Raw genomic sequence first — 72,089 nt, 5'->3', positions numbered from 1 at the left:
TTTGCTCAGATCCCAAACAATGGGCCTCTTTCCAGACGTTTGCTTGTCCCTGTCCTGGTGGATACAGACATCCCACTTAAACAGGGGTCGCCCCTTTTGGATCCCGGACGGGGCATTCCTCACCACGGATGCAAGGCTCTGCAGGTTGGGTGCAGTGACCAGCCAACACTCCTTCCAAGGACGCAGGACTCCAACCGAGGCAGTCTTACCATTCAAAGTCCTGTAACTCCAAACCATTTACAAAGCCCTCACTCTGACTCAAGGTCTTCTTCAGGGCAGACCAGTACAAGTACAGTCTGACAATGCCACTGCAGTGGCCTACCTCAATCACCAAGGAAGCACTCAAAGTCAGTCAGCAATGGCAGAAGTGTCCCACATTCTCATATGGGCCGAACGTCATCTCCCAGCCATCTCTGCAGTGTTCATGCCAGGGATTCTCAATTGTGAGGTGGACTTCCATGCATGCAAGGAAGTGATCTCTACATCCAGAAGTCTTTCTGCTCCTGGTTGACAAATAGGGTCTACCGGACATGGGCCTCATGGTCTCATGGCCTCACGGAATCGGTATGTTACACCGCCAGCCGCATGGCCAGCGGTTCAAATCCCGGTAGCGCCAGCCCGACGGGATTTGAAGGGTGGAAGGAAATCCCAATCGTCCAAAAGGTAAGTATTTCCTAACCTAATCTACCCCCTAACCCTAACCCTCTTTTAGGGTGCTTAGCCCTAACCTCCCCCCCCTGTGCCTAACCCTAATCCCCCTATAAGTGCCCTAACCTAACCCCCCCTTTCCCCGCCATCTGAACCTAAGTCCCCCGGGGGGGTGCCTACCCTAAGTTCCCCCCCGGAACTCTAAACCTAACCCTCTCCCCCCGTGGCTGTCCGCGCTTGGTGCCCGGCATCCCTTCAAGACCTGTCTTTAATCACCATAATTTGTCCTCTGCCACATTTTGTCTACTCTAGGGGACACTACACCAAAACCACCGTGCCTGCAAGACATTGCACATGGATGAACCTTTTCTGCAACCATCAGACCATTCTGAACTTGGCTTTGGTTATTATTTGGGTATTCTATTTCTGGGTCGCCAGCACAGCCATGGGATAAATATACCTCAAATATTGTATGTGCAGTTTGCTACACATCAACATCATGGGATTTATCTGAAGTAATTGACCAGCGGCAGGCAGAGCCGTAACTAGACTTTTTGGTGCCCTGTGCCAGAAAGAGCATTGGCGCCCCCCTCATTTTTCAAAGAGGCATAATGCACCCAAAAAAGGGCCATGGCCTCATGGGGAAGGGCCAGGGAAGAGATAGGGGAGGCCAGGAGATGCTGGGGATGAAATAAGAGGAAGCTACAAGCAAGAATGATAATAAACAGAAATTTGACAGGCCCAAACAGCGCCCCCTGACCTGTGGTGCCCTGTGCGATGGCACCGGCCGCACTACCCTAGCTACGGCCCTGGCGGCAGGAATCATGACCACAAAAGTAGTGTTATAATATAATACTATTTTACTAGACCTGTGGCCACAACATGCAGTAGAAGGGACAGAATGGAGCTGCTGCGCATCCCAGTGGCAGCAGCTTCTCTTCTCAAGTCTGCTGTATGTGTGATCTGAAGACCAGAGAGCAATTGTCAGGAAGAAGGTATAGGGGTTTTAATGAACTGAGAGAATGTGTGCCTAGAAAGCTCAGTTCTATCTCCTAGTGGGTAAACTATGTATATTTATTATGGGTTGTATAACCTTTTCCTGACTACTTATGTTACTTATATGAGATAAATATGTTTGACACACATACTTCCCAACCGTCCTGATTATACCTGAGCAGTCCCGTGGTGGGGTAGGGAGGGAGGCCCCTCTCACCTGCTGCTCTGATTAGCAGAGCAAGAGGTGAATACAATCACACATGTGACTTCTATTCAGTGGAGAGAGGAACTGCAGACCCCCCAACTTCCATGAGGTACAAAATGCTCTGCACCTGTGCTTCCCACCTTATTTATGACTTTAGTCACCTATGTTTAACTAGATATATACAGATATAATGTTCAACCTGATTGGTGCATGTTACTTAAATAATGCCAGGAATTGATTGAATATCATATCCTTTGATGAAACAGCTTAAAGCAAAGAAACGCATTAGTGGAAGGAATGCTTTTTATACAGGGGACTTCTACTTTGTTGAGACTGCAAGGTAATCTAATGGTTCCTTTTATGCATACTCTGTTTAAATGACCTAGGACTCAAGGCCTTATTCAGTAGTGAACGCAATTGCAATTACAGATGCACATGGAGCGATTGTTTGCCATCACGCATGCGTATAAGTTGCACTGTACGTGCACAGCGATTGCATTGCGATTACAGATGTACAGAGCAATATATCGCAAAGTAAGACAGGCCGTCAGCGTTTGGGGATGGTGACAAGGGGTGGTCAGAAAAACTCAGGCTTGTCTATACAGTATGTTTCATGGGCTTGCATAAATTGGCCACTGCGATTGCAATAGACTTGCAGTGTCTGTGGCTGGTCAGACCAGTTGTAAATGCTGCATGACTGCCCATGTGCATTGATGGTACCGATATTTACACAGAAGAGCGATATTGGACAAATATGAGAAAGCAGTAGTGGTGGCTGGCTGAGCTTTGACAGGCATTACCATATTTTCACAGCTGCAATCGCAATAGCGATTGGTACTGAATCAGGCCCTCTCAAGAATAATGAACACATTGCACTATCTGAGGAGCAAAACGATTTCTCTCATGAAGCACCCAAGATCAATATATCTATACACTGACTTATGGATATTCTATGCTATATAACAATAACCAGTGGTCGAAGTGGGGCGGTATACGGCGGTATGACACGTCTCAATCAACGGAAGCGCTAGCATGTACCAGCATTAGGTCCCGGTTGCACTGTAAAGTAACAGGCGCAGCACGCACCGGCCGTCTCGCTGACGGCCAGCCAATAGCAGAGCTCACTGGCCGCCAGGCAACTGTGGGCTCACTGGCGGCCAGCCAATCGGCGGGGTTCGCTGGCGGCCAGCCAGTCGGGGGGCTCGCTGGCGGCCAGTCAATGAGAAGCAGCCAAGTGGCAGCTTCTCATTGGCTAAGAAGCGTTGCTGGATTAAACTGCAGCAACCAAGAAGACCTGATGCTCCCGGTGGCTCCTTTCCAGCAACGCAGGTCAGTAGCAATTAGAGAGAGAGGAGGGTTGAAAGAGGGAATAGGGGGCAGACAGAGGGAAGCAGATAGTTAGTATTGTAGGGGGTGAAAGAGAGAGGGAATCATTTAGTGAGAAGGGGAGGGTGTGAGAGAGGGGAGCAGGCAGGGAGAAGTGTGGGGGTGAGAAGTACATTGGGGTGATATGGAAGCAGGGGCCGGAAGGGGGGGGATTCCATCTCCATATCTCCATACCACCACCTCAAAATTCCCACTTCGAGCATTGATAATAACTAGATATCAATAGAGTACTTCTTAAAATAAACAATACATTAATCATTATTTGTAGTAATCATTTTGCCAAAATCACCTTAAAACTACAGAACATATTGCCAGAAAAAAAATGTAAAAAACATTCTGATTTCTTTAATGTTCTGAAAATAAAATGTATTTAAACTGTGGTTTCACAAGCCGCCACCAAACCCAATTAAAAATATTCCAGAAAAAAATCCCAAACAAATAATGTATTTATGGTTGCAATGCTGTAATTAATTATTGGGGCAAAATAATAATACATTGATTAAACAGAATATTTCAATTCAGACAGCTATAAAAAATTTTTTTATATATAATAGGTCAATATTGTTTCTAATTGAAATAATGGTGCAATAATATTTTTATACTAATTGAGGCCATGGATATATAAATAATGAAGGGACACAAATCATATTGTACACTTGTAACACTACAAATGCCATCATGCATGTAACTCTATCATTAATTAATATGGCACCAATAATATAGCCACGAACCAATGAGCTCGGCGCTAGTATATCTACTAGATGTAACTGCAGAAATGTATCTATATGACCAAATCGGTAGAAAAAAATCTCTAATTTATAAACCAGTTGCAAGTCCACAATGTGGGGTACATGCACACCCAAAAAAAGAAGTAAATACAAATAACCAGATAAGACTGTGCTTAATTATTTAAACACTATTAAATTGTGAAATGGCAGAAAATCACATAGCAGTCAGGGTTCCAAATAGTTTTATGGTTTAATCACATATAAAAGATAAAAGTACACACCATAATCATTTCAATATACACTGTTAATAATACTACTGATATTAAACTGTGGTTCTTATGTCAAAATAACGATTTATATCAGAGTAAGGACTAAATATGTACTTTAAAATAATGTCCCTCAAAAACACATAATAATAAAATAAGGTTAGTATCTTCCTTTATCAGAACAACTCATGAGGTTCTTTAATGTGAGCCCGTGGAATCCTCCATGGAAAGAAGAGGACATGATCCACGCATAGGAGGAGGTGAGTATGGATTTTTTTTTTACAGGCACACGTGGATTATCTACTTGGAGAAGTGGACGTGAATGGCTACAGGGATTCTAGGTAAGTATGTGCGATAATGAATGTGAGTGTGCATGTATGTGTTAATAAACTTGTACTTTCAAGGTGTGTGTAATACCTTTTTTTCTATTTCTTTTGCAGTGGAACTACAGGTACCAGTGAACCCATAATGCCCCGCATGCTGGTACTTGTGGTCCTCCAAGTAATAGCATGCGGGGGAGGCTTGCTGGGAACTATACTTCTACTGCAAAAGACAATGGGGGTCATTCAGACCCACTCGCGAGTGGCAGTACGCTCGCAAGTGGGTCGATGGTCTCCACTGCGCATGCGCACGACAGAGGGAGCTCCATCGTGCGCATGCGCGAGACCCGGCGAGCGAAGGACTTTCCATCGCTCCGGGTCTCGCACTAAAGGGGGCGTGCTGTCGATGTTGATTGACAGCACGTCCCCTTTGGTGGGCGTGCCGGGGGCGTGCCTGCCAGTCGGAGGCATTCCCATGGGAACGCCTACCGTCTGAAGCCGGCCCCACTGACATCACTAGTGATGTAAGTGGGAGTGATTTTGGCTCTGATAGAGCCAAAATCACTCCAGGGCTTGTGGTTGAGAAACCCGACCACAGGGTTTCATTCACAAATCCGATGGTCGCGATGGTCAAGACCATCGCGACCATCTTGTTGCACGCTCGTATATGCTGTGGGTGGTGACCCACAGCTATACGAGCGTCCAGGAGGACGCTCCATATTAATGGAGGAGGGCCCTGATTCAGAGCGAGCGCTCTGGTCAGAGCGTCCGGCTCTGAATCTGGGCCAATATTTTTAACTCTTTCAATTACACTACACTACACTATTAACTCGGCACCCACAGCTCCAGGGGTGCCAGGGACTCTCCATGGATCCCCGGCCCGGGCTGACTAGCGGTCAGGGGTAAGGCTTTGGCCGGGGGAATCATTGAAAGGGTTCCCCTGGCTTTGGCATTACTCCCCCACTAGAAAGAGTTTGGTGCTGTTATGGATAATACAGGGGACCCCTACGCTTTTTGTCTCCTGTATTTCCATAATCAGGACCGGCTCAGAGCCCAGTGCTGGTTACGTTAAACCCAGGGGACCCCTACGTCCCTTGTCCTCTGTATTTAGCACAACCAGTTCTGGGTCTCCAAAGCCCGGGGCTGGTTGAGTGTTGGGATGGGGGGGGGGCACGCTGTTTTTCTTTTATATTTACACTTTTATTAATTTTTTTTACACAGATGCACGGACGGATCTCACTGATCCATCCATGCATCTGTGTCTTTTATCACAGGGGCTTGCCGCACGTATTGCACTGATCCATGCGTGCATCTGTGTTGTCCATGACATTGTTCTTCGTGTGTACACACGGAACGATGTGTGTCAAATCTTAAAAGACAGGTCAAGATCTTTCTGCATGTTGAAGAGATCAATGACCACGACCAACGTCCAGCGGGAGCGCGCATCAGCATAGTTATTGTTCTACACATGGCACTTTTAAACAATTTGTCGTTAAAATCGGTTGAAAATGGCAATATCATTTAAAAAATTGGACCATGTGTAAGGGCTTTATCGGCCCACATCTTAGAGAGGCAGGGCTGACTTTTTAGCAACCAATGCCATTCATTCCTCAGTCTGGAGACTGCCCGTATCTCTCCTTACGTTGCACCGCTCCTCTGGCATGTGTTGGATCAGAGAGGGCATCGCTATTACTAGGAGGTGGTCACACTGCCGTCGGCTGTCACCAGGATGCCGTACACTGATCAGGTGTTGAGGAAGCGGCATCTCCCGTTCTCGGTAAGTGCAAGACATGGACCAGGTGTGAACATGACATGGGGTGTGTGTGTGCAGCCCTTGGATGCAGGGGCAGAGTGCAGCCCCTGGGTGTAGGGGCAGTGTGCAGCCCCTGGGTGTAGGGGCAGTGTGCAGCTCCTGGGTGTAGCAGCAGAGTGCAGAGCTGTTAAAAGGGGCCCTGCCGGGGAAGGGGAAAGTGTCCTAGTAGGCCTCAGGCTTTATAGTGGGAAATAGGTCCATTTAAACTGAAATAGAGTTTATTTGTGTAGCAGCAAACCAAACTCTACAAGCTGTCACCCACTGTTTCACCCTGTCACCCACTGTATCTCCCTGTCCACCTTTGCAGCTTCCTATCACCCACAGTCTCCCCCTGTCCCCCACGGTCTCTAGCTGTCACCCACTGCCTCTCTGTAATCCTCTGTGTCCCCCTACCACTGCCTCTCCTCTGCCTATCCCGCTGTCATCCCCTGCCTCTCCTGCTATCACCCTATGCCTCTCCCTGTCACCCTCTGCTCCACCTGTCACCCACTGCTTTCCCCTGTCACCCTCTGTCTTCCTGTCACCTACTGCCTTTCCCTATCACAATCTGCCACTCAATGCATCTCCCTGTCACCCTCTACCTCCCCCTGCTACTGCCTCTCCTGCTGTCACCCACTGCCTCTCCCCATTACCCACTGCCTCCTCCTGTACCCACTGCCGCCTCCTGCCTTCCCGTCACCCTCTGCCTCTCCCTGCCTTCCACTACCTCTCTCTGTCACCCACTGCCTCTCCCTGTCACACTCTGTCTTCCCTTGTAACCAATGCCACCCACAGAGCCTCTGCTCTCTGGGCCTGATTCAGACCTGCTCGCGAGCGCTGAGCACTCGCAATCGGGTCGATGTTGGCCCAGTGCGCATGCGTACGACGGAGCTGGCTCCGTCGTGCGCATGCGCGAGCCCCGGATAGCGACGGGCAAACCGTCGCTCCGGGTCTCGCTACAAAGGGGGCGTGCTGTCAATGCTGAGTGACAGCACGCCCCCTTTGGTGGGCGTGGCTGTCCAGATGGAGGCGTTCCCATGGGAACGCCTACCGTCTGCGGCCGGCCCCACTGACATCACAAGTGATGTCAGTGGGAGTGCTTTCGGCTCTGATAGAGCCAAAAGCATTCCAGGGCTTGCGGCAACGAGACCCTACCACAAGGGTCTCGTCGCAAGCCCGATGGTCGCGATGGTCTTGACCATCGCGACCATCTTCCTGGCCATTCGCTATAGCTGTGGGTGGTCACCCATAGCTATACGAGCGGCCAGGAGGCCGCTCTAAAAATACAATAGGCGGGCACTGATTCAGAGCGAGCGCTCTGAAAGAGCGTCCGGCTCTGAATCAGGGCCTATGTGCGGTGGCATCAGTCACACATAGCTAGTTACAGGCCTTCTTACTGTCATGATACTCACTATGGCAGTGACCAGCAACCTGATAAACCTCAGGCCACATTGGGGAGTCCTCTAGCTGTCAAAAAGGCTGCACATTACTCTTAATCTAAATAGTAAATTAAAGCAATACATTTAATCAGTAAAATAGACACCTAGCTGTAAATAACAAATACGACATGAAAGTAGATACGAATTGGGGTTGCAAATGAAGGCTCTAAGGGCCTGATTCAGGTTGGATTGCAAGGCTACGTTCGCATGCAGCCAGCTATGTTTGCATTCTGCACATGCGTAATAGACGCAGTGAGCATGTGCGAACCGGCCACTGTGATCGGGAAGTATTCGCAGTGAGCACGCAGAGTCCTCACACAGTGATTGACAGGAAGTGACTGTTTGAGGGTGGTGACGGGGGGTGGTCAGAGAAACGCAGGTGTGCACGATGTTACCGATGTTTTTGCTGACTTGCGGATGCAGGTCATGGGAAGTGAGCAGGCTTTATACAGTGATGGGCGTCTTGATATAGAGCTGTGGTTGCCGTGCGATTGCATTCATTAGCATATTTTCGCAGCGAGCGGGGTGCGTGCGAACACAGCCTTGCGAACTAACCTGAATCAGGCCCTATGGTCCATATTTGGCCCTCGGGCTGCTTGTTTCCCATCACTGCACTAGGGGCTCCAAAAAATGACTTAAAAGAAAACGTTAAAAAAAAAAGAACCATGTGTAAATGTATACTACAGACTTAAGCTGGGTACACATTTAACGATGTGCACCCAGCCGACCTCTAATGCGACGGGACCTGGCAGGGATCCCAGCATCAACAAGTGCATACACACTTACTAATGTCAGGAGCGTTAGCGGGGGTCATGCTGCATTCAGCATCATGGCCCGTGCTAATAATGTCGCCCGTTGGACCTGCAAGCACCGGGAGAGCGCATTGTCAGTGACATAGAGGGTACACATGTGCCCTATATGTAGTCCGATCTGGCCGGATCGGAAAACATATCGTCTACTGGGTACCGCCCATTAGTGACATGGTGCACTTCACATATAATAATAATAATTTTATTTATATAGCGCTTTTCTCCCGCGGGATTCATCAGAAAACATGGTACATTGTTCAAGGATTAGGTATTGCAGAAAATAGAAAACCACACCGAGATAATTAAAAACAACCAAAACCTAGAGAGCACAATAATGTAACATAACTGTGTGTGTGTAAAGTCTTAAAATATATGTTTGCATTCAACTATTTAATAAGTAACTATCATTAAGGTTGATGGTTTTAACTGTTGAATCCAAAATGCAGCATTGTCATCAGTTCTGTTCAAAATCTTTTCCTTTTCTCCTGTCACCCCCAAAAGATTAACAACTGAATTTACACAGGCAATAAGGAATCAGCATTTTTGCAGGCTGCATCTCCTTTCTTGTTGACAAGGTGTAGAGTAAAGAATCCGCCCTGTGTCCATCTCAGGTCCAGCACACTGGTACAATGTCTGGGAGAGACTGGCACTTTCCTTTCTCCTTAGGAGAGAGAGCAATATCTGCTGGCTTTGTTTCCTCTCCCAGGGCACTGACATGATTAATCGTCAGCTTGTGATCTAATTTTGGAACATGAAAACCAGCACATTTGTCTTGAAGATGAACGATGTGTCTTACTCTGCAGATGGAAATTTCGAGCAATGAAAAAGATTAAAGTGAAATTCCACTCCTTAGACCTAATCATGAGTTGTAGATTATTCTGTCGTTCTAACCAGATGGCAACCCTGATTCTACATCCCCATTCTTATATTAATGAATACTAGACTGTTATATTTGACTTAGGTAAGTGAAATGTCTATCAGCTGTTAATGGACTGCCAGACACTATAACACATGTTGTGCTTCTATGAGGTCTTGCTGCATTTTTCATGTTCTAGACTAATGGGGAACATTGTAATGCCCCACTGCTTTCTATCATTGTCACGGTTTGATAAATATTTTCACGTGTAAGGGGGGAAAAAAACTAGAGTTAAAAAAAAAAAAACCTTGTGTGTCCAGAGTTAATTTCCTCACGTTGATCGTAGCCATAAGTCTCAAAGTGAATGAGTCCCCCTGAAGCAATCCGTACTAGGACTCAAGAACAGGGTGATTAACTTGCCAGTCAGAGCGGTCTGCACATGGCCATCCCTTCACAAAACCTAATTATGGGCCAGGAGGTGATGTATGGTTAAGGTTATTTAAGGCTCATCTTCTGGTATAAGACCAGGGGGTATACAACACTGGATAAGTTTAATAATGTACTTTTTTGTATAGTAATCCACATTAAAGATGTCTGAAGAGGGCATGCTGTGTAATATCAGCAGCATCATATGTGTTAGCACAATTTCATAGCTACTGATATGCAGAGCTGCATTGTTGTGTGCAGTATGTACGCTCAGGGTCAGTATTTGCCTACAGAAGGGAAAAACAGTTTTAGATCATGTATGTATTGGCTGACACATAGGGATGCTAAGTTGAACGGAAATAGGCGCAGGTACTTCAGCATGGCATGCACGGAGCTGTACACATCTTGCTGTTTGCCATCCCCTATCTGTACATGTGGTTTGCTGTTAGTCATCATCATCAACAGTGTGCACTTTCAACATGCTATAATGGGTGCAAAACGTATGCCTGGAAAGAAGCTTATTTACGCCTATGTCTGGCCTGGACATGCCTTCAATCAACCTGAGTGAGAACATTTTCTTACAGTCTTGTTATGCGCTTGAAATGCAAATAACTCTCCATCACCCATACTTGCATACGCTCGGCTCTGGTGCATGCACAATGTGACAACACACAATCTTGGGGCACTACAATTCCCATAAAGACATGTTTATTAAATGTGATGCCTATTTTCCAATTTTAAATGCTCCTGTTCAATAGTTATTAATGTAGAAAACCCAGATGATATGAGAGAATTGCATCCAATGCATAGAGATAGGAGGATTTGTACTGTGCAGCCAGTCAATAAGAAGAAACCTTGAGGTGAGGGGGACCCGGCAGGATGACGACCCTGCTCCCTCAAGGGATCAACTCTGCTCTCAAAAAAGGGCAGAGGAGGCCTCTTTAGAGCCAGTCCATGAGCAGTGGGCACATGTACGCTTAGAAGGTGTCTAGGAAGCTACGGCGGGATAGCCAGGACACTACCCAGATTTTGCTAATGCGCTGTTCCGTCCCTTCTAGGAACACATCTTTATAACCCAGGGCTGTCCTTGAAACTTAGGGGTCTATTTACTAAGCAGTGTTAGGGGACAGTGTGAAAAGTGATAAGAAAGTGATAAGGTGCCAGCCAATCAGCTCTCAACTATCATTTTTCAAACACAGCCTGTGAGATGACAGTTGGGAGCTGATTCGCTGGCACCTTATCACTTTCTTATCACTTTTCACTCTGTCTCCTAACACTGCTTAGTAAATAGACCCCTTAGGGACAGTTAGCTACTATGACTGATGTACACATGTATATGCAGATAGCTGCTTTAATCAGTGCCATAACCACTTAATGAATCTTGACATGCTGACATTTTTCTTTCTTTTCTCTCTTACAAAAAGACGTAATTCTCCAACAGAGGCAATGAACGTCTATTCATAGGGTTTGTGTGACTAATCAAATTATCACTATTCACGGGAGATTGGAAGGAGATGCCCCATCTCAACTAGTTTATTGCATTGATAAAAACACTTCATTAATCTACTGTCTATCAGCTTGGAGCGAGGCGTGAATGAGTGTTGTGTGTACACTGAGCCAGTTCACAGGTCTAGCAAAACTCCCACACCCACGCTGAAAATTCCTTCACTAGAGTACATGTGGTGGGTACAGCTGGCAACTTCTGAATTTAACTCTTTTAGCTGCACCATAAATAGCAGAATACAATACAGTGAACTGTGTGTGATCCTAAAAATATTACCTTTTACATTTCTTTCTGTATGCTTTAGAGAAGTTGCAGCAAATATACAACATAAGATAATTACACTGAAGTGCCAAAAGTCATGTGATAAATGCCTAGTATTGTGTAGTCCGGTGAAGTGCAGCAACTGAACCGTGGCATCGATTCCACAAGCGGACGAAAGACCTCTGGAGAGATGTTGACCATGCCGTCTGGATAGCTCCCCGCAGGTCACTGAGATTTGAGTAGGTGCAATGTCTTAGGTGCGATTGGACCTCTCTACCACATCCCATTTTGGAGAACGTGGTCGCCACACCATTCGTCAGAACTCTCCAGAATGCTCTTTGAACCAATTTGGGACAACTTGGGAATGAGGACACAGTGCATTATCCTGCTGGAATATTCCATTGTGGGGGTACATGAAGTCCATGAAGGGCTGCAAATGGTCATCAAGCAAAGCAATGTAGCGGTTACCGGTCAATGACACGTTCAGGTAGATCCAACCCTTGTGAACACACCCTACACCATTATGGAACTACTACCAGCCTGCATGGTGCTTTGTTGACAACTGGGGTCTATGGCCTCAAGGGGTCTGCACCCCTTGTCCGAACCTTACAATCAGCTCAAAACAATGCCACATGTTACCAGACCTCTAGGGTGCAATTAGTGACGTCACGAGCCCAGGTGAGGCGATGTGTCCATTTGTTGTAATAACAAGGGCACTCTGGTGGGTCTTCTGGTCCCATATCCCATGGAAGCTAAAGAACGCTCCACTGATCTGCTGAATATGTGTCTGGTACCTCCTATATTAAATATGGATGTGATCTGAGCCAGTGTCGCTTGTCTGTTACCATGGACAATTCTGATCACGATCATTTAAGCACTCGTGGTCGGCTACTGATCTATCCATAGTGAGTTATAATGCCTTCCATGAGGTATTCCTGGTACACACATAGCTCCATACAGGGGTGTATCTATAATGGGTGCAGGGTGTGTGGTACACACAGGCCCCCGGGTCCAGGGGGCCCACACCGCACACTGTGCACCCATATTATCTAAAACGTACCTCTCCAAGGTCCCACGTTGGGGCTCTCAGTGCTGCTAAAATGCTGGAAAATGATGGCCACACCATTTCCCCGGCGATCTGCGCATGTACAGTAGACTTTGGGCACACTCTAGAACCCAGAGTCTACTGATTCTGCGGTGGCCAGCCAGCCGCATCTGTCGGCTGCTGGCCACCAAGGTGAGAGGAGGAGGCCCATGATGGGGGATGCACACAGGCCCCCTCCTCTCTAAAGATGCCCCTGACTCTATAGAGTGAGGAATGTTGAATGTCCGCACAACTTCGGAAATGGAATGTACCCACTATCATGCCCCTTTCAAACTTTGATAATCCACTATGCCTTGCCATTAGCAGCCTAGCCAGTGTTGAAATTGACTCATGAGATGCCAGATTACAACTGGTGCAGGTCTGGGAATTTCCAAGACATCACAGTAAGCAATGCTTTGCAACATTTTGGGTTTATTGTTTAAACTGTCATCAGGCATGCAAATAACAAACAAATGTTTCCTTAAATACCCAACACCTATAACACCAATGAAACAGTAATTGAGTGCACGCTGCCAGCGCTGCAACTTGGGACATATATACTATATATATATATATATATATATATATATATATATATTATATGTATTGCAGTATCACCAGAGAGGGCGCTGGTGAGCAGCTGAGTCAGTGTGGAGGGCTCCACCCACACACAGAACAAAAAGGGTGTGTGTTCTAGACTAATGGCTGCCATATGACCAGAGTCCAGGTGGGCTGCAGTCAGAGTGATGCAGTCCAGGTGGTTAAGATTCATACCTGCAAGGAGGCAGGGAAACCCCTATACCTCTGACACTGTCTTTGTGAGAGGTGGCAGCCAACAAGCTGTGAAAACTATACTAGGTCAGTGTTCAGTTCTGCATGTGGCAGGGAGGACCACCAATCTCAGAAGAGACTTTCATGCAGATTAGCTGCTTTTATAGACAGGGCTCAAGAATACTGCTTTTACACCTAAATCCTGGGTCTGACCTGATATTTGGAACACAGTTCCAAAACGGGTCAGACCCTGGACAGACCTTTTCTACTGTGGAGCCGATACGGATTATTCCCGGATCGGCGCCATTCACACTGCACACGTGTGCAGTGGAACACTTCTCCTGGCGCTTGAAGATGACATCATCTCGAAGCGCCGAGAAACCCAGAAGTCCCCATGCTGTAAACGGGACCAGAGTCGGATGACCCAGTGTTCCAGTTTACACTGCAGGGTTTTTACGGGTTGTTCCCATGTAAAACCCTGCAAGTTACCTGGGTTGGATTGCCGGGTCACTCGACCCAGGAATCCAACCCTGGCCCCTTTTACACCTAGGAGCAACCCAGGTTAACCCTGCAATAACCCGGGTTTTAGCTCTGGTGTAAAAGGGGTAGAAGTGAGCTAGTGTCCTGAGTGAAAGCTAGGTTTGTTTATTATTTTCTGTTCATCTTGTTTCCTGATTTCCATGCTGGAGGCAAAGCGCCATTTTAATTTATTATTTACTAGAATACCATGTGTGGACTCTAATTCTGCACCTAATCACTGCACCACTGACACCCATTTACCGAGCTAATTACCCCAAGTCATCACAATATGATGGAGAATGCAGGCAGAGATCTATGCAGAAAATGTGGACTACAAATACACTGGAAATATGGATGCTTATTGCACTGCATAACTGGACTCTCCTAGAAAGCCAAAGGAGCTGGTGAGTGGAGAAAATCCAAAAAGCCTACTGAAGTATTGTCTCCTACATGTTTCTGAAAAGTTGTCTGCATGTCTGCAAAACATGGTTTAAAGGTGTGCAAATTTATTGAAATGACCAGTTATGCAATATATGCTCGCAGTGAAGAGAATTGTGTGTAACCTCTAATGCTGAAAACCTGCAAGAAAAAGTGGTTTATTATGATGAATGCTTAGGATTGAGGATCTGCTCGTTAATTTCAAGGTGTGCTATTCTGTGTCCTGGACTTTTTCTTTTGCAATTAAAGGGAAAGTGACTTGTTATATGTGGTCATTGAAATCAAAGTGTGGTGCAAGTGACATCCAAAGCAGTTGCTGTGTAATGTATAAATTTGAAAGCCACGTGTTGCAAGTTAAAAAGAACTGTGCTAAAAAAAAGCATTTAAAAATTTAAAGTGACTGACACCCAATTTTTAGTGGCTGAAAAGACTATTGTCCCATGTTCCCCATGAGGGTGTCATCGTATGATTATGAGGCAGGTCAAATTCTGCTTCACTCTTATCCCACGAGACAACATGGGTGACATGGTGAATGCCTTGCTGCAGGCTACAGCAGTTCAGGAAGAAGCCAACAAGCAATAGTGGGCAAAGCTCAAGGCCAGAAAAGAAAGTGGTTTACAGATACTTAACTCTTTATACTTTTCAAAGTGTTGGGGTAAAAAGTTTTATTCCAGACAAAGAGACATTTGAAAAACAGAATATAATGGACAGTGGGTGTGGTCAGTGTATGGTGCATGGTCCGTCAAGAGAGGACTATATCAGCCTGGAAGAATTTGACAGTATGTGTAAAGGTTTTAATGAAAGTAATACGTATTATGCTGGGCAAATTGATGACTTAATGGAATAGTTGGCTGATGAGAGAAATTTGCATGAGCAAGCTGAAAAGAAATGACAGAGTGAATTGTCCTCTTTGAAAATGGCATTTGAGCAGGAAGAAATAAAAAAATGTAAAGCTCTTAAAGAGACAGACCTCAAATTAGCGGTTATGTCTAAATGCTTTGAGGAGGCTGAGGCATAAAGTGTGAGAATAATGTGCTGTTAGCAAAGAATAACATCTTAGAGCAAGACCTTGTTGAATTGCATCAAAAGTGTGTAGTCCTTCAACAGGAAGTGGAGGAATTAAAAGGACACCAGAGTGACACAGCATGCGCACAAAGCATAATAGAGGCTTTGACTCTAGTGGTAAAAGAAAAGGTGTCTTTAATTGTATCAACACAAGTAAAGCTGGAAGACTGTGAATTGGAGAAAAATTCTGTAGCTGAAAAGTTTTGTGGAGTAAAAGAGAAATATCTCCAGATGCTTCAGACTCACATTCAGTGGGAGAAAGACCGTGAGAAAAAAACTATAGACATTGTCCGTCTTGAAGCCAGCTGTAAGGAGCAAGCAGAAACTCTCCAATCCAATTTAGCTGCAGCTAGAGAATTTTTAGTGGGTCTGATGGAAAGAAATGTATTTCTGGAGGAAAGGCTGCATGACACCGTACAGCACAGTGAAGCTTTGGAGAGAGAGCTTAACCTTGCCCATGGCAGGACAGTGAAATTGTAAAAACAGAAAGAAAGCCTGGAAAGATGTCTGTTGAATGTGCAGCACCAGTTGCAAAATTTTCAAATATAAATAAATGAATCTATAATAGCTACACAAAATTTGAGACATGCTGAATTTTAAGATATGAAGAGCAAATTTTTACCGTCTGAAGGCCTGATTCAGCAAGGATTGCAGTTGCAATAACGCACGCAATCGGTCAATTAATTTGCATTGCGCATGCATACGCATTGCAGTGCAAATGCGCAAACTAGCAATTGCGATGGGAACTGCGTCTGCAGAGACCATGCTGACCCAGAGCACAGTGATTGACAGGAAGTGCCATTTATGGGTAGTGATGAGGGGGTGGTCGGGCGAACGCAGGTGTACCAGTGCGTTGCAATGCCGTTACAGGGGCGTGCATAAATTATCCACTACAATACCATACGCAGCCTGAGGCCTCACAGCGTGTGCTGAAGTTAGCAATTCCTGAGTGAGGTCTGACCTGCCTTAACTGTGCGTATGGGTCCGATGTTACCAATTATTTTGCTATGTTGCACAAGTATACAGATGTGTGTAAGGGGAAGTGGGCGTCCTTGTGTTAGGCTGTGACCGCAATGCGATTGCAAACATTTGCATTTCACCGCTGATATTAGTAACTGTGGTGCGTACGTGTTAGCAGAATAGCGATCTTTGCTGAATCAGGCCCTGTAAAACTGACCCAGTGTTGCCCTGCATCACTGGACACAAAAGCGCAATCTTCCAGCCTCTATTTCCCCAGTAAGAATTAACACTGTTAGCGAGCACTGACGTAAAGTCAATGTTTTACCCCAGATCATATAATTTATTTTAAAATAACTTCAAATATCCTTGTTATGCATTATATAAAAAGTGTGTGAATATGTTTTTGTATATACTGTATGTAGTGCTGTCTTACATTTTCTATTTTATTCACAGCAATGCCAAATGCTGTGAATAGGCCTATAAAGGACTATCTAGCCATGGTTCGAAAAAACAACCTTCTTGCCACATTTAGCCTCCTAAACAGTGTATACGTCTGTATGATTTTAACTGTATTTCAGTGATATTTAAAACATAAATGTTCGGCTCCCCCCCCCAAAAAAAAATGTAAATAAATAAAATTATTGCCCTTGTCTTTAGGTTGCAAGGTTAAATGTTTTGATCACAATCTAAATCAATACCTCTTATTTCTATTGTGCTAGATGGATGCATGCTGGAACTGGTAAAAATGAGCTCTAACAAAAACTTTGTTCAGCTTTATATGTGTATGTACCTGTATTGTGTATAAATGAATGTAGAAATATTTTATACATAGATACCAGAATAGTAAGTGTCCCAAATCACATAATTTCAGGCTATGTATATGAAATATTTCATATTAACGTTTCTTGGAGGTTTCACCACTGACAAATATGTGGTGACAGCACCTAAAGTATTGCTTACAAACCCAGAACACTTGTTTGGTTTTGCGAGGCAGTGGCCTGAATCTGCCTGATACATCAGCGCTTGTCATAAAAATGCATGAGGATGTAAATGCCTTGACGTGCCATTCCATCTTTTGCGCGGTAAATACAAAAACCCTCCCCATTGATACTTGGCAAATTGAAATACATTATACTGTGTTCTGTTTTGATGTAAAATGAAGACAACAGATGCTGTAGTTTTTTTCTGTTTAACACATTCACAGTCCAATGTTGAATGTGTGTACCTAAAATGTTCAAGAATCATGAATGATGCCCTTCTCTGTGACTTTAGAAGATTATAGAGAAAATGCAGGTGTACACTCCAAATACTAAACACTGCCAATCAGAATAATTATAATAAACTCTGTAATATAACATAGAGTAAATATGAGGTGCTTAGCATAATTTTGGCCAGGAAGGGCACCGTGCCCTGGACTAGAACCTTAGTATTAGGGACCCACTTGATAATGAGGTTACGAGGATGCTGTGGGTGGGCCTATATTTTTGGCCAAAATTATGCTAAGTACCTCAAAGTTACTCTATGTTATATTACAGAGTTTATTACAATTATTCTGATTGGCAGTGTTTATTTGGAGTGTGCATCTGCATTTTCTCTTTTCTCTGTGTGGAACTACAAGTCTCAGAATGGTAGCTCTCATTAAGTTTGGAATTAGGGCGTGTAGTCCAAGGCCCCCCCATATACTCTTGCTTTGTGCCAGAGTTTACTGCATGAGCAGGTCTCCGGGAACATGGTGCCCACGCTGTGTTCTGCAAGACTTTTCTATTGCACATGCGCAAATTTCCGGGAAAATGGCCATCATGCCATTTTCCGGTAGATTTCTGTATGTGGTGCTGGCTGACGTGGGACTCTGGAGAGGTAAGTATAATATAAGAAATAGAAATTTAACACTGCACTCTACCCCTTCTGTGGGATGACTAAATAATAAATGATAAGTGAATGCAGGATGTGAAATTATATAAACACACTTTTAATGCCAAAAATGTGGATGAAGTGAGTATAATGAATCAGGGTATACACATTAACAGCAAACTTGTGTTCTCATGTAAACATGTCTACACAGTTAGTTGTGATGGTAATCCTATAAAAAATCTTAGTGTACACTACTACCCAATGCGGTAATATGAGATAACATTGGTGGGTGGTAGGTAAAGTTCTGCTTAATAAAAGTCTCTCTGTCTAACACCTGTGTGTTCAAGTCTGTCCGTGTGAGGTACCTTCACTTCCTTAGTTGAGCGGTGTCCCGCTTTCCTGTGGTGCACCTCTACTTTCTTTGATGTGGGTTCTGGTGGGGGGCGGTGGGGGCCCGGTGGTTTCAGCCCAATCTTATGTTACACCTAACTCGTGTGGCTACCTCTACCATTGTGGTGCTCCATGCGGATCACCTTGCTAAGGTTCACCTTGGGGCATATAGCTGTGGAGGTGCCTGACTCTGGATGTCGTGACCTCCCTCCGGTCCCGATTAGGGGTCCGTGGTTGGTCTCTCCCTCTGGCCCGAGTGGTGCGCCCGCTATCTGTTCCTATAATATAACACTGCACCCATTATATATACGCCAATTCCCAGCACCATCTCTGTTGCATGCTCCGCTCCATCACTGCTATCTGTACACAGAACTGTACGGCTGAACTATTACTGAGCACTACAGTAAACACTAGTCCTGGTTAAGTATATATGCCTTGCTCATCTCCCAAGCTATTATCTGCTGGTATCTACTAATAACTGTTCAACATAGGATTGCCATATTAGCCCTTTAAACCGGGACACTGATGAATTACCCAGGTTCTGTGGCTGGCTTGTCGAAGCTGGATAATTGGCTGAGACAGAATCTGTTAAAATTAAAATCTGCAAGATGCCATTTTGCGAATGGCCGCACAACGCCATTTTAGCGAATCCCACAATATCAGCACATACGGCGATGCTATTATTTAGCGTCGCGTGATTCCCACGCAATAGAAACAATGTTAAAAGTCCACATTATATAAATACATACATTTACTAAAATATTTAATATGAACAACCCTGCAAAACATGTACCACGGTGTACTCCACAAACACAGTCACACAACGCTAACTAGCATCTTTTCTTAACATCCTTATACATACACATTGCACACTAACATAGAAAGGTTCCCCAGCATTAAGGTTAATGTCCAAGGTTATATTCTTTATTAATTATGTAATAAAGCGACTGTATTTAAGATCTCAGGTTTAGTACATGATAAACAGACCATGTTTGGTGCCATTCTGAACCACTGTTTATTTGCAGATTTCTGGTTCCATCGGCGAGGAAATTGCAACATGCATCTGCAAATTATGGATCATAGAGAGATAGGCATTGAAATGTACTCTGTAAATGTAATGTAATTAGTCAGTTTAGACTTGTTCTTCGGCGGGAAAACAGACACAAAGAAGCTGTTGGAGGCTGAACTATTACAATATAAACTGACCTATGAACTGCATCGTAACAGAAGAACCAGGAAGAAGAACCAATGGGATTATGCCAACTTGATCTATTGTATTGCCTATCTCTGTAAGGGTATATATGCAAGCTCTCTGAATCTGTTAGTTAGTCATAATTTTCTTGCTATTGGTGGAGGCTTCACCTTTGACGCCAGAAATCTGGATCCAGAGTGCATGCGTATGTATTCGACTGTACCTTTTGATTGTATAATCTGTTTGCGCTAATTGTATTTAGATCACAGTGTGTAACTATCTGCTTTTTGGTGAATAATATCTTTTTGTGCTTTGGAACCACAATCAAAGACTGGAAAGCAATTATTTCTTGTGCGACTTATAACGCTAAATAGCGACATTTAAGGTGTATAGATAGGTAGGAATTCATAGGCTGATTTCAAGCCTACATTTCACCTGGTTTTAATCAGCCACAGAACCTGTAATTCATGAGTGTCCTGGTTTAAAGGGATAGTATGGTAAGCCTAAGTATACACACATCAATAGGTTATGGGCCCAGGTACCCAGAGCAATTAATGTCTGTAGGAGTCCAAGTCGATGACGAGGAGATCGCCAAGGCGATGTTGCAGAACTTAACGTCTGATTTTGATTTTCTTCTGGTAGGTGCTAGAAGCTAATACAGCCAATTTATCTACAGAGATCATTAGAATCATCATTGCATTTACCATACTTCTAATGGGAAATGTGAGCTGTTTCAGATTTACTAAAAGAAATTGTGAAAAATACAGCGTGGGAGATCTGCGATAATAATACTATATGTAGATGGCGTTATGCAGAGTCCCCCTCCTAGGTTTCCACTACTCCAGCTCTGCCTGCCTGCCTGCTGACAGGGAGAGCAGAGCCTGGAGTAGGCATCTGTGATCAGCCTGTGTGTCTTATAGACCACAGGCTGATTACAAAGAAAAAAAATGGAATAACAAAAAAATAATAACACCTGTATCGGGGGCTGGTGATTGGTGAGCGCCTCCGAGACTCCGGACAGCTGAATGTTGGACTCCTGTTCCTTGACCCCTGGTTAGCTGCTCTGTGCTGTAAATTGAGCAGATCCTGGCGATCAGCTGACCGGGGTCACAGAGGAGATCACCAATCCCTGTGCAGGTAAGTGTTAGCTAAGGGAGTTGATCACGAGGAGGGGAGATCGCTGGAGGGGGGGGTGGTGGTCATGGCGGGGTAGCCGGTGGTGCATGTGCAGGCACAGTCTCAGGGTATTTTTGTGAATAATACCCTGAGAATTGCAGGGAGAGAGAGGCCCAGTATTCCAGAATTTAATAATGGGCCTGATTCAAATATGTACAGTATTGCACAGCCGCAGGGAATCGCAGATATGAGTGCTGCATCCAAAGATGCAGTATCGGATCAACATCGCAACCAGCAGTGTTTCTGGCATCGCCTATCTGAGTCAGCTGAAGCTTACTCAGACTTACTGCCTGCTTGCCACTTGTAAGGCTAGAAAATCTGTATCCTCTGATGCAGACCCTATCTTCTGCACTCCCAAGAGACGGTGGTGACACTCCCCCAATTTAAGGAATGCAGGCCAGTGCCACCCTTTCCCCACCCCCAAACATCTACAGCATGTAAACAATTCTGCGTTTTGAAGGCATGGCGTATAATTATGCAGGACTCCTGTAGGTGCTCCACCATCAGAAATGTAGGTAAACTATTTACGTACATTTCTGAATCAGGCCCGATATACAGAAAATAACTAGAGGGCTTATACTTAACTATGAGAGTCATATCATGTACGCGCACCCTCGAAACTAGGTTGACTCGTTAAGCCTCAAACTCTACTAGGTAAAGACAATATTAAAAGATACCCCCATCCCTTTAATTACCTCAAGATTTTGTGCCTACTCTGACCAACCACAGGCCCCAATAATTAGCTGAATGAAGACACGGAATTTAAGATAATTCACTGTTATAAAGCAGGAAAAGATTATATATCTAAAAAAAGAGACCCTGAAGAACTTCTCATAAACTGGTCATATATGCAAAGGAGAACCCATATATATCACTACAGATATTCGCTGATGCTGAAGTAAAGGTCCACAAGTTCACAGTACAGAGCTGCTTCTGCAAAAATTACAATTCTGTATTGCTCCCAGAAGTAAGATATCCCTACACTTCACCACCAAGGTCAATGTTTAAAGCATGGCCTGATTAAAGGTCTAGGCTGCCCTATGCTAATAACTTCATAAAGTCCCCCCACCCACTATCACCACCAATATTTATGTTCTTATTTAGCAGGACATACTTCCCAACTAATCTTGAAGATGGAACACAGTCATGAGTGAGACAGTCACTTAAAGTTGTGATAGCCCCACCAGAATAAGGACAGTTGGCAGACTGTCCCGCTCTCTCCTACTTGTTCCTGCAAATTTATGTTGCAGCTTACGTGGATCTAGGGTGTTGGGACCCTGTTTAGAAAAAAAAGGTACATGAAATACGGAGATCCTTGCCAGAAGTGAACCTGATAAGTCGTCGACGCTACTACTTTGGAGCTTGGTACACAGGGGTCACATCACAGTCCCCATTAAGAATAATGGGTACTGCGGTCTGAGGAGTTAGCCTTTTGCAGGAGATTTCTGTAACATCTTCTGCATTTGGCTATTGCTACATAGCCCTGATACTTAGAATTATGCAGAAAATGCAATTTTCATATAATTTAAGTGAAAAACAGGATTTATACATATATATTACTTTTATCTGTTAAATTAAACAAATACGTATTGTGCAATAAGATGGGATGAAACTTTAACATATAACTGTACTTTACTTTAAAAGAGAGCTGCAATGGAAAGTAATTTTATCACAGAGGTGTCTATTTACCATTGGTGGCTCAGTAAATGCAGCAACTGTCATTACAGCCACTTTGCAGTTTGCAGTGATGCATAATGATGTACACCTGCAAAATACCGTGCCGGAGTTCCTCTGGGTACTTTGGCGAAAACTTTAGTGGGGATTTTCTCCCCATGACCGGCAGCCTAAATGATATGAGCATGCATGGCTAACGTTGCACATGTATATAGCGGTTTAACGAAAATATACATTTGATAATTGAATGAGGCTGTTATCCCCATAGAAGTGTATGGGGCGTGGCAGTAAGCATGGAAAATAGGCTGCCACCAGAGAAATCACATTTTAACGAATCCTGTACAGATCATAGCGATCTGTGCATGGCTTCAGCTCTGCAGCAGATTGACGGTGGGTTTGCCATCAATCTGATGCAGTATAGGGGTCTGAAATCTGACAGGTATCAACGTCAGATTTCATGTGACAGTCAAAACCGATGCATAGTAAATGCTGTTTTTTAGACTGCAATCCGACATTGATAATCGTTGATACCCATCAGTTTCCAAAACGATCTTTAGTAAATTAACCACTTTGTATTTTTAAGTATTGTTTTCCTAATTTATTTTTTGCACAGAACTCCGCTTACAAACTTGTTGACTTCTTTGTATAGTTTTCTGCTAGTATGCTGCAAATTTCACTGGGTAAAATCCATCTGACTTCCTGTGTGAAAAAATAAATGTATGGTTATATATTGTGGAATTTGCATTCCATTACCTTGGTTTGCATGTCATAAAACATTTATTAAACCCCTGGGCTACAGCCTTAATAATGACTGGGTGAAAGCACTAATGTGGACTTGGACTTGCAATGGAACAAAAGATTAATGTGCTTTGATGTAATACTGCTAATATTGCTGCTTGCCAATTTGTCCCATCCAAAGACATTATAACCCCACACACACAGTCTTCTGTGATGTTTGAAAAGCTGCAAAATGCAGCCTACAGCTTGTGGAAATAAAACTTGCTGGGCTAGTCTTCAGCTACAGTATTGTATTGTCACGTATTCTGTGGTGGTATTAGCATATAAACATTACTTGTGTTTTGTTATTTCCTAGGTTGCAAGCTCTTCACAGTAGATTATTAATATTGTTCATGCTACCATAAAATTAACTTATCTTAATTATTCTTATTATTTGGATTTATTTACAGATGTAAACAAAAAAAATAAGTTTGCATCATATAGAAATTCTACTTGCATAAAATCTGTTTTGTATATATGTAAATATCACAGTTTTATGTTTAATTCTAATTTAAGCCCTGGGTCCACTTTAGTAACTGACTATTTTAAAAAACATGTTTGCTGTACTGGCTACCACCCATGGCTCACCTACATCTGTCTCTTTGGTTTTTCTGCAAGTCAGCCCAGGCCTACATACACCTTCTTCAGCAGGTCACCACTGGATACCATACAAAGCAGTTTTAAAATTCAAGGAACAATTTGCCTTCCTCTCCCATCAGTGTACGCTAGCTTTAATGTCAGACACACAGGGCCTGATTCAGAGGTAGACTCAACGCCGATGTTTGAATTTTTTTTTGTACAGCACATTCGTATGAGCCGCACTGCACATGCACCAGGATTGATTACCGATGGCGGTCGCAGTGAGAATCTAGATGCAAAGTTTGTGACAGTCAATGAACGTTTTTAGTAGGTAAAGGGGGTTGCTAGACGAACATAGATGTTTCCCAACTGTTTAATGAGCGTGTCTTTGCCAGCGTTGCAGCATTTGCATATTTTCGCAGTACCTCTGTGTATGCATAAGCAGTGGCAATGGTATTAGCGTCTAGAACCTATAGGAATGCACATCATTCAGAAAAATGCAATACAGTTCACCTTCTGTAACATGAACAAAAAAGTTAATTGCAATGTTCAAAATTTACATTTGATGGTTTTTAGTAAAACACTGTACATTTGTTGGTGTTTAGTAAAACATTGTACATTTGTTGGTGTTTAGTAAAACATTGTATATTTGATGGTGTTTAGTAAAACACTTTACATTAGATGGTGTTTAGTAAAACACTGTACATTAGATGGTTTTTAGTAAAACACTGTACATTTGATGGTTTTTAGTAAAACACTACATTTGATGGTTTTTAGTAAAACACTGTACATTAGATGGTTTTTAGTAAAACACTGTACATTTGATGGTTTTTAGTAAAACACTGTACATTTGATGGTGTTTAGTAAAACATTGTACATTTGATGGTGTTTAGTAAAACACTATACATTTGATGGTGTTTAGTAAAACACTGTACATTTGATGGTGTTTAGTAAAACACTGTACATTTGATGGTGTTTAGTAAAACATTGTACATTTGATGGTGTTTAGTAAAACACTGTACATTAGATGGTTTTTAGTAAAACACTGTACATTTGATGGTTTTTAGTAAAACATTGTACATTAGATGGTGTTTAGTAAAACACTGTACATTTGATGGTTTTTAGTAAAACACTGTACATTTGATGGTGTTTAGTAAAACACTTTACATTTGATGGTGTATAGTAAAACATTGTACATTTGATGGTGTTTAGTAAAACACTACATTTGATGGTGTTTAGTAAAACACTGTACATTTGATGGTGTTTAGTAAAACACTGTACATTAGATGGTTTTTAGTAAAACACTGTACATTTGATGGTGTTTAGTAAAACACTGTACATTAGATGGTGTTTAGTAAAACACTGTACATTAGATGGTTTTTAGTAAAACACTACATTTGATGTTTTTTAGTAAAACACTGTACATTTGATGGTGTTTAGTAAAACACTGTACATTAGATGGTTTTTAGTAAAACACTGTACATTTGATGGTTTTTAGTAAAACATTGTACATTAGATGGTGTTTAGTAAAACACTGTACATTTGATAGTTTTTAGTAAAACACTACATTTGATGGTGTTTAGTAAAACATTGTACATTTGATGGTGTTTAGTAAAACACTGTACATTTGATGGTGTTTAGTAAAACATTGTACATTTGATGGTGTTTAGTAAAACACTGTACATTTGATGGTGTTTAGTAAAACACTGTACATTTGATGGTGTTTAGTAAAACACTGTACATTTGATGGCGTTTAGTAAAACATTGTACATTTGATGGTGTTTAGTAAAACACTGTACATTAGATAGTTTTTAGTAAAACACTGTACATTTGATGGTTTTTAGTAAAACATTGTACATTAGATGGTGTTTAGTAAAACACTGTACATTTGATGGTTTTTAGTAAAACACTGTACATTTGATGGTGTTTAGTAAAACACTGTACATTTGATGGTGTTTAGTAAAACATTGTACATTTGATGGTGTTTAGTAAAACACTGTACATTTCATGGTGTTTAGTAAAACACTGTACATTTCATGGTGTTTAGTAAAACACTGTACATTTGATGGTGTTTAGTAAAACACTGTACATTAGATGGTTTTTAGTAAAACACTGTACATTTGATGGTGTTTAGTAAAACACTGTACATTAGATGGTTTTTAGTAAAACACTGTACATTTGATGGTGTTTAGTAAAACACTGTACATTAGATGGTTTTAGTAAAACACTGTACATTTGATGGTTTTTAGTAAAACACTGTACATTTGATGGTGTTTAATAAAACACTGTACATTTGATGGTTTTTAGTAAAACACTGTACATTAGATGGTTTTTAGTAAAACACTGTACATTAGATGGTTTTTAGTAAAACACTGTACATTTGATAGTTTTTAGTAAAACACTGTACATTTGATGGTGTTTAGTAAAACACTGTACATTAGATGGTTTTTACTAGTAAAACACTGTACATTTGATGGTTTTTAGTAAAACACTGTACATTTGATGGTGTTTAGTAAAACACTGTACATTTGATGGTTTTTAGTAAAACACTGTACATTTGATGGTGTTTAGTAAAACACTGTACATTTGATGGTGTTTAATAAAACACTGTACATTTGATGTTTTTTAGTAAAACACTGTACATTTGATGGTGTTTAGTAAAACACTGTACATTAGATGGTTTTTAGTAAAACACTGTACATTTGATGGTTTTTAGTAAAACACTACATTTGATGGTTTTTAGTAAAACACTGTACATTAGATGGTTTTTAGTAAAACACTGTACATTTGATGGTTTTTAGTAAAACACTGTACATTTGATGGTGTTTAGTAAAACACTGTACATTTGATGGTGTTTAGTAAAACACTGTACATTTGATGGTGTTTAGTAAAACACTGTACATTTGATGGTGTTTAGTAAAACACTGTACATTTGATGGTGTTTAGTAAAACATTGTACATTAGATGGTTTTTAGTAAAACACTGTACATTTGATGGTTTTTAGTAAAACATTGTACATTAGATGGTGTTTAGTAAAACACTGTACATTTGATGGTTTTTAGTAAAACGCTGTACATTTGATGGTGTTTAGTAAAACACTGTACATTTGATGGTGTTTAGTAAAACATTGTACATTTGATGGTGTTTAGTAAAACACTACATTTGATGGTGTTTAGTAAAACACTGTACATTTGATGGTGTTTAGTAAAACACTGTACATTTGATGGTGTTTAGTAAAACACTGTACATTAGATGGTTTTTAGTAAAACACTGTACATTTGATGGTGTTTAGTAAAACACTGTACATTAGATGGTGTTTAGTAAAACACTGTACATTAGATGGTTTTTAGTAAAACACTACATTTGATGTTTTTTAGTAAAACACTGAACATTTGATGGTGTTTAGTAAAACACTGTACATTAGATGGTTTTTAGTAAAACACTGTACATTTGATGGTTATTAGTAAAACATTGTACATTAGATGGTGTTTAGTAAAACACTGTACATTTGATGGTTTTTAGTAAAACACTGTACATTTGATGGTGTTTAGTAAAACATTGTACATTTGATGGTGTTTAGTAAAACACTGTACATTTGATGGTGTTTAGTAAAACACTGTACATTAGATGGTTTTTAGTAAAACACTGTACATTTGATGGTTTTTAGTAAAACACTGTACATTTGATGGTGTTTAGTAAAACATTGTACATTTGATGGTGTTTAGTAAAACACTGTACATTTGATGGTGTTTAGTAAAACACTGTACATTTGATGGTGTTTAGTAAAACACTGTACATTTGATGGTGTTTAGTAAAACATTGTACATTTGATGGTGTTTAGTAAAACACTGTACATTTGATGGTGTTTAGTAAAACACTGTACATTTGATGGTGTTTAGTAAAACACTGTACATTTGATGGTGTTTAGTAAAACACTGTACATTAGATGGTTTTTAGTAAAACACTGTACATTTGATGGTGTTTAGTAAAACACTGTACATTTGATGGTGTTTAGTAAAACACTGTACATTAGATGGTTTTTAGTAAAACACTACATTTGATGTTTTTTAGTAAAACACTGTACATTTGATGGTGTTTAGTAAAACACTGTACATTAGATGGTTTTTAGTAAAACACTGTACATTTGCTGGTTTTTAGTAAAACATTGTACATTAGATGGTGTTTAGTAAAACACTTTACATTTGATGGTTTTTAGTAAAACACTGTACATTTGATGGTGTTTAGTAAAACATTGTACATTTGATGGTGTTTAGTAAAACACTGTACATTAGATGGTTTTTAGTAAAACACTGTACATTAGATGGTTTTTAGTAAAACACTGTACATTTGATGGTTTTTAGTAAAACACTGTACATTTGATGGTGTTTAGTAAAACACTGTACATTAGATGGTTTTTAGTAAAACACTACATTTGATGTTTTTTAGTAAAACACTGTACATTTGATGGTGTTTAGTAAAACACTGTACATTAGATGGTGTTTAGTAAAACACTGTACATTAGATGGTTTTTAGTAAAACACTACATTTGATGTTTTTTAGTAAAACACTGTACATTTGATGGTGTTTAGTAAAACATTGTACATTAGATGGTGTTTAGTAAAACACTGTACATTAGATGGTGTTTAGTAAAACACTGTACATTTCATGGTGTTTAGTAAAACACTGTACATTAGATGGTTTTTAGTAAAACACTGTACATTTGATGGTTTTTAGTAACACATTGTACATTAGATGGTGTTTAGTAAAATACTGTACATTTGATGGTTTTAGGTAAAAACATTTTATAGTGGTAATAGTGTAAAAGTGTCAACATAAATGTATTACACAGCTCTGTACACTAGGAAGGTCAAATGATAGCTTACATATAACTACATATTGAATCAGAAGGTAGAAGATGTTGACGTTGCCCAAATCTAAAATATATGATGAACAATTGAGATATAAATAAGTGGGGCAGATGCCCATGTAGGACATTGAAGTTGTAAAGATTTGATTGAGAAGGAACATAACTCGACAGATTGTTCTCATGGACAAAAAGTTTATGCCGGGACACACACTAGATAATATCCGGCGAATCAAATGACATATCGTCCACATCGGCCAGTGTGTACCGGCTATGTCGCTGACAATGCGCACTCCAGCACGTTGTCAGCGACATGCAGGTCCGTCGTGTGATATCGTCAGCAAGGGCCATGCTACCGAATGCAGCATATCCCCCGCCGTCGCTCCCGGCATCGGCAAGTGTGTGTGCACTTGCCGATGCCGGGACCCCATTCTGGGTCCCGTCGTGAACAAGATCGTGCTGGGTACACATGGTTTCGTGTGTACCCAGCATTAGGCTGAATACACACTAAACCATGAAAAGTTGAATATGCAATGAAAGTGTAGACTTTGAACATTGAGAGGTAACTGATAGGGTGGGCTGGGCTTTTCCTAAATGTGAAGCTGCACAAGAGTCTTACAGCCATGAGTGGAAAGAGATGGAGAAACCAGGAATACATTCGGAAGTGAGTTGAGGATCACAGAACAATATTTATGGATGGGTACAGAAATGTACGCAGAACATTAGTTTTGCTGGGGTTTGTTGGTTGCTTTCAGCACTTTAAAGTGTACTTTACTGAAACAAATAAGGATTGTAAGGAATGACAGATTTAATTAGCAGATGAGGAATGATGTGATGTGTATTTGACTAAGATGGCAGCATTCATAGTTGATGGAAATGGAAGGCTTGTTACAAAAAGTTTACAGTAGTGAAGGTCTGAAAATGATAACCGCATAGGTCAGGCTCTTGGTGCAGGTGAGTAATGAATATATCCTTTAAATCAGAAGTATTCAACTATTATTTTGAATGGCCCACCCTGAAAAGTATTTGGCGGGCTGGACATTTGAGCTTTAATGCAAAAGCACAGGTAAAGTTTAAAGTATATTTCACATGGTGGCACACAGTGCCGCCAGTTCAAATTGAGCCACACTGTACCCACAGTCCACATTATGCCACAGTGCCCTCAGTTCACATTATGGGCCTGATTGCATCTTATGCTAATGCTGCCGATTTTGTTAATACTGAGACGTCCACCTGCAGCTTCTGGACATTGTGCATTTCCATTTCGATTCATCTATAGACGGTGGACACATCTTCAAAACTTGCACCAGCTCTAGGGTAGGTGCAGTTTCTCCGTATAAGTATGGCCTCCTGTGTGAGTGGTTGCGCATCTTTGGACGCAGCCGCTTTCAGTGACATGCCCACATCTGTTTAGCCACCTCATTACCACCCAGAAATGCCCAGTGAAATTTACAGGCCTTGCTTTCAAATCTGTTCTGCGTCTCCGTGTGTTAACAATAGAAATGCATGTGATGTGCGACTCCAACGCATGCGCAGAATAACATCATTCATTTGTGTGACACGGCATAGCATGCAACTCTAACTTAGGCTGCCCTGACTCCACATTATGCCTCACAGTGCCCTCAGTCCACATAATGCCTCAGAGTGCTCTCATACCACATTATGTTATACAGTGCCCTTTAGGTGGAGAAATAAATCAACGGACCCACATCTAAAGGACACAGAGACAATGCACATGTCTTTATATGACTTTATATATCAGACTCCTCCTCATCCCCCTTATATGAAATCAGAACCCTCCAGACGCTCCTTATATACCACCTGACTCCTCTTGATGCCCCTTGTGCCATCAGAAGACTACAGATGCGCTATGTGTATATGTCGTCATACGCCTTGAGATTCCATTAGACTCTTCCATACATCCCTTTATTGCCATTACAGACCTCCGCATGCCTCTTATAATCTCTCCATTTACCTTTGCCGCTGGAGCTCTGAAACAACACTCTGACTTTCCTCATCTGGTTCCTCACTGGAAATCATTCTGCCCATTTGTCTGCTTTCCAGATCAGGTACTGTGAGTGACCTCCACCTATTGTGCAGTGGAGGTCACCTGATGGGTCCAGCCATAACGCCTTTCCTCAGTTGCCAGTGCAACAGCAAAACAATATCAGCACTGCCTAAAATATGGCAGCACCTCACAGGCCAGTTTGCAGCTGCTCACACACCGCATTTGGCCAACGGGCCGCCAGTTGAATAGGCCTGCTATAAATATTAGACAATGTTGAACAACTAAAAATGTTTTTTTGCAAAATAGCAGTCCAAACAAGATATAGTATGCCAACCAAGATGTTATATACCAGGTATGATAACTATCAAGATCTATGTTATAATATGCCCTTTGTCCAGATAGACATCCTGTGCCCGGCAAGATGATCAGGTGTTTACCACAATGTGCCAAGTAGTCACTTAGCACCAAGCATAACTTCTTTTTGTTACGTATCTCTCCACAGTGCCTACTTCCACAAATGCATGGATGAGCCATGAGGTGCCACGATCTTCTAGTTTTAATCCCCTAGTTCTCTACAAATCCACCCCTCATTCCTATCCACAAGATGGCAAAACAAATCTAAACTGGAACTGAAAGCAGTGTTTGGAAAAATTCATCATTAACATCTGTGTTCTCATGGAAGATACATGTCTCCATATTTCTCCATGCACTATTTCCAGGTTATAGGGCAATCTACCACTTTATTGAAACCTTTGTTGCTAAGTGAAATGGTTGCCATCAGTGTTTTGGGATGTTAGCATGAGAAAATATATCTTCATCTTCATACACCTTTCAAGATGTATTTCAGCAAAACAGCTGGGAGTAGAAGGGGTGCCACGATTAGCGAGAGTATGAAATGCTTCATGCAAGATGAAATCATTAATTAATTGCATCTCTTAACGAGTTTGAAGCATACAGCCCAAGTTTATCTGTGCCTATTAATTTGATATTTCAGGACGCTGTCACTTGAAATTAATTGCAACTAATTAAAAATGTTAAGACAATAGTACAAAAGTGCCTGGGAGACATTGAGACTCCGATGCCCTAGAACACTGCTTTATTATGTCTTTCATTCACAAGTAGAGGATATAACACAACTGGCCTTGACTAAAAATGGTGCTTTAATGCCTTTGTGCCACTTATATTTAAAATAGTGAATGATATATGTACACACACACTAGTATATTTCTTACAAAGTAATAGTGACTAGTAAAGACATTATAAATTTAAATATACATTTATTTTTACATATATTGCATTTTAAAGTAACATAATAAATTTCTTGCCAATTACTGGTCCTTTTACATCTGTGGGATGATGTGTGTCACGGCTCTGTTTTTATAGATTTTGCCATTTAATTTATGAAAACATAGACATTTTGTGTTTTATTTCTGTCTCTCGATATTTGTTCTTATCAGTAGTTCATCAAGAGACACATTAGCTTAATTTTATATTTGTAAACCTGCTAAGGGCATTTGGACATGTTGGTGTTGAACATCACATGCAGTATACTCTGTGCAGATGTACATCACTACAACTTTATATGACCACCCAGCGCGATCATAATAATAGAATATTTAAATAGTCACTCCATATAGAATCCAGTATAAAGAATGAGAGTTGTATTACAATCAACCTAAAAAGAAACAAAACAATGGACAGATTTTAAAGTATGTAACCAGTCGTGTAACTGTGGTAATCTGGACTCTGATACAGCATTTCACTATAATTCTTTCAATACCCTATTGTCACGCCAGAGGGTTGGGATTGGTCGGAACAGGCGTGGGAGGCTGAAGAGGAGACTTGGGAGGGATGAAACTGGGTGGCTTGAGCCAAGACTTCCTCATGAAAATTGGAAACTTGATTACCAGACTTGGAGATGGAGCTGTAACTTCAGCAGAAGCGACGTTATACTGGCAACAGGAGCCAGTCAGGAAATGGAATTTATAGGGGTGGACTGGATGCTGCGATTAGCTGGTCTCGGAGCAGCGCTCTGAGTGGAGGAAGAGCGTCAGGTGACAGAGTCCAACATGGCTGTGCCCATACTATTGTTTTGGAGGGAACTCTAGCGTGCAGCTTTGGTACCATCAGGCTGAGGAGACACGCTGTGATTAAGGAGCTGCTAGGAGCCATCACGCTCAGTGACAGGACACTGGGCGGACTGGGCAGGAGCAGCACAGACAGACATAAGTACCAGCCGGGAGTGATGTGCAGCGTGAGTGGACCTCAGCGCTAGCCTGGACAGACACAAGGGAGGTAAAAAAAGGTGGGGTTTAGGGTCCGGAGCGTGAGACCTATATTTGTACAGCAGCAAAATATTTCATCTGTTAAACTAAGATAAGCATAAAGGACCTCATTCAGAGTCGGTCGAAGCGGCCGTACGGGAAAAGGGGCCGGATATGCAAATGATTCCCTCGCAATTTGCGTCCCTAAGTTCGGATCGGTAGCTGGCCGACCAAGGGGAGGATGCGGCCAGAATTTAAAAAAATACGCTCCCTTCTTGTACGCATTGCATGTCATCTTCGGGCATATAAGGATTAATCGAGACCATCGGGAACCATCGGAACTGGTCGTAGAGCTTAAGGTTGACCATACCCTCTCTTAAGCTCTACGATCATGTCAGTGTAAAAACCTCCCATGTCACATGTGCCATGACGCTCCTTTGTAAATTATGCACTCCCATAGACCGTATGCACTCCCATAAAACGCCATTCGCATAATTAGGCACGCCTGCGTTCGGATCTCCACTCCCCCGTTTTCAAGCACCTTCCCCTGTTACCACCCACAAACGCCTCAATCTGTCACTTAAACTACCGACCTGGCTGTGTTCAAGGAGAGAGAAATTTCTGATCGTTGCGGCTAGTTTGCACACGCGCATTGCGAACTTTACGCATGCGCAGTATAGCGAACATCGGTGGCATACGACCGTGCGGCTGCTTCGACCGACTCTGAATGAGGTCCAAAATCCTTATCCATTGTTCATATCTAGTTCTGATTGGCAGGCTCAGTACAGTATAAAACTGCATAAACACACAACGATTTAGTAAATTAACGATTTTAGTAAACGATTTTTTATAATTTTTTCAAGAGAAAAATTAATGAAAATCATTTACTAAAATGGTTCATTTACTAAATGTAATGAACGATTTTATTGAACTACAAACAATTTTTGCATATTCCCTTACTGTAAATCATTGAGTTGGTCAGTCTGACTGAACTACAAACTACAAACGTGAACGCGCATGAACGATAATCGTTCATCGTTTTAACTGAGAAAGTGAACGATTTAACGATAAACGATTTCGTTATCGATAATCGTTCAAAAAATCATTGTGTGTGTATGCACCTTAACTCTTCTCCTAGACAAGGCACCCTGCTTAAGCATCCACTAGGCTATATAGTATTTCAATTTCTTATTTGAATTTATGTCACAGGTTGAAACTTGTTTTTGCTGTATCTTAAGAGCACATGTTGCTGTTCCCTTCTGCACTGGATGAACCAACATACTTGTATATAACAATTTTTTAAATTACTGTTGGGTGTGATATAAGAGACAGACAGTAAATAGTTAGACAATGTCTAGATCGACACGAGATGAATAGTTAGGGATAAAAGTTTGACAGGGACAAAAGTCAGACACACTAAAGCTCGGCATGAAAATGGTCGACACAAAAATAGTCTACAATTTTTATTTTTTTTTAGCCCTATTTTGCACCCTAACCCGCCCCTTGGTGTCTAACCCTCCCTAGGTTGCATAATAGATGATATGACTATTAATGCTAATTACCTGCTGTAATCATGTGACCAACAGATTACACCTAAACTGTAATCTGAACCCCAGCTATTCTGTGTTGAACCCAGCACCTTCTGCTACCCTGCAAATGCAATGTAAGCAGTAAGGAAGAACCAGCCACAGTCACCAGGAAAGAGGTTCTGCAGCAGATATATTTAACACCCAGAAGTAAGTGCCGGTCCATCAGGGCCGCAGCAGGGCAAATATGCACTTTGTTCCAGCCCCACCCCCTGATGTCACAATGAGGGGACAGGGCCACTGGGACCAAGATGTAGCCGAGTGCCAGGAGCATCCTAGGACGCTTTGTGCGGCTTTCTAGACTGTATGCCAATTACAGATGCCTTGGGGCAGTGATGGTGCCGTCCCTAGGACCTGCGCCCTAGGCGGCAGCACCTCTTTCCCACCCTTAGTTACAGCCCTGCAGTGAAGCATCCTGGTAAGGGATGCAGCCAAATGACTGACGGCCAGGATGTCGACGAAATCCCGGCGCCGGAATCCCAATCAGGATGGGTAGACCGGCAAGGGAATCCCGACATGGCTGGAGATGCCGACACCGGAATCCCGACAGCCGGCATCCCAATTGTACAGCAGGGCCAGGAAGCTGTTAGCCACGGGGGGGTTTGTTAGGTTTAGGCGCCCAGGGGGATTTAGGCTTAGGTTGTTGGAGGGAGTGATTAGGGTTAGGCTACAGACAGGGGGGGTTAGGGTTAGGCAGCACATGTGGGACGTTAGGGTTAGGCACTAAGGGGGTGGGAGTTAGGTTTAGGCACTTACCGGGAGGGTTAGGGTGCGGGGTGGGGAGGGTTAGTGTTAGGGTGCAGGAAAGGAGGGTTAGAGCTAGGGGGTGATTAGGACAGGGGAACTACTTGCCGTTCCCCTGTCGGGATTGTAGCCATCGAGATGCAGCTGTCATTGTATTGACAGCCGCCATTCTACACGTCTGTATATCATACCCAACCCCCTGGGGGTAGTAGCAGTACTCTCCTATAACTGGTCCGCAGTCGAGGAGTGTCTGATGGTGAAGTAACATCATTAGGTATGGTCAGTAATAGGTTACTGATAGTAAAATGAAACCCCATAGCAAAGCAGTAAATTACAGATAAAATGACAAAAGAAAAAACTGTTGCTTATTAGTAAATCTTGCTTTACAAGCTATTCTAGAACTAGAAGAGTTAATTACAAAATGTCTTCAGTGGTTTGCAATCTGGGATAAGGACAGTTGTAGACATTTCTCTTCATTCTCCAGCACTTAGATCATCTGTTGTCCATCTCATTACACAGAAGGTAAATATCCATCTTACGTAAACATGATATTAATGAGTGCGCAGGAAAATGCTTCAGCCATTAATGAATGAAGCCATTAGGAACAGGGTTTTGTTCTGGTGGCAGACTTGTTTGCTCTGAGTAGATAAAACACATGCTATATAAATCACTGTCACAGATCTCTTCTACTAAAATCGTGTTATGCAATAACCTGGATACTAAGTCAGTTATTGAGCAGTTGCGTGAGAGACACTGGTGAGTTCTAACTAGTCCTGAACACATTAATCCAAAGAACCATGACATTCCTGATTTCAGTACAGTATATAGTAGGTGCCTCCTATACTCCTTTCCAATTGTAGATTTACGCATGTCTAAGCCTTGTAGATTCTTAGCCCTGGAGAGGCGGGAGTGGGGTGGGAAAGCATTAGTTGAGTAAAGGAAAGGCATATTCATGTAAGTGTAGCACTCCACCGGGTCGCAGTCCCAGAAACCCCTCTTATGGTGCATATCTCTTTCGTGCACTGGCAGGCTATATACCCACAACTGCTTGAATGCTGCTTGAACCCTGTAGCTGACTTAGGGCCTGATTCAGAGATTTCCATCCGCGGCAGGATTTGCAGAGCCGCACACACCGGCCATCGCATTTGCAAGTGCAGGAGGTGTCAGACACCTCCCTGCTGCATTTGCGATCCCTGCACTGCAACCAGGCTGGGGTCACCATCGCGACCATTGCTCCTTTGCTCAGGCTGCAGCTGGAGCTTTCCACAGCCTGGCCAGTACTTGGTCCTCAAAGAGGCCTTGTCCCTCCCAGAAAACGGGGGCGACACATCCCCGTTTCTGGGAACGACGATCAGACATGCCCCCGCTCCGAACCCCAAACGTTGCATCATGTCAATCATGCTGCGGCTTGGGGGGTCTGCGAGCGAGATCATGCGCAGAACAGATCCTGCGCAGGCGCAGATCCCTAACCATCGGAGATGTACGTTCATCCTCGGATGAACATACAGTACATCTCTGAATCAGGCCCTTACTTCATTATCACACAAGGTCATCTGCTGGATTTACTTATTTGTTATTTCCTCTTCAACTGCAGAACTTTGACTTTCCATATATAAAGCAGTAAATAGTGGGTGTAAAGGTGTTTGTAATTCAATACATTTTAATGGAAGATGCTACATTTCTATTACTAACAGTCGAGATAATATTCTTATGTATGTGACATATTGTATTTTACATTGCATACATTTTTATATTGTGTACAAATATGGTAATACTTTCCATAGGTACTTAATTTCAATGGGACTGGTGTACATCCGTGTATCCCAAAGTGCAGGGTGAGCCTTTAGATGCACCATCGAAACTTGCACCAGCCCAATGGCAGAAGCAGTTTTTCTGTGCAAGTATGGCCTCCTATGTAAACAGCTGAATGTCTCTGTACCCAGCCACCTTCAGTGACATGGCCACGACACTCCCATAACACGCCCATAAGACTGACCATCTCCGTGCATCCACTAAACCACCTCCCTTTTATTCTCCCAGGAACATCAAGTACATTTTAAAGAAATTCCTAAGACGGTGCGCCTCATTCATAACTCCAACTCTATGCATGCACAGAATAGAAAAACGCTCCACTGTACCCGACAAGGGCAGTGCATGTGACTCGGAATCAGGCCCATATTTGCTGATGCAGAACTGTCCACAGTTGCACTCCAAATCGCAGGCACAAACTGTTTTCACTAAAAAATCTGCAACTGCATCCATATGCAAAGTGACACCTATTTTCGGATGAATGCCGGTTGGCAACAGCTGCATATGAAAATGGTTTCCCCCAGACACCTTCCGCATATGTCCATGTTTTGAACTAATTATTTTGTGTGCTGAAAACGCATTCCCACTTATGCTTCAGAAACAACTGCCCATCTCCCTTTGCGGTTCACTAGTGCTGGCGAAGTCATAACTGTCCACTGAACATACATGTGCCAGCTAACTAGGTCATGCATGTGCATATTCCTGGATACTGGCTCGGTGAAGATGTAATTTAGTCACCATATGACGCTACAATGAAGTAGCGACATGATGACCCTGTTACCCAGGGTAGATAAGGGTCTAGTGGGAAAAACAAAGACCTGGGACGAAAGTGTGGTGTGAATAGGTGCAATGTGGGTTGAACCCATGTTTAATTTACTGTGTCAGTCCCCAAATTTGTGTGAGAAGGGGGTACAAGATTGATCAGCAATCCTCCACCTGAAGTCCTCCGTACAGTAAAATTAGAATCCAGGTTTCACCAAATCTTTTTAAAACGAATGCAGTTCTAGAGAACGTCACAGTCAACAATACACCCTATGAAAACTCTTCAATATGTTTTAAATCCAGTGTGGTTTGGGAACTTGAAACCAAATGGTTACTGTTACTCCTGCTAATGCACATTTTCAAATATGCAAATTAATTTGAATAAAAAGAGAGAGAGAAGGAGGGGATGAGCTTAGAAAGAACTGCTTATTCTGAGCAACATCCATTGTGGGAACAGGGCTCAGTATTTATCTGTCAGGGAAGATGCTTTAGTGTTGATGCATACAACGTGTGACCATTAATGATGCTGATGTTATATCCTCAGATTAGCATGATTTAAGTCCAATGTGTAATGATGTCGTTGGTTTGATGCAGTGCCTCTGTTTACGAGCTGATTAAATTGGAAGACTTAGCTTGTTTCATGCTCTGTGCTTTACAGCTTCATTACTGCAATCACAGAAGCTGTGAATATGCCCCCATATATCATGTCACAATATATCACTCCTTAAGATTGAAGCAGTGGGAGCTGTTTATCAGGCGCACACAAAGAAGCTATTGGCAAAAAGTCACACAAAACGCCTTGGAATTTTTCTTCTACTTTGGCGAAAGATACCATTTTTTTTATTTTATGCTACTTGTACTTGTGTATCTGAAAGTTTGCGGGCATTAAATTAAAATCTCAGGAAAAAAAACCCACCAAAGAAAATGATTGACTAGTTTCTTGTTTTGTTTTTTTTTACAGTGATTTTTTTTCACCTCTATTCTGTGTTATAGGGTGTTTGACTCTATAACATAAGAAATGTGGATACATTTTAATTATTAATGTTCTAATGGAAAACTTATTGTCAAAATGTATTTATTTTTTCTTTTAAATCATTGTTTTAATGCTACTGTTTTTATTTTGTTGTTTTTGTTTTTTTATTACAGTTACTACAATACCTGATAAATGGTATCAATAATGCTTTATATAAGGATAGAGCAAGATATTAGAGGACATACATTGGAATACTGCTCATGCCCTTCCTATAAATAAAATGTTACTGTCCTCCCTAAACCCTCTCATTGTTGAAAATTGCCATATCCTCAATTGGTTGTGAAAAGGATAACAATTCATCAATGTCATCCTCTGTGTCCTGTTGGCTTACCTGTTTTGTGTGCTGTAACGCAGGAAGTTAAATCATCAGTAGGTAGAAATGTATATTTCCTGTGATTATATTTTAGATATATCAATAGAGATAGAGGTTGCAAAAAAAAACACAAAGAGAAAAAATAAACAGAAACTACGTTTATACTCTGACCAATGTAGATCCATCAGTCTCCCTCACAAAAGATGGATATGGGGCTCCTCCTTTCCGTAGTGCTAGGGTTAATTTATATCGCTTCTCGCGGTTGCAGAAAACACAACCAGCTTCCCTGCATCTTCTAATTGAGATTAAAGAAGCACTCGGCTAATTAGCTCTAAGAAATTACCTTATAATTTAAACAGTTAGGTAAATGTTTTTCTTGCAAGGGTGATCAGTAGAAATGTGTACGCGTTACACAGGCTCTGAAGCTGCCATGAAAGAAAAAATCAATCTATCAATTTTTCTTTTACTTTTTACTATGAAAAGGCTGTGCTAAAGAAACTAGACAGTGTTATATTAGCCACTCGTAAAGCTCATTCAGGCGAGCGTATTCAGAGAATTTGTCAGATGGAACGCAACCTAAGCAATCTGCTCTGAAAATCGCATAGGACTCTTGATAATTGATCCGGATGCGTGCACGGCCTTGCTGTTCAGACAAGCCTCAATTCAAACCAGCAGGTCATAGGAAAACCATTGCAGATTCTGCTCACACAAAGATCCTGCAATAGCGGCCAGAGCTAGATCACCCATTAGGCAATCTAGGCTCCTGTCTAGGGCACTGAGGGGGAATCAGTATGTAATGGCGGCAGTCGGAATGCCTCCTGTCAAAATACCAACAGCTGCATCCCGATTATTGGTATCCCAACAGGAGTCGGGTAAGTATACTTACCCTCCCCCCTTCTCACCCTAAACCTAACCCTCCCTTCCTGTAGCCTAACCCTAACCTACCCCGCACCCTAACCCTCCCCCTTAGTGCCTAACCTTAACCCCCCCAGTGGTGCCTATCCCTAACCCCCTCCCAGGGGTGCCTAACCCTAACCTCCCCCCCTCAAAACCTGGTGCTAACCCCGCTATGCTACCTAAACCTAACCCCACAACCCGCGGCTAACAACTAAGACGCCCCGGATTTATCTGGTTCGGGCTGGCATCTGCCTGTGTTCTGGCGTTGGTATTAAAATAGGCATCTGTTTTTCGACGCCTATCTTAAGTCCCGTGTCAGACTTTCAACGTTGGGATTCAGACCGGCAGTATGCCGTCTGCCGATCTGATAACTACATCCCCACTGAGGGGCCAGGATTATCCTAATCTGTTCTTTTTTTAATGTGGGGTTTTCACCAAAAGGGGGAGGGAATCCAAACCAGTATCTTGACCAGGGCCCTATGCGGTCTTAATCAGGTTCTGTTTGGGGATTGCCAACAGATTAATTTGGTCATGAACATCATTTTAAACATTATCCAGCACAATTTTATTTTTTATTTTTTTTATACACAGTATACCATGAAAATAGCAATTTTTATGTTATACTCTTCATGAACTTGAACTTTAAATACTTTATGCAGTTTAACTATTCCAGATCAGCTGTTCCGTATCGATATTCTTGATCGATACAGGATCGCGATAATAAGGACACATGAAGCTGTTATATTGTATTATAATCGATACTTATTCATATCTATTTTCCGAAATATGCCGAAAATTTATATTTATCAGAGGGTATACACTGAGGGCTGCTTGATTTACATTTCCCTGGCGGATGTTCCAGCTGCCGGGTATACACTGGAGGGGTGAGGACTGCTTGATTTACATTTCCCCTATGGCTGCTCTTTTCTTCAGCCGCCAGGTGGGAGATGCCTCCGGGCTGCCCGATCACTGATCAGCTACATGGCATGCACTGGGGGGAGGATATAAGGATGCAGAGGGGCCGGGAGGTCCTTCTGAGATTGGCAGCTGTTGAAAGATTATCTTCCGGCAGTCGCCCAGTGGGTGTTTCTGACTGGTCACATCAGATGCGACCATGTAATTGAAAGCCCAGCCTGGTGTGGCCACATCTGATGTAACCATGGCAGGCAAGTGGTTAACAATTAACATTAATCCAAATCAGGGGTAGTTTAACAAAGGAAGGGGCCCATGTGCAGCCTGCATGCGTCCTTGCCGGAGCGATTGCAGATTAGACTCTGATACTTTGCCAGAGTCTACAACGTATGTGCAGGTCTCTGGTGATTTCCCTACTGCACATACGCATCTCTTTGAGACAATAATGGCTGCGCCATTTCCCTGTTGATGTCTGCAGCGATGGTGCCAGTCACCAGAGAGGTAAATATAATGTATGGGTGCAGCCTGTAACCCAGTTGCCCGTGTGCACCACACACCCTGCAGCCATTTTAGATACATCCATGATCCAAATCCTAATCAGAGCCCAATTTGCAGGCCGAAACCACTGGCCGTAACATTACTTATTACATACTTAATACGTCTGAAAAAGTGTACAGTACAGTGTTGTGTATACTTACCAGTCCTGCTGTTGTCTGCAATCCTCCAAAGAAATGCTGTGCATGCACGGTTTTCCATCTTGTCCATGTGCAATACCAGATCAGGTAAAATAATGAATGTGTATGTGCAGGCTTATCGGGGTCCCAGTAGGGCTGATGGCTCATCATGACCACACAACCAAGCAATAAATTAAATCACTGAGTGGTGCCTCATGCCTGCTAAACAGCTAGTCAGGTCTAAAGTGATACATTGGCTAGCATAGTCCTAAGTTCTGTGTGCCAGCTAGTTGTCTTTTTAAGAAAGTTAACAAACAAAATCTACTAAGCCTTTATTTATAAGCCCCTGAAATTCCTGTGTTTGTAAGGTGGCCCATCCCATATGTCTTTCTTGTAAACAGATGCCCCAAAAAAGTGATCTGGCATTGACTTAGACAATGAGAAATCTATGTTGGATTCATCTTTTAAATTCTATTATCTCAGGAGGATACCCTTAGTGTTTCTACTAGCAGATATACAGGAGTAAGAAATCAGTATAATGTTTTGTATTGTATGCTTATTAGTGGAAAAACCTAGGCCTTCATTCAGAGCCGTACGCTCTGAGCAGAGCGCACGCTCTGAATGAGGGCCGCCCTCCATAATTATGGAGCGTCCTCCTGGACGCTCGTATAGCTGTGGGTCACCACCCACAGCCTATACGAGCGTGCAGTTTGATGGCCGCGATGGTCTTGACCATCGCGACCATCGCCACTGCGAGCCGGAGCCTGCGGTTGAGGTTTTCAACCGCAAGGCCCGGAGTGATTTTGGCTCTATCAGAGCCAAAATCACTCCCACTGACATCACTAGTGATGTCAGTGGGCCGGCTTCTGACGGTAGGCGTTCCCGTCAGGGAGGCACGCCCCCGGCACGCCCACCAAAGGGGGCGTGCTGTCAATCAACATCGACAGCACGCCCCCTTTGATCAGACACAACGAGCGAAGGAAAGTCCTTCGCTCGTCACGTCTGGCGCATGCGCACGACGGAGCTCCCGCCGTCGTGCGCATTCGCAGTGCACAACATCGACCCACTTGCGAGCGGACAGCCGCTCGCGAGTGGGTTTGAATCAGGCCCCTAGTGCCTTCTAGTTTGGGATAAAATTGTAAATGCGTGCCAATGTGGGGGCACAATAATGTTAAGCATTACTCTGTAACCAAAGACTCATTTTGACCAGGTTCCATTATGGAATACATAACAGTTGTCGAAAACTCCTCAGAATCACTACATGCAGTCAACATGTTGTTTTTGAGTAAATTCCAAATGAAGCTATGCCATCCACTTCTCGCCTAGCACTCATACCCACTGTGGTTTACTTGGGGATCAAAAAATCTCCATGAATTGCCTCTAAGAATCTTAAATATAACCAAATATTGAACAGCGCCTGGATACAGTCAGCATTACTCAGTTTTGGCCCTTTACCAATTTTTATAGTGCTTTAAAACACATTATGAGTGTTACAGCAACTCCTGCAGTGTGAACAAATGTATACATTAGCCCTGTGTAAATATTCATGGCGCAGTTCTCACATTTCATTTTTTTAAGCAGTGTGTCAATGCTTGGTTCAGTGTATTTATCACATTTCTATTTCCCTGTAAACCCCAAATACAATTAAATATATTCAGAGTTTTGCTTCCTACAAAACAAAATGACATTTGCATGGTGCTAGGTTATATAAAGTAATAGAAATAAGCACATTCCTGGGAATTCCGTTAGATTGTAAACATGCAAACAGGACCCTCTTACCGTTGTCTTTTTATTAACAGCCAATGTTATTTTCTTTGTTTGTTCCCAATTGTACAGCGCTGCAGAGTATGTTGGTGGTATATAAATGATAATAATAATAATAATAATAATAATAATAACAATAAATGTAACAAATAATTAATATACAGCTGAACTATTATCATGTGTAAAGGAGTTAATGTGTCTACAACCACCCTGACCACTAGGTGGCATGAAAGGGCTATTCAGTAGCACTCAAGCTGCTTCTATGCCACCAGGATTCTACATTTAGGTTTCACTGAACTCTGAGATAATGAAAAATCTTGAGGCCTAACTAACATTTCTGTTCTTTGATACTTATGAGAGTGTTTGCTTTTCTTGACAAGAAAATTTCCCCAAGCCTGAATTAATAGTCGTCAAAATGTTGCCTTTACATTTTGAAAAGCAGAATCCAGTGGGGGGTAGATCTGAAGTAGAGAGCTGTTTTAAAGACACAGAAACAATGCTGCGGGTAATCGCTGACTTCAGTGGAAGTACTGGAAAAGTACATTTCAGACACTTATAATTCCCATTTTTAAACTGTTTGAAAAATAGTTATGCTGCCCTTTGGGGAATGAATGAGAGAATCAATATCAGTGGTTGTAATGCCTTGGGCTTTTGGAAATAAAATAGGCAAGTGAGTACAAGTGTTATTTTGTATGGTTACAACCCCTGTTCTTCATTTATTTTGTTGTTGTTTTTTACATTCTGCATTTTTGTGGGTTCAGTGAGGTTATCTTTGTTTACAGATGTAGTTCAGATTGTGATGCCTGTTATTGTTCCATTGCAATGTGACATAGTATAGCAGGCTAGGAGCTGTACCTGGCTCGGATACCAGAATTAGTTAAAACAGTGTTTTCTACAGTGACCTCAATGTGTACATTAGTACTTAGCCCCATTGTATGGTGAGGTATGATCATGTTCAAGGGTCTACAGATCATCTACCTCCAGAAACAAATGTCTCTCATTAACTCCTGCTCAACTCACACAGGAGTTAAATGAAGTGATTAATGAGTTTGGACACATACTGTTGTCCCTGGCATGCACAGTGGTGTGAAATGACACAACCATCTCTTTCACAGTGAAGATTCTGACAGAGTGTTGACAGTGACATCTTCACTGAGTCCTTTACAATATGCAGCCAGGCAGCACCTCTGTGAGGCATTCACACCGTGCGCCTCTACCAGTGCAGCGAAGGAAACGTGTGTGATTGTATCTATGTGCATGTGGCTTCTAATTCTGAGGAAATTGCTGAGGCTGTACATGGGAGCTCTCTCTACCAAGCTGTGTTTGTGCTATGGGTTACAGCGTATGTGTAATTTCTAATTGTGTGCCACTGTCTGTGACTGCCAGTGACCCAAAGGGTATTTCTGCAGCAGTTTACCTAATTAGTCAGTAAAATAAAGATGTATATTATTAATACATGTTCGTGTTTGTTTGCATATGTATCAGATGTTAATGGTTTCAGAGCAGTGTATGAATGCTGGGAAAGCAAGGGCCCTATTAAACAACCAGGTTTCAGACTTGAGTGATGCCTTGTAAATTGGCTCTATAGTACACCCAATAGAAATATATTTGTGGGCCTCGAGCATCATAGTATAAAGTTGCTTGTAAATGATACATGTCTGTTATTGCCCTAATTACTGAGAAATTCTGAAATTCTGGAAACAGTTTGAATGCATATGCTATTACACTACACCAGAGGTTCCCAAACTCTATCCTCAGGACCCCACACAGGTCAAATTTTCCAGGTCACCCAGCAGGTGCGCAGGTGTGTTCATTACTCACTGACACATTTTAAAAGGTCCACAGGGGGAGCTAATTATTTCACTTGTGATTCTGTGAGGAGACCTGGAAAACATGCACTGTTTGGGGTCCTGAGGACCGAGTTTGAGAACCTGTGCACTACACTATACACTATTACACTACGCTATACACTATTTGAGTTTATTTGGTGCAAGAAACAGCAACGTTTCGAGTCTGCTCAGTATAGCTTGATAAAAAGTAGGGATGTGCAGGCTCGGATAGGTTCGAGTTTGCACGTGGAGTTCGGATTTTTCCCTCCAAAAAAACGGAACTCAGAACGAGGCAAAACGTCATCTTACATGGACGAACATCATCATTCCTGGACAAAAGACCAGGAATGATGATGTTCGTCCATGTAAGATGACGTTTTGCCTCGTTCTGAGTTCCGTTTTTTTGGAGGGAAAAATCCGAACTCCACGTGCAAACTCGAACCTATCCGAGCCTGCACATCCCTAATAAAAAGCAGACCTGAAATGTTGCTGTTTCTTACACCAAGTAAACTCAAGTAGTTTATGCATTCAAACTGTTTCCAGAGTGCTGATTGTTTCTGCACACACACACACAACAGAATATATCCTTATATAAACATTAAAGTCATAGTCAGCGCTTTTAAAAAAAGGTGCTGGTACTCACCGAATTATAAGTTGTTACAAAATCATTTGATGCTTCCAAACTCTGAATAAGTTTGTAGATACTTATTTATATATATATATATATATATATATATATATATATATATATATATATATATATATATATATTAAACAATGTGGTCACATACCATGTTGCACCCGAAATCTAGGAATGGTGAGTGCCGTGGATTAGTGCTTTTTGTTTATTTTGATTCATTTTTGTAATGAATCATTTTTGTGATCACATTTTCTCATGCACCCCTTTTAACTACTTATCTAACTTGTGTCAGCTGTTTTCCTAGGTGCTTTGCAACAGGTGTGCTTAGTAACTGTCTCACGTTTAAAACCAAAGTTGCTGTGAGCTTTAAACCTTGATAGCATACCCTGAGTTGAACACTAATGTGATGGCTATGTCCATGTTATAATTCTGAGCAATAGAGTAGGGACTTGGAGTAAAATGGGGTCCCGTGACGGGGGCTGCAAGCTTAAATGCATTGATCAATTCATGAACCAAAACACCACTGTTTATTATGTTGATTATTATTATTGTTAGTTATTATGGTGAGTGCAGAGCCCCTGTGATTTCTATTTAAACAATCCGGTCACATACCATGTTGCACCCCAAATCTAGGAATGGTGAGTGCCGTGGATTAGTGCTTTATTTATTTATATATATATATATATATATATATATATATAATTAATTTACAGATTTCTTCCTGTTTTTGGAACTTTTTATATTCTATGAATTAAAAATTAGGCCAAAAAAAAAGAAAAAGGTCCTTGTACTGCGTACCCCTGAGAACTCCACAGAAAAATCACTGGTCACAGTGAAAGTGTCAAAATGACATGATCTTTTAAGAACTGTAATTATGGTTAAGAAGAATGCCATTGGTGCAAAGCACAGCAAACTCGGCTGAGTATGTTTCTCAGTCACCTATGTGAGCAAAACCTTAGCCCTGATGCAGGCTCCAGCAAGCTTTATCCACAACATCTGTCCATTATGTGGCGTGTAGAGACATCCTTGCTACCTGTAACAGCTGAGTGACATCTCATACATCTCTGTACATGCATCTCTAGCCATTAATGCTGTACAATCAGCTAATCTAACACCATTCTCCCCCTGTCGGCTGGCACCAAGCTCTATTTGGTGTGTCAAATGTTATAGTTGTCTGCTTGATGCTGATGTATGATAATTTATTTAAGCTTCACATACTAATTAGTTGAAGGCTCAAATGTGGCTGAAATTCCAACGTCAGGTTGTGTCTGAGTGTTTCTTTTCAGGTGTGGTCAGACAATGCCATCAAATTTAATGTATTTTATTTTGCTTATTTTTCATCTTAAATGTCTTATGGGGTGTTTTCTACATTTTTTATTCATTGTTTTTTAAATATTATTTCCTTGCTTTGTGATTTGCTTCTGCATCAGACGTCTTCTGCTCCAGAGAGAGGCCCCAATGATTAACAAATGCACTTGTCAGAAGTCCAGGCTATATGTAAGTTTCAGACCGCTGATGATAGGAGAAACAGATGCAAGCGACACCCATCAAGTTATAGAATGGGAATGGGATGGGATTTTAACAATGAATAAAAAAAACAAGTGTAAAGTCCTTGAATAACCAACATAAGATCCAGAGTGCTGGATTCATAATTTAAAATAATCATGCTTCAGTACCCTGCCCTGTTTATAACTAGACTGTGTTTGAATCACAGAAGCCTTTGGTCCCAAATGCTTATTTGTAAAATGCAAACAGAAAAATAAAAAGCAGTTTGAATCTCTAAATTCATGTACAATAACATGCTTACCCACTGCTGATTGTCTGCCTTGAAGTGTAATTTCATAAGTGTTGCTTTGTGTGCATGGATTATCACAACATCATGTTACACATATACTTGTGCATTGTTTTAAGATCACTTGCTGGGGACATGCATAATAAAACTTTAACTCGGTTTAGCTGCCTCCCTTACCGCTATTTAAATCCAGATCCCTTCACTACACAATTACGTATAGCACTGCTGATTATATGGTTACTTATTTGATTTAGAATGTTCAGTGCCCTACCTGACCTTTTACCTGTATGTGACTATGGGGCAGATGTACTAAGCTCTGGAAAGTGATAACTTGGAGAGTGATAAACTACCAACCAATCAGCTCCTGTCTTTTTTCAAACACAGCCTATAAATGATAATTAGGAGCTGAGTGGCTGGTAGTTTATCACTTTCTAAGTTATCACTTTCCAGAGATTAGTACATCTCCTCCTATGTAATTGTCTCACAATGTGGCTATATGTATTCCTATGCTAGACCTGATCCATTTGATTATATGCCACCTACCTTACTTGCTATTCCTGATGAGTATCCCTGATCCTGGGGAGTATACCATCCCTTCCACATTATAAGGAGCAACTGTCCTTGTAGCCAAATAATAAGGATTATACTACAGTGAGAAACGCCCACTATAGGCAGACAGCCACCAGTGTATCCCAGTGGAGTGCAATGTCCTTTGACTGTCAGTACATGTGCAGTACTAAGTTGCTGCAGCACATTGCCAGGTTATTATATGTTGTCTGAAATCAAGGCACTTTGAACTAAATAACAAAATGAAAACGAAAAAAGTCTCAGAGGCCCTTAAAACTTACTGCTGTGCTGTATCTTGTTTTTAGCTCATTTCAATAGCATTGCGTTTAGATGAAAACATAAATGTGCACCTTCCTTCCTTACAATACAAGTGCACCAGAATTAATGAATACTAAAGTGATAATGTCACATCATTGGCTTAGAAAATTATTACATAACCCTCCAAATATATAAATATATGGCTCAATTTATGACCAACTTTACTGACATATCATAATTCTAATGAATTTGCAACAAAATGCAAGGCCTTATTCCTAGGAAGACCATCTTCTCCCAATAGCATCACCACTCCTCGCAGAGATCGCATGTTCCCCTCATTTTTCATTTGTCTTGTGTATCCCAACTCCCGATGATAGGACAAATTATTATAGTTCACTTCTACGCTGTCACAAAGGGAAGAATTATAAAATTGCATGAGATATAATATTTCAGCTTTGTGTTTAGTATGTCTTCTGATGTGAAGAATGATTCTTGTAAAACAAAAGATTTAACTGTAGATAAAGTAACAATTTCAGGAGCCTGAATTTGTCTCCCAGAAATCCTGATAAGATCATCCATACAAAGACACATTCAAGACAATTGTTTTCTTTGCTGGCAATTTATATGGGTGTTCATGGAGTTTGGAATTACATGCCAGATAAGACTGTCTTTTCTGGAAACACACACATCACCTCCTTTTATCTGTCTAAGTATATTTATCTGAAGACACTTTCCTTGTTATAGATCAGAGATTGTTTCCAACTCTAGAAAAATGAATCGTAGTGGAATTACAACCAAGCTCACTAGAAAAAAAATGTGACCTATCAATATCAGTACAAAAATACATTTTCTTTTACCTTTGAAAGGTTATTAAACTTGTATTATTGTGCAAGTTCTCAAAATAGAATCTGTTTTTGCAACACTGTGTGCTTCTGGGGTGGATGGGGAGTTGTGTGGGGGTTTTTACATTTTATTTACTGTTTGAGTTCTTAGTGACTGAAGAACAACATCATTGTTATGTCAGGGAGGCACAAATTTCCACCTTACATGTATGGGCTCCTTTGCTAACTTTGCCAAAACTGCAGTGAATGTAAGCAGCCAATCAGTCATTAGCTTTTGTCACTGTAGTATAAGTTAGTCAATATTTTATGATTGGTTCCTGTCATTCAGTGCAAATTTTGCACCTAAATGCAAAGTTAGTACATGTGCTGGTGTCTGAGATTAGTGGTGACCTCTAGTGGTCAAAATAGGGAACGTCTGAAAGACCAAATTAACCTAACGCAACTCCCCGGTAAAAAATATATATATATATATATATATATATATATATATATATATATATATATATATATATATATATATATATATATATAACAAAGAATAAAAAGTGATACCTGATCATATTACTCTTTACATTTTTGAATTCACAATATGAGGTCTTGGGTTATCCTGCTTCGTGATTCATTACAAATAGCTTTGTTTTCCCTCTCACTGAAATGAGATGCAGTTTGGAACATGACAGCATTGCTATTGTAAGATTTTTCTTTAATATATATTATTGTTATTCAAGACAATCCTATAGATCTTTGAAAAACACAATTGCTGAAATGAAAATTAAATCAAATCACTTGATGAGAAGGAAAATGGGACGTGTATATAATTGCATTCCATTTAAAACTCTCTCAAGTGTTTCCACTTGCAGGTTCCTGTAGGCGTCCATTCACATTGCTTTGTTATTATTAATACACGGTTTTGACACTGAAGGTTTGTGACAGAATTGTCAGCTATGTCATCTCTTGATGAAAAAAAAGACGTTTTAAAAAATTCAAACAGGATTCGATTTATATCTGACAATGTAAAAAAAAAGATAGAAAATATTTGCTGTACTTTAAAATACCTCTCGTAAATCTAGTGCAAGGGCTGTTTTCAGATAATGTATCAAATCTTGGCATAGCAGATTAATTCATTTACGGCATTTAGATTTGAATATTATCTTTATTTTATTATTATCATAACCATCGTTAGCATTATTTTTGTCATTTTTTTTTGCCCAACGCAGTGCGCTCGTTGTTACTTTTAGTGCCTTTAAATAAATACTTTTATTTATATAAGAATTGTGCATTATTATTTTCTTCTTCAAATAGAATTATATATTACCGTACAAATAATATATCGTTTAACACAACCCGCCTACATACTGACAAATTGGATTAAATATTATTGCATTTATTTTGCAACATAATATAAAGTTAAATGCTTTTTTGTAGCTAGTTCTTAATACACTCTGGTAGGCTAAAGTGTGCTGTTCTAATGAAACATGGAATAGCTCCACAGATTACCTGGTAATGACACTAGTGTAGTGTGACCACTTTATGCGTGGACAAATAGTAGTGGGGCCGTACTGTGGAGTTGTCACGTTTAGATTGTTCTTTTACCCAGTAAAGGATGCTTCATAGTTTTATATTCCGGCTCACAAGGAAGGTCCTATGTATAAGTGTTTGCCCAAGAAGAAAGCGTATCTAAGTCCATATTCAACCCGAAACAGATCTAGCAATAATTAAATTAAAGTGGTGTGCATTTGTTAATTTATTTACTTAATTTAATATATTGTCTTCTTGGAAGGATGTGAGCATTTTCTTACATAATTACATCTATCTCTTGTACATATTGCGAATGTGGAAATGTGTATAATGTTCTAAATCTAAACATTTAGGAAAACAGTTTCATGCACTTAAATTAGTCTCTTTCCATTTGATTTATCCTATAAGAGACTCAACATTCACTGTCTGAACTTCACCGCAATATGGGTTATACTGTATAGCACACAAGTTCCTCTTCTTTATTGCCGACATCGAGCTGTACGTCTCTCTCTATATATAACTTTAATAGAACGATTCTGGGTATGTGTCTGACCATCGTACAGAGGATTCTCACAGATGAAGATTCGATTCATTCAGAGGCGTCAAATCGTGCCCCGAGATAGGTTGTTTAGGACTGAGAGGCCCCCGGCCCTCCTACACACTTAGAACAATATTAGGAGAAAATAGTCATCCCTTCAACACTTTTCTTACACCCGGACAACAAAGAGGTGCTGATGACAATGATAGCTCTTATACTTTTTGGTTGTGTTAGATCTGTTTGGGTGCCTTGTAAATAGTCAGGCATTTGTTAAAGATAATTAAAGGTTGAGGTTTAATAAGATTACTAGCAATAGCCAAAGGATACAACCTGCGGTTTTATAACTGCGCTCCACTGCCAGGATGAACAGATAATTAGCGTCAGCAAAACCACTAGCCACAGTAAATGTGATTGCAATATGTCACCCGACGCAGTTGTGCATGTACCCAACCAAACTTCTAATAATAATCATACACACAATATATATATATATATATATTCTACTACTGTGGATTCTAGAATTTGCATTCAATTTGCTTCGTATTCTAGAATTCTTCCAGTACTGAATTCCCTCCTAGGACAAATTGATCGGTCAGTATAGTTTTCCATTTAGGTAATTATCATAAATGTAGTGTTGATACATACTGTACTGTTATACTTTTTGATCTAGCAAATCTATGTTTTACCGATCTTCCTTCAGCACTCAACCGTATTGTGTTGTCTAGTTTGTTTTCGCGTGTGTAAGATATGGAGATAGAGAAAGAGAGAACACAAGAAAATATAACTTATTTTACCCTCATATTACCTATTGACAGTGACCAGGAAATCACAATCACACTTCATTTTAAATCACTTTAAATATTCTTCAAATTATATATAACTATTTATTTTGTTTGCATTTTTGTCTCCAGAACTGCAAAAGCAAGCAGTTTACCATTTTCCACATAATTGTAAGTAATTTAATAGTGGAAATTGACATATATAAATTTATGGGGGGTTTTATTTTAAAAGTATTAAAATGATTTGCAGTCAGGTAGGTAAAATAAATCCCATATATAACAAAAAAGTAAACCATATATATAAAAGCAAATATAATGTTTCTTTTTTAATATTTTAAAAGCAATACACTGTGAGTTTGGTACAAGATGCAAATTTACTGATCAAGCTTGTACAGGCTTGAATTCGATGAGTGAATATGAAAAAAATGTGTTCAGACCAGAACAAAATAAGGCAAATTAGGGTTTGTTTTTTCAATAAAATCATTTTTTTCTTCCAGAATACATACAAAAAATACCAATTTCTCTTTTTTTTTTTTTTTTTACTGTTTACACCTTAAAAATAACTGCAATTTGAAGTTATGACAAACCGCTGGTTGTTTTAGTAACAAACATGCATTGTATGTAAGATTTTGGAGGGGCTTGTACCCAATGAGACGTTAAATAAGATACAATACGATAAAAGCAGTCATTATTATTATTTTTTTTAAGTAACATTACGAGAAAATGCGTTATTTTGTCCCTGGTATTTAAAACACTACATTGGGAATTTTCACTTTACCTATCCAGAAATGCACTTTATGGGCCGTCCTGCTTTGAGCTAACATAAATAAATAAAAGTGTCCATGGACCCAGTCCTCAGATGGACACCAAAATCTATTTTATTTTTTTTCATTAGAAAATAAAAAAAAAATTACATAATTATGTCTTGTTATCTCCAAGTGCTGGAGACCCCTAGCGGAAGTCACTGGTATCCTAGAGCAGACGCTGTGGTAAGTCTTTGCCCATAGAGCGCATATGGCGAGTAGTAGTGTCCTGTGGCAGCAGGTACTGGCACTGGGGCACCACCTGTGGGGAGGGGACTCTTGGAGTATGGATGGTACCGACTGCTACTGAGTCCCAATGGATGGTGGTGAGGGCTGCGCAGAGTGAGGGGACTGTGTGAGGCCCCCGTGGGTGGCATGTGCATGTGGCAAGCCATAGCAGCGGCAGCCAGGGATGAGGAGCTTGGGTATCCGGGCAACAATTTGTCCGCTGCCCCTGGAAAAGCAGTATGTGTCCGCAGGTGGCCCAACAGTTCCTCGGAGGAGGAAAAGCGCTTATCACAGGGACCTGTGGCTGAGACCCAGTTACAAACATGGGGTAAAGGGTCGTTGGGGAGCATGAAGCCATAGGGATAGAGAGGGTGCCCGGGGAGAGAAGGTGGTGAGACTCCGTGCAGCGTGTGGCTGGGGTACACCAGTGGGTATCCTGATTTGAGGTCATGCGCGCAAGTTGCGCTGGCGCCCAGCTGGGAGGCGCAGTGGTAGCTGAGGCAGTAAGGGTCCCGGCACAAGCTTGCAGTCATGACAGACGGAGGAGAGGCCCCGGTCAGGGGGCTGGAGGCAGATTTGCTGGAGCAGCCTAAGGAGCCCAGCTGGGCGCCCATCAAAGAGTTACCCTTAGTGTGGTCCAGAGAGACTCCGTGAGCCAGGAACTGCGGATGGTACCCGGCATAGGCTCCAGCCAGAGTGCCCGGATAGGACATGCCAGCCGGGGGGAGAGGAAAGACAGTGTGGCCGGGCTTATATGGTGACACTGGGGCCACTAGCCCGGAGCCCAGCACGGAGCCGGAGGAGCTAGAGGTGGAGGAGGCCGAGGTGGGGGAAGGGGCCGCAGAGAGGCTCTTGCACCCGGTACCACCCTCTGGGTGAGCCTGGGAAAGGTCCACGCTCAGCCTCCCGTGCGATCCGCCCTCGGACTGCGAGCTCTTGGTGCACTGCTCCGCTTCCTTCTTGTCTGCGCTCTCCCCGGAGGATTTGGAGTCTGAGGAGGGCGGAGGGGTGCGGGGGGAGCCGGGGCTGCCGGTCCGTGGAGTGAAAGGGGGGCAGGCGGCACTGGGCACCCGAAATCCGGACTTATCCCCAGAGGACGACTCCTTCTTGTCCGGCAGCTTGGAGTACGGCTTGAAGCTGGACTTGTCCTCAGCCCCGATGTCGCTGAGCTTGAGAGGGCCAGACTTGGAGTCCTTGTCCGCCCCGCTGGATGAGCCGGTCACTGAGGATAGCTTGGAGGGTGTGGGATCCGGCTTCCCGATCTGAGAGCAGGTCTGGGCCAGGAGGGCTAGGGGGCTCTTCTTAGCGTCCAGCTGGGGGCAGGAGGGGGGACACAGAGATATTACTTATTTATCATCGGATCATTCTCTCCCCCCAAATAATGTACAATGCCCTCATCATCAGAGGGAGTTAAACATGCGGGACAAACAAATAGATATATACAACCTGTAGTTTAGTAATGCAAATAATATAAATGCTGCCATAGGAAATATCACTAGACATACTGTATGGTACAATGGTTGGACACGGCAAAGTATTGGCGGCATTGTAGTGAATGGGTGTGTGTGGTTATACTATGTACAGATCATTTACATTAACATCATTAGGGGGGGTTTAAATAAAATGTAGGTACTCATGTCAAAGTTTGGGGACACTTGTTTAAGAAGTGCCCCCTTTACCTATCTCAAAATAACTATTACTAATTCCAATGTTTTGTGGCATCGGACTCAATCAATTTTATAGTGTACAAATAAAAGACAAAATATAATAATAAATAATAATAAAACTATAATTATAACATTTATACAATGTATTTCACATGTATGTTACAAGAGTAAACCTGAGGTCCAAATGAAGAAATTATTGCAGTCACCTACTCTGGCTTTGTAGATATTTCAGCAAATAAGTAACCCCTATACCCCTATATAATCTTAATTCATTCATGACTGTATATGAATGAAGAGAGCAGAGGGGTCACTAGAGGGTGATGTTGGTCCTTCCCATGTCCAAGTAGGAGAAAAGAATGACTGTAATTCAACATGGACTTATTGCCGCGGCCTTTCCACGATTTCCTTTACAGGTGCGGTATCATATAATGCATCATATAATGCATCATACATGTCATCTATCTATGTAGTAACGGGAGACAAGAGTTTCACTTTCTTTCTACAATTACAATGAAATCGGTGTTCTCCGCACACATTTACATATGGGTAGAATAAATTTTTTATTACATAAAATGATTATCACTACTACTATTATTATTATTTCCAGCCAGACAAGTGTGAGGTCCGCTACGCTACCAGACAGGGGATTAATAATGAGCCCTCTGTATTTCTGCAGATTAGATAATAGGGTGACTATAGACACGATGGAGATATCAGTGTGGGTGAGGACAGGAGCGGAGGGCAGTACCAGCAGGAACAGGGACTATCATTTAGAACAGTATAAGGATTAGGGAATTGGATACAGGCACTAGTAACATAGTAGCACTGTGATCCCCGCTTACCTCTATAGGGCTGACCGGGGTGGAGGGCAGGGGCTGCAGGTACTCCGGGTGCAGGATGTGTCCGCTGCGGGCTGTCAGCATCTTCAGCACTTTGATGGGCAGCCGACCGGCCTGGCGTAGGGGGTCGCTGGGTGGCACAGGGTGGACAAAAGCTCTGCTGGCCGGGGCTGCTCCGCTCCTGCTCTCCCAGCTCTCTCTGCTCTCCCGGGATGACGGACTCAGACGACTTACAGCAGCCAGGGGAGAACTGATCATGTCCCCCGGACAGGCATTGGTGAGGGTGGGGTGCAGGGGGGAGGGGGTGGGGGAGTGACCCCGGGTGCCTGAGCCTCGGTAATGTGTCCGGGATAGAAAGAAGGTCTGGATCCAGCAGGCAACTTATTCCGTTCTGATCGCAGGACCTTAGAGAGATCACACAGCGGTCGGCACAACGAGCAGACGTGTGAGTCCCGTATCCAGCAGACGCACTGTGGCCAGAGATGCGCTGTGTGGGAGGATCTGCGTCTGGAAATAATGTAGCGATCCCGCCTTATACGGGGGATATGATGTATCACTGTCCAAGGACACTGCGATGTGCAATCCGCTCCTGGATCCTAGATAGGAGTCCGTACAGCCAGATCCGTCCTGTCTGCCGACGTCCCAGCGCCCACTCCCGCTGCTGCAGAGCACAGTGTGAGCAGCAGCGCATCCAGCCGGGGTTCTGCCAGAGAAACTCACTTCAAAAGCCTGTGACTGGGAGCCGAGATTAAAGCCTTTGCCGCCTTCCAATCAAATGGGACCCCGAGGTGATTGGAGGGTCAAGGGGATGTGACGTCCCCTTTCTCTGCGCTGCTAATGCTCTTCTCTTTCTTCCCTGCTCACCCCTCCTCCCTACACCCTCCTCCGGGTGGTTTCGCCTCTTTGCTCAAAGAACTGGGCTTACTTCACATTTTATGGTTCATGTCCCCAACTGCCTTATTTTCCTGCAATGCATTATTCTCATCCTTCTGTACACTGAAAGAGGAGCCCGTGATGTGGCAGATTACAGTGCAATTGCTTCATTATGGCACCCATTATTATGGCATAACCTACTCACATTGCAGAGTGGAAAAGCAGGGATAACCCCTTGTAAAAATACATAACCCAATTCACTTTGATAATCCTGGAGACCTAAGCTAAATAGCAATACTAATTGTTGCAATGGTATTCATATACCCCACCTTTAAGAGCAGATAAGTAGAGTAGAGTCTGCCTCTGTTTATGTTATAATTTACGTTTATGTTATAATTTACTATTCTACTTTTAAAACCAGATACTTGGGACATTGGCTAAAATACTTGCTTGACTTTGCAGTAATAGCTGTCCAGGTCTACTGGCTATGTACTGTAACCAGGTTAATGTGGTGACTGATACCAAATGTAGGTAAAGTACATACATATATAAAGATATACATTTTTATGGCTAAATAGAATAGATTTATAAACTGTGGGAAACTCTAGGCCACAAAAGACTGTTTTGCTGATAACTTGATAACTACGCTAAGAATTATATTGTTGGGTAGTTTAGGTGAAATAAGGGCTGCACACAAAAGGATTAGAGGATCAACTCCAATACAGTGTTGAGGCTAAACCTATTTTTTAAATTATAATTATTATTAGCAATGCGTTCATATGCATATGAGAAGGGTTACATTCAACTGAATAAGACGACTTAATGAACATATACTCTCCAAATGATTACACAGATAGACTTCAGTCCTTACCTACTACTAGTGGTGCTAATCACTGCACTGCACTATAAGACATTTCTACTGCTTTTGGTTTACCTGTGTTCCAATTTCTAATGGATAAAAGAATGAAAACCACTTGTAAGTAATGTGCTTGTTGTATAAGGATCATTGATCCCAATGACCAGTTAAGTAATCTACACATGAAAACAGAAGTATATTGAAAAATGCTCCCTGTTCCCTCAGTTTCTATGTGACCTCCATTAATCTGTGGATGGACAGTGCAGACGTTTAGATACCAATTATACCTGTGACAACTTACATTTTCCACACAATCTTCAGCCAATCAGCTGCAATCTGGGTACATACTTTGCAATGTTCGGGCCAACCTGGCAGATATTGTGTCGTTGGCCCGATAACTGTGTAGTGTGTACACTGCACCAGGGCCTGACGGTTAATCCAAAACCTGTAGGATTGGCTACTGATATAGTACAGTAAGTGCTGCACACACTATGTTGTTCACATCGTTTTGGTATCATTCAGAAAAAGCAGTGTGTTATGGTGCGTACACACTGGACTATCGACAACGATAATGATATCGTTGTTCGATTTCCCGGGTGTGCTGGACAATCGATATCGATCATCCAGCATACCATGTACCTACCAACGACTATAATGACCCACAATCAACAGGCGTTGAACGATATCGACCATGCGTGCCCGCGCATCGCAGGTTGTTGGTGGCCAAAAAATGCTCAATATGACTGATAACGATGTCGTTATTGTTCATATCGGCCATTTAAGTCATACCGTGTGTACGCAGCTCAAGGACTTAGGACGATGTTTGCTAATTAATTAGCATTTCCCTATGGAGACAAGATGATTTTGAATCAAAGGGATCATTTAGAACTAAATGATTAGGTTGTGTGCGTACATCAGGATCATTGTGGTTGGTCAAAATCATTCTAGTCGTTTCCATCATTTGGCAAATCTTATAGGGGTGGCCAGACTTTTGGACTCTGTGATCTCCTTATAAAGCTAAAAGCCATTTGTGATCTACCAAGCCCAAAAAAGGGGGTGTGGAATACAAAAAGAGGGCGTGACCTTGCAGCAAAGGGCGTGGGATCTTTCCTGCCAAAATCACACATAGTATCCCCAATTCAAATTATGCCACACAGTAGTACAATCTTATTCAAATTACACTGCACATAGTGCCCCTGATTCACATTACACCACATAGTAGTGTCCCTTATTCACATTATGACACACAGTAGTGCCCCTTATACACAATGCCAACAGTAATGCCCCTTATACACATATTGCCCACAGTAGTAGTTAGCCTTATACAATGTCTACTGTAGCAGTGCCCCTTATGCAATGCCCCCTGCAGTAGTGCCCCTTATGCAATGCCCCTGTCGGGATGTCGGGATGAGCCACAGTGCCGGGATGGAGAGGCGGTGGCTGGGCCCTTGCGGGGGCTGAGAATGCTGCTGCTGGGTCCTCCCGCTTCATGGCTGCAGTCGGTACGGAGCACGCACACACACACTTTTCTCTCGAGGGGGGCTCCTCAAAGACATCATTGTACTGGGCCCCAAGACTTCAGTTGCCTGCCCTGAGTAGTAGTGCCACTTATGCAATGCCCCAGTAGTAGTGTCCCTTATTTAGTGCCCCCTGTAGTAGTGCCCTTTATGCAGTGCCCCCAGTAGTGCCCCTTTTGCAGTGCCCCCAGTAGTTCCCCTTATGTAGTGCCCCCAGTAGCAGTGCCCCATATACAGTGCCCTCAGTAGTAGTCCCCCTTACACATAAAGACACACATACACACACAACAAACACTATACTTTTCTGAAGCCCCGCTCCTGCTCCCGCTGCCATCCTTCCTGCTCCTCCCGCTCAGCACTATGGGAGAGACATCATGACGTCTCTCCCTTCACCCACTGTGGGAGCCGGACACCGGAGCTCAGGAGTGAGCTCCAGCCTCTGGCTGCCGCTGCAGGGAAGCAAGGAGTTGGTGGGCACCCACTGGTAACAAAATCTCAACGGGTTCCCGGCAAATGGAGTAGGCAGTGTTTGACGTCCCCTGCGATCGACCAGTCGCGTGTCTGCGGCCGATCGGTAGAACACGATCAATGTTTTCGCCACCCTGGTGTATACCTAGCTTTAGTCTTTATATTGTATCAGAAGTTAGAATGAGGCAACTGGAGTGGTATATGAGAGTAGGTCATTGTAGTTAGATGACCACTAACAACAGGTGTAGCTAATAATCTATGGTATTGGCAAATCCTGCATAGATGACCTTAGTTATGCTGGGCATACACTATACAATTATCTGGCCAATCCATCCATATCAGCGGAACGGCCAGTTAATTGCAGAGTGTGAGCGGGTGACCAATCTAAAAATATTGATCAATCGGTATGTCGGATCGTCCAGTATGCCTGCACGATCCGATTTTTTTCAAAGTGCAAGTCAGTCACATCGGGCAGTGTATTCCCAGCCGCGGCCAACCAATAGACATTTCCCCAAATTCAATTATATCTGTTAAGATGAGATTTTAACATCAGTAAATGTAATGCACACTGTGCTGGCTATTTTCAGCATGTGTGCTGCCGTAACCTACGCTACTCAATTAGAAACTATTTATTGCAGCACCCTTACACTTATTCTACAGTGTGCAACCTGGGGAGAAGAGCATGAAATAGTGGGGAAAGCACCTTGAACCCACAAAAGTGGCAAATAACATTGGATAACAGTATAGAAGGCTATTAGTGGTCATAAGCAATTGAGGTTCTTAAAAAGTGTCAAATAGCAATTTTTTTATATTTTTTATTAACAGTGGAAAAATTATACAAACCAAGAGTTTTGCCCCAAATTAAAGCCTCGACAATAGTTGTGGGTAAAGAAAAATAGTTTTATTTTTTATGTTTAAGCATATTTAAAAACATTAGCAAACAACACTTATAATGGGATCTAGTTATTAACCCGACAGTCGGGATGCCAGTGCTTAGAATACCGGTGACCGCATCCCGCCAGTAAGTAACATGGTTAGGGGGAGGGCTAGGGTTAGACACTAGGGAGAGGGTTAAGGTTAGACACTAAGGGGGGATGGTTAGGGTACGGTACTAGGGGGAAAGTTAGGTTTTAGGCACTAAGGGGGGAGGGTTAGGCAGTGGGGAGGGAGGGTTAGGGAGAGGGGTAGGGTTAACTAGGATATCTGTCACCCGGTGCAAGGCAGCAATTTTACGCTCCCCAGTGTGCGTCTCTTGACCCCAGTGCATCTCTCAGCCCCATTCCCCCGGCCCCAGTGTATCTCAGCCGGGAATGCTGTGTGCATTGCGCTGGCCTAACTGACACTAGAGGTCCAGTAGGACCTCTAGCATCTGTCTCCTCTTTGGCGGTGGCCATTTTTGGATGGACATTTTCTGAGTCTGCAGCCCCCAAGCCACCTCGAGTCAGCTTTTTTCACCCCCTGCAATCCGGCACCCGGTGCACGTGCACCTCTAGCCCCCTCCTAGTTGCGGCCCTGGGTTAAGATACTGACCGACAGGTATTGGTATCCTAACCCTGTCAGGGTTCGGCGCCAGGATGCAGACTGCCGGAATGCCGAGAGACGACATCTTGTACCCAACCCTTATAACTCCCATCTACAAGTTCAGAACCACTTTCCCATAACCCCCCAAAATACATGTCCCAATAATTAAACATTAAAAATCACCTGAAAAATTATGTAATTATTGGCCAAATTATACTATTTAAATGCCTCCAAGTACATGATTATTCATTAAGAGGGGTGTGCCAGAGGTTCTGCACTGAGGGCCTGATTCAGCTTGGATCGCAGTTGCTAATACGCATGCAATCAACCGATTGTTGCGTTCTGCGGGTGCGCGAACCGGCCACTGCGATCGGGATGGCGATTGCAGAGGCTACACAGACCCATCACAGACTGATTGACAGGAAGTGTCGTTTGTGGGTGGTGACGGGGGGGGGTCATTGGAACGCAGATGTGCCAGTGCGTTTGCACGCAGTTTCAGGGGTGCGCATATATTATCCACTGCGACAACCTATGCAGCCAGAGGTCTCATAGCGTGCGTGGCTGTTAGCAATTTCTGAGTAAGGTCAGGGCTTGTGCAAGTGTGCGCATGGGTCCGATTTTACTGATTATTTTGCTATATTGCTAAACTATACGGATGTGAGTAAGGGGAAGTAGGCGTCTTTATGTTAGGCTGCGATTGCACTGTGGATGCAATCATTTGCATATCACCGCTGATATTAGCAACTGCGTTGCGTGCGTATTTGCAGAATAGTGATCCTTGCTGAATCAGGCCCTGAGTCCCAACATTTTTATCTTAAAGATTTTTCCTTAATTTTTACCTACTCGGGGGCTGCAAACTAAAAGCCGCATTAACTTAAAGCGTTCTCATTGGATAGCAAAACGTTGCATCCCTGGGTATTTTGCCTGTGGCAAGCTGCGTTAACGAAACCCACAGGCTAGTTGAATTGGCGCCTATGTGGTGACAAAGCACCAACCCATATAGTGGGTGCTGGCTCACCTCTTAACTAACTTCTCATAACAGTCCGCAGGAAGCCCCTTACATTTCACACACAGTGGTGGGTAGCTCCACAGCCAGGTCAGGCAGGGTGATCAGGAAAATCCTGATTGGCTGTGCACATCTATAGTCTACGGGAGGCAATCAATGAACCTAAAATTGTGTCTTCAGTCTTTTTTGGCTTAGCTAGTAAAATTCTAATAGCAATGAACTATATATATATTTAAATTAGATTTTTTTTAAATGTGTTTGTGTATATATACACATACATTTAGTTACAATAAATATACATTTTAAATTCGAGAAATTAAGGTATTATAGTATATATAATGTTGTTGCCACATATGTTAGATTGCAGGTGTGCAGAGATATAGGTTGTTTAAAGGATGCTTTTACCTGCCAAAGTAAAAAAATTCACCCTACCGCGTTGTTTTTACAACATCTACCTTCCGTGAACCAAATTCTGTGTCTGTCTGGCCAATCAGGCTTCTGATGACACAACCAGACCAATGCTAAGGCTGGGGAATGTGAGAGTCACATGTTTCCAATAGAGAGAGACCAGGCTGCGCCCTCCCTCCTCACCTCCCAGCACTGCTGCCCTCCCCATCTCCCCTCCCCTCCATCACTTGTCAATGCGACTCCGCCGCCATCAGTCAGTTATTTGTCAGCCTCTGTCACTCCGCTGCTGATTTATGTCAGCTTTTGTTGCTGATTACAAGGCTGGTGTGACTTGAAGGGAAGAAGAGAGAGAGAGAAGGAGCAAGGGGGGGACTATGTGCGTTTGAAAAGAGTCATTCACTTTAAGGAAATAGATCGTCCACTGTCTAAACTCAATTTATTTGCATTCCAGGGGCAGGCTCACACTGATCGTCATGGCACCTGTAGGTGGACACCAATATGTTTCTTAAGGGTCACCTGGCAACTAAAGGGTTAAAGCGGTTCACGACAAGGTCATGCAAATACTGTCATTTAGAGCGGTTTTGAGTATGACGGGGACTGGGCACCTCCTGGGTGATGTGAAGACTCACTTCCACCCTAGATGCATGTACTGATGTCTGTTATGCACATTGCACCATGATCAGGTACTATGTAATCCTGGTGGGATAGTAATTCCCCATTGTGGCCCAGTGACATACGTCCATGACAATTGCTCAATTGCTTATCTGAATTAACCTGCTCAGCCCAGCCAGGGGAAACTTGCACAGAGATAATCCATTCCTGGTCAGATGCATGATCGCTTGTTGTAGCAACATATATTGTACATGGTTATGTATAGAGTGTACTCCTGGAGGGTAAAATATGCTTATAGACCACAGGTAAGAGTAAAAGTGGCTGCTCATTTGGTGGATCTGATCACATCCATTCACCCAGTACTGTATATTTCTGACCGCTACCACCTCTCAGTGATTATTTGGAAGGGGGGTTGGACACATCCTGAGAATCCCCGGAATGTCAATAAAACTGACACTTTGCACAAATGATTGCTCCGGATCAAAGGAAGCGCTCCCACTACTCATTACAGCGCTTATGTATTCCTCCACAGTTACCACATTGCTGCTCAGCTCTTCATGGCTTGTTGTGGAAAAGCAAAAGACTCTCCAAGCACCCACCTGCCTTCCTGCTGCGACTCACTATTACATTTCTAGGAGAATTACCCACCTGGCGTACATTTGTAGACTACTGACATAATATAATATTGTTGGTGTCGTAATATTAGTATCACATAGAGCCCTGAATCATATTTTTTTTGCAAGCTGCACATTGAATTATTTTACAGTATGAACGGCTAGGTAAGGTGTGTGTGTTTTGAAATGTATATATGAATTATAGAGAGATCTGCACTATGTGTGTATTTTTTACACACTTATTTGTTTCTTGTGTGTATATAAATCTATAGTGGTTGTGTGTGTATGTATATATACATATATATATATATATATATATATATATATATGTGTGTGTACAGATAGATAGATAGATAAATATATAAATATATATAGTCACGAACACATTATAATCCCATGCAGCACTTATTGTATACATTTAAATGATATTCTGCTACATGTAATTATTTATTCTCGCGTATGAACGGCGCCTTTCGGTCTATTTTCTGTGTTTTGATCTTGTACTGTACACCTGTCTCTCTGGGGTGACACCGTGGCCCACACACTGAGTACAGGCAGCACAGGTTATTGGAATACAATTCTGGTGTGAGAGATGAGGGACAGCACAAGTGCTCCGGCCCACACACAGGCCCTGCCCGGATTACACCACAGCCTGGACGCTCATTTTCCTCTTGCCCCGCTAAGCAATCTACAGGATGATGCTACTGATGCCCAGTCTTTAATATTTACTGCGAGGTTATGCTTCCAAATTCTGTCACAACCTTCCTATTTTTAATTGTCTACACTCTGCTTTACCTATTAAAATGTCATCCTCTATTAAAGTTTATTATATATTTAATCACAGCAGTAAAGTGATCTTTAAAAAAAATTAAAATACTTCCCAAAAATAACCTCTCTGTATATAGTGTACTGGAATATTTTTTGGCTCACCCCGTAGGAGGGAGGATGAAAGCAGATAACACAAAGCAGAAGGATGGAAGTGGAGGCTGACAGCCTGGATTTTCCCCTCACGCTCAGATAGTGCCTGTTACACCACTCTCCCCGCATCTCTCCCTTTTGTTGTCAAGTCACATTGATAAATGAAGTGCAGTAAAAGTCTGCAAAAAAAGAGCTGAACCCTTCATTTGTGTTCATTTGCATTAAAGTGCTTGGAACAGCTGTTTTCCTTACAGGACCGGAGAGACTGCTATCTGTTTCCTTGGTGTGTTTGCCCTGCCTCCCGGGGTGAAATATTTAAGATTAATTACCTTAAGGTGGTGTGAGATGTGAGAATTGCTTTTTTTTATTCTAAATGGGAGGGGGTGAGAAAGAAAGGATCCCATCTCTGAAATTCTGAGGTGAGAAAGGACATGTGTATTGCTTGTATTTTATTGCTGCATAAAGGGTTTATAAATTCAGGATAATATGCAATACTTAAATCACCCTTATCACCCTTCAAGACCTTAGAAGATGTATGGGACGAAAGTGATGTTCTATATATGACTGCAGTACTTGAGAGAATAATAAATACAAAGTTATCAGTGTAATAAATGTTCTCATATGTATATTGCATAGACTGCTGGCTCATTTCTAGACATAAGTGAAGCTTATTTGTAATGTAAATACACAGATTGATTTATAAACTAGACACAAACAATAAAGTCACATGCTTCCTCCATATCCCAATATTATGGACCAGGTGTTGCAGATAGCCCCCTGCACCTCTTTTTTTATCATTTCTCCTGATTAACACGGGGCTTGTTTGATCCTGGCTGGTACCTTTATCAGGGTAACATTGTAATGTAACATTTCAGAGAGAAATACACTAGAAAAAGCTGCAAGTGAAAGCAAAATTAATTAGAGAGCTTCCTGGCCTCTTTACCTACCAGCTATTGCAAGGCATGTCAAGTCGATTTTATTTGCACACAATGGGAATGATTTATTTTCTCTTAGAAAGGAGTGGGCTGGCAGAAATGTGAGGATGAAGGGAAAAAAAAGTTGGAAAATGCCTTGAACTATTCACAGTAGAGATGGCTAATCAGTATTGAGACTCAGGGCACTGGGCAGCTGTTTCAATGCGGGTTCTCCTTTCATCTGGAGCTGTATGGAAGCGCTCAATTAAAAGCCTATCAGTTTGTAAGTAAATCAACGCCTATCAAAGTTGTCACATCAAACAAAACGATTATTATTGCAGCCCGCCTACCCTATTAATCTCCTACTTGGATAATCCTCTTGACAGGTCAGCCTGGTGAGAGTGAAACCCTGGACAGGATCTCCCCAATCTAGGCAAGGGAAGAGCTGCCCTGCTGCAGAGGGTAGGAGAGGCACCTCTGGGTGTGTTGTGTGTATTTATGTGTATATATATATATATATATATATATTTATATATATACATACACACAAATACATTATGTATATATATATATATACTGTATATCCCTGTGGAATACGTGTGTGTTTGGGGTGAGGGGTATTATGGCTTTTTTAAGGCACATAACACACAAGAATGCGCGTGTAGTGTGTAAGATCTTGGGGACAGAGGCTGCCTTCTATTTAATTCCTTCTTTTTATATCTGACACGTACTGCAATTATCGTTCCATTTTGTATTATAAATCATATATATGTGAGTTATCAGTGAGCTTTATACATCAGTGCACTGGATATAATGGTTTATTTTTTCTATGTAGGGTAAACACGGGAGTTTAGAGCATTGGGAAACACGCTAGCTGTAGCTTTAGGATTGCACAGTGATCAGATAGATATATAGGGTGCGGATTTTTAAATTCTATATGCACCTTAATATTTACAATGTGGATTTCATTGATACCTCTATGATAATGCTTATACAGTACAATGTTTATGACATCTCAATATAACTATAATAAAATAATATATAAATTCAGACTAAGAGATAACACTGGTTATTTTAATATGTTTGCATTCTGCAAACCAGGTTACATGTGCAAAGCATATGAGTCTCATAATGATCGCAGTTATTTATAGTATTAATACAATCAAGCACTGTGGCTTATTCTCTATTGATCTTTATCCAAGGTTTAACAACAAATGCTCCGATCAAAACAGTTTAGTATACTGCCATCCCTAATACCCAGTGAAATAGCACCCCCTGTACCCAATAAAACAGCACCTGGCAAGACCCAGTAAAATAACACCTCCTGCACGTTGGAGCAGATACAGCTGGCCAGAAAGTGCTTATAATTAATCCCACTTCTAATACATTAAGCTATTTTCTCCCTCACAATCCCCCTCACCCTGTCGCCCTATCCTTTTTATCACATCTGGCCTTCTAAAATGTATTTTTCCTTCCGCTGAAGTGTAATTTGTACTAATCGATTTTGCAGTAGAATAGAAGTTTTTAGATAAACTGGAAACAGTGATTTTTTAAGACAGTGTCACAATGCTTCCACTTTCACACCTCTCAGAGAGAAAAATCCTCTTTGTTTATTCATTACCTATTGAATTCCTGACACTTTCACTTGTAACAGAAGTGACAGGACGCCTTCAATGACACTGCTTTATGGTTATCATTTAGCATTTTATTTCCAACCTGAAAAAACGAGCTATTCTGTTCTCAGACAGCTTGATTGAAAAGCACAGATTTCAAAGCATAACTTGTATTTTTTTCTTCTTCTATTTACTATAGAACCCTTTAGGCTGACTTGGAAATAATAACAGGCAAGCACATATTTAGTTACAGCAATCCTTCAAAAGTTCACAAAGTCAAATAAATAAAGAGACAATCTTGACTTTCTGGTCTTTACTTGAATTCACAGCCCTGCCTGGATTTATTGATAAACTGTAAAACCTACTGTTCTATGTGTCTTGTTTTGTCACCGCAGTGTCACAAAAATATTTCTGTAAACCACGTGAGGTAATTGTGACCCACAAGATAACTTACAGGACATTCATTCTCGGTACATACCAGTTTCTTAGGTTTCTACAATCGGCTTGCATATATATATATATATATATATATATATATGTTTGCAATCAAACCAGAGATTGTATATATATATATATATATATATATGTATGTATATATATATATATATACACACATTTAAATTAAACATGTTATTATTACTGTTATGTGCTTACACAGTATATATGCACGTTTAAGGCAAGGTGTGCAAATTTATGGTTATTCATTATTCATGTCCATTAACTTCAGTACGAATAATGAACCAAATGATCCATACATATTTTACATTATATATCTTTAAAATGATAATGCATGCATTTTGTTTATAATCATTTGTAATAATAATAATAATAATAATAATAATAATAATAATAATAATAATAATAATAATGCTGCATTCACTTTTTAAGTTTTTAAGTATTAAGTATGGATGTGCAAATACATGCGTGTATACGTGTCCACCCGCCCACACGTATACGTAATTAATGTCATTTTGCATACTTGCATCTTTCCCTCCTGAGGATCATTACTAGAGACACGGTAATTTATCTCCACACTCATCAGCAGCCCTCCACAGCAATATATCATGGGAGTGAGATGCAGTAAAAGTGCAGAATGATCTATAATGATGTAATATATACATTAAAAGGGTGTATGGGTGATCAGAGTTTTGCTAAAAATGTAAAAGGCTCCCTTGATTGATAACAGGGTAGCTGTTTTTCCGCAGAGCCTGTCAGCTCTTGACACAATGCCTGAGTTATTAGGGCAGAGAAGGGCAGCCATAAATTTCCAGCGTCAGGCAGAAAGTCTCTTTATTGTCTGCATGATGGATTGGTCTCTGTACTAGACTCCAAATACTTCGTATCACCCTTAAATGGGAACACATTTTTCGTGGCCATAATTCATGTTTTTTAAATAGAAAGTTTGAAATGCCTGCCTATATTTCACCACCCTGACATATTTATGAATCACTCCCTGCATGCAAATATAATTATTTAAAACACTGAGGTGACATATGGGTTAGAAATGTTCCAACTGCTGTTAGTGGAGTGTTTTTTAATTCCCTAAACTGAGCATTGATCTGAGAGCTGTTCACTGCCTCATGCTTAATGCTTACAGAGGGTTTTTTCCAGAGAGTCTTAAAGAAAGACGATTTAACTACTTTATTACCATGTATAATCAGGAGAGAAGTAGGGACTTTCCTTCTCTACCAGAAAACTTTGCTATAGGCTGTTGTGCATATTGTGGAAACAGTAGCACAATACTGTACTAGGTGGTATGTTAGTACACTAGGGATATTATATCCTCATAGCTTTGTATTTACAGTATGTATTATATGATGCATACATTTTATATTAGATGACCACGATTTTTCTGTTGTTTCTTATAACTACCTGGAGCAAAGAGCTAACTTTAAGGACTGATTTAAATAAACATGAATTGATCAGGTGCTTTTTGCAAGTTTGTTTTTGTATTAATTTTAATATATAAATTTTTATTTTGTAATATTTATTATTAATTATTATTATTATTATTATTATTATACTTTATTTATATGGCGCCACAAGTGCTCCGCAGCGCCTTACAAAGTACACAAACAAATAATTTGACAACTGACTTACAGTACAAAATAGGACAAGGACATGGATAATATACATTGATACATAAGTGACCATAACACCGAGATATGCAACACAGCGTAAGCAACCAAGTGTTAGGTGCCCTGGTGGGGGGGTAAGAAGTAGGTGAAAGTAAAGTAAGGAGAAGCACAAGAGGGTAGAGGCCCTGCTCGTAAGAGCTTACATTCTAAATATTTGTGTCAAAGTAAATGATGACCGTATTTCCAATGACTTTAGAATGTAAGCTCTCACGAGCAGGGACCTCTTCCCTCATGTGCTTCTCCTTACACTTTCTTTTACTCCTTTCTCCCAATAAGGGCACCTAACACTTTACTGCTAACGCCCAGCTGCTTATTGTGTTTTTATCGCTATTGCAGCAATGTATATAAATCATGTCCTTGTCCTGCACTGTAATGTACTGTAAGTTACTTGTTTCTTGTTCACCTATTAGTATTATGTACTCTGTAAGGCGCTGTGGAACACTTGTGGTGCCATATAAATAAACGATAATAATAATAATAACTTGTCTTAGCTTGTGCTGTTTTTCTTAGATAGACTATACAGTTAATCATATCAATCAATCTATCTATCTATCTATCTATCTATCTATCTATCTATCTATCTATCTATCTATCTATCATAATAGTAGAGTGTTTGCGCTACCCAAAATAATGTCCTTAGTTTCTATTATCAATAATTTGACAATATAAATTAACACATATGCATTTAAATATGGGATACGTTTATAAAAAGGCAGTATAGCCAGAAAGTAGTATTCATAAAACAGTATCTAGATCTGTACACTTTCCCAGTATAATGGTCGGTGGCTGCTTATCTTCCAGGGAAACAATATTGCAAATTGGTGGCTAATCTAGAGATGGTGCAGGACAAGATATGCGCCTTATAGTGCAATAAGTTTACGTATAATAAATACTATATATTGGCGGTAATACCAAAATTAGATGAATATATACAGTATGCTTATCTGTAAGATTAATGGATTAGATTACTCTACAGGGATGATTCAGATATCAGATTGCTGCCCTCCTGGATTCATCATAGGTGATGCAATGTAGTCCAAACAATTGTATAAAGTTGGGAAAAATGGATAAATTAGCATAATAGTGTAATACTTCAAAAGGTCACAGGATAAGTGGAGTCAGGTAGATAAATATATGAATAAGTGCAAAGGGCTTCAGTGCTTGGTACAAAATTTCAGAGCACCAGAATTAAGATATTTCAGGCTTAACAGCCTAGCTGGATGTAAGCTGTATCTCATCTGCTAGTTTCTTATTACTTCAAACAAAGGCACATATAATACATATAACAAAATACATGCTCCCATAGTTTGATATAATATAAAAAATCTATTTATTTCACACAGGCACACTTATGGTTAAAAACATACAATAAATATAAATATGTGGGCATACCTGTAGCAGTCAATTGCAGGTAGTTTATACGATAAAGAGTCCTAATCAAGTTCAAGTCCAAACTTTCAGTAACTCCTTTAGCTCCAGGATATAGTGAGTACAGCATACTGTGAGGGGTTGTTATCCCTGCAGCACAGTTTTCCAACGTGTTTCGTCCCTTTCCTAGGAAGTCCTCAGGGAATATAACAAAGAACTGACGGTTCTCCAAGCGACAAATGCAGAAAGGTGCTTAAGTTTTAATTCGACATTTCGGGCATATGCCCGTCTTCAGGAATAAAGAAACAGTGCACAATAAACTACTATATATACAATGAATCATATGACAATTATCCCCATTAGGCTACTCACCTGAGGCGCCATTGCCCACTGACCATCCTCTGTAACGCGCGCCACAGCTCACGGGTGCTGCCGTTCTGGTGTCGTCATAGTACTGGGCATCATCAGGGAGTAAGCCAAACCCGGCTCCAATGGTTACTGTGGTAACCTAATCAACAAAAGACAACAACACCTAGATTAAAAAGAGAAAAGAGCATATACAAAAGGGCCACTGTCCCTGTAAGAAACTTCATATCACATTCTAGAATACCAATATCAATATATAAGCAAATGTTGTTATACAAAGTAACTAATACAAACATATGGACATGAACACTAGGTATCTACATCAGAATATGAATAGTAGTATTGATATTTTTATACACTAAAGCATTGGTTCGCAAACTGTGTGCCTCGGGACACTTGCAGGGGTGCCTCAGGTTGGTGGTCTAGAACAAAATCAAATCATTTATGGTCAATGTAATGTAAATATGTGGACAAACAGAAGCACAAACCTGTCCACCACCACATAACTGAACCTAAAGATGACAAGTAAGCATAATTTACTTTTCTAAATTTTTTTCAGAATTTCTCAATAACAAACATTTGGCTTAAGGGTGCCGTGAAGACAATGCTGATACTGTACGGCGCCGTGATTCAAAAAAGTTTGGGAACCACTGCACTAAAGTATAACCATATGGTGGAGGACTATTAACTCTAGGGTGTCTCACAAGGGTCCACCGATATCTTTATTTGTAAAATTGCTAAAATTAGAGTTGACAAGGAATTATTTTGTCTATGATAACAAATTCTTTCTCCAGATAGCGGCTGTGCGATGGGGTCTAATGTAGCCCCATCGTACCCAAATGACTATATGTGTAT

General features: G+C 41.5%; 1 protein-coding gene across 1 annotated transcript; it reads right to left on the bottom strand.

The window, feature by feature from the left end:
• Positions 1–50,440: 50,440 nt before the first annotated feature.
• ZNF503 (zinc finger protein 503) lies at positions 50,441–56,819 on the bottom strand. The gene is made up of 2 exons (XM_088474953.1): positions 56,046–56,819; positions 50,441–54,849 (listed from the first exon to the last, which is right to left on the bottom strand). The coding sequence occupies exons 1-2, from the start codon at positions 56,298–56,300 to the stop codon at positions 53,467–53,469; spliced, it is 1,638 nt and encodes a 545-aa protein (XP_088331079.1). The 5' UTR covers positions 56,301–56,819; the 3' UTR covers positions 50,441–53,466.
• Positions 56,820–72,089: the final 15,270 nt, after the last annotated feature.

Source organism: Taudactylus pleione, unplaced genomic scaffold, assembly GCF_031769625.1.
Source record: "Taudactylus pleione unplaced genomic scaffold, aTauple2 ptg000157l, whole genome shotgun sequence".
Lineage (NCBI taxonomy): Eukaryota > Metazoa > Chordata > Amphibia > Anura > Myobatrachidae > Taudactylus > Taudactylus pleione.
This window is presented reverse-complemented; position numbering and strand designations above follow the sequence as displayed.

Excerpts from the sequence above, each read along its gene's own strand:
- ZNF503 (XM_088474953.1), bottom strand. The coding sequence starts at position 56,300 with ATGATCAGTTCTCCCCTGGCTGCTGTAAGTCGTCTGAGTCCGTCATCC. Across the intron at positions 54,850-56,045 it reads CCCCGGTCAGCCCTATAGAG|CTGGACGCTAAGAAGAGCCC; the intron begins GTAAGCGGGGAT and ends TCCTGCCCCCAG.